Source organism: Mesoplodon densirostris, chromosome 2, assembly GCF_025265405.1.
Source record: "Mesoplodon densirostris isolate mMesDen1 chromosome 2, mMesDen1 primary haplotype, whole genome shotgun sequence".
Classification (NCBI taxonomy): Eukaryota; Metazoa; Chordata; class Mammalia; order Artiodactyla; family Ziphiidae; genus Mesoplodon; species Mesoplodon densirostris.
Genome location: NC_082662.1, coordinates 137,311,888 through 137,383,976, shown reverse-complemented (window position 1 = coordinate 137,383,976; position 72,089 = coordinate 137,311,888). Strand labels below are relative to the sequence as shown.

General features: G+C 40.7%; 1 long non-coding RNA gene across 1 annotated transcript; it reads left to right on the top strand.

The window, feature by feature from the left end:
• The first annotated feature begins 39,313 nt into the window (after window positions 1-39,313).
• On the top strand, window positions 39,314-71,762 carry LOC132483155 (uncharacterized). The gene is made up of 4 exons (XR_009531052.1): window positions 39,314-39,417; window positions 49,077-49,198; window positions 49,620-49,723; window positions 71,444-71,762. It is a non-coding gene; the product is annotated as an uncharacterized LOC132483155 (long non-coding RNA).
• The last annotated feature ends 327 nt before the right edge of the window (window positions 71,763-72,089 follow it).

The following is a 72,089-nucleotide window of genomic DNA, read 5'->3' as shown; positions in this document are numbered from 1 at the left end:
TGGGAACCCGACTCTGAGGCCAGGCCTAGTGGTAGGACCCTATGGGGTTAGGATTTTTTTTTAACAACCCCAAAGCGTTTGAAATTGACAGCGAAACGAACAAGCCCGTGAAAAGATGAGAGACCTGGAAAAATCAGAGGCAACTCAGAGAGGGGCTAAGACTAAGGCTGAAGCCTAGAGGCCAGGGAGAGGAGTAAAGAGAAGGTGCTTTAGTCTCCGCGGGCAGGGCGGGGCGGGGCGGGGCGGGGGTCGCCTCGCTCTCTGGCAATTTTGAGGGAAAACCCATCTTCGGCTTTCCTGTGTTTTTCTGCGCCCAGAGAGGATTGGGCTGGGACCGGACGGACTGGACTGGGGACGCACTAACTGCAGCGGAAATAAGGCCCCGCAGCAGAAATCCTTTTCGCCCTAAAGCCGGTGGCGGGAAGGGCGGGGTCTCGTGGCCCAGATTCGAGCCGAGCCTTCAGCGGAACTGGATTTGAACCTTAAAATCGATTTCCTAGTTCCGATTCCCCGACCTCAGCTGTCTAGGCTTCGAGAACCAGAGACCTTGTCAACTGCTCACGGACTAATAGGTGAACGCGAGTGTGGACAGCCATGTTTCGTTACCGCCCGGGAGGGAGACCCGTGCGCGCCCGTGGGGTGTAGGGGCACCTGCTTCCACCTGCCTTTAGGGAGGGAGACGGCCCAAGGCCATAGTTTGGTAATTTGGGGTAGGAACTAGAAGGCTCTCAGAGCCCAGATCTCTCCCGCAGCCCCACCCCACCTGCAGCCCTCGGGTGTTAACAGTCGTGAAGGAGGGGAGCTGTCTGTCTCTGTCTCTGTCTCTGTCTCTCTCTGCCTTACACACACACACAGTCCCGCACCCTCGGGGAATCTGTCCCTCTCCCCAGCCTCTCCGATTGCCCAGCAGCCTGGCATAGATACCCTCAGAGTTACAGGTAAAACTGAGTCCCCCGCACCCAGGTTCCTCTCCCCCGAATCCGAGCCTCACCGGGACACACACACCCCCAAGCTTCGGGGCCCAGGACAACGCGTAGAGCCGCCTTGGAAGTCCCCCCGCCCCCGGCCCGTCCGGGAGCCCAGAGGTTCCACGCAGGATCCCGGGATGTTGCCCGGGACCTCACCGGGTTTCCAACGAAGTCACACGTCCAGAGTGGGGCCGTTGTTTTTGCTTTACTTTTCACCCTGGTAACGGGCCTCCTGGCCTCACCCCACGCTCCTACACTCCACCCTCCTAACCACGCACCTGCAGGTAAACCCCGGGCTGGCAGGTAGACCCCGGGGCGTGTCGGCACAACGCCTAGAACGCCGCGAGAGCAAAAGGAAAGGCGTTTGTAAATTTACATGAAAGTTATTTGAGGTTATCTACATATCTTTCCTATCTACTTGTCCGCTGCCCTCGAATAAATTGCACCATTATAAAGCGAAACAAGGAAATGGGGGAGAATACTTGAAAGCTACCCTCGCCCGCCCCCCTCCCCCCGCTTTTTTTTCCTTTGTGAAATGCCTACCGGAATCTTTAACCAGTTTACATTTTAAACTCGGATTCCAGGGCTTCCCTGGTGGCGCAGTGGTTGAAAGTCCGCCTGCCGGTTCAGGGGACGCGGGTTCGTGCCCCGGTCCGGGAAGATCCCACATGCCGCGGAGCGGCTGGGCCCGTGGGCCATGGCCGCTGAGCCTGCGCGTCCGGAGCCTGTGCTCCGCAGCAAGAGGGGCCGCGGCATTGAGAGGCCCGCATACCGCAAAAAAAAAAAAAAAAAAAAAAAAAAAAAAAAAAAAAAAAACTAGGATTCCATTAATACACCCAGGCCAGATTTGTGGAGGTTTTGGTCCTGTTGTTAAGGGGAAATTCGGCTTCGGGCGTAGGTAAACAAACAGCTAGACCAGCCTCCACAAAACAATGCACGAGAAGGGTAATTGAGACAGAGAAGTTCACAACCGCTGGTATTGACAGAGAAGTCAGTCCACCCCCTTGTGAATGAGACTCCTATCCAAGGAAAACAAAAACGGCCGCTGCCTGCCTCCCTGCCTCCAGCCCCCAGGAGAGCCGTGAAATCTGCCTAATCGAAGAGAGACTGGGAAAGTGCAGGGGAAGGGAACAGCCCCAAGGTGTGTGCCCCCGAGGTGTGATCAGTATGAGTTCTGTGCGTCCTCATTTTACCCTGACTTTGGACCCACCGTTGTCCAGCCTGCACACTCGGTATCATCTAGAGGAGGGGCAAGAAAAGCTTCCCAGACCAAACTGCTTCTCTACACAAAGGCAAAGAATGCCTCTCCCCTCCCTGAGAAGCAAGCCCTGGGTAGGGTTATTTCAGGGGTTAATCCTCAGTGAAAGAGGGTTAAGCAGAGACTTGAATATTGCTGAGGTTTTACGCTGGAGAACTGCCTGGGGAATCTACATTCAGACCAGCCCCAGTATGTTTTGCTGAGTGAGATAAGAATTGGAAACTTCATGTTGGGGCATGTGCAAAAGGAAGGGAAAAAAGTTAAAAGGGGAGGGGATGGAACTAGGCAGCTAAAAACAGCCCACTGTGGCAACCGAATCTCAACATCAAAACATTGCAGGGAGCCAAAAGAGAAAAAAAAAATTTCAAGAGATATTTAAAGGTTTTAGCAGTTTCTTAGTCCAGGGAACAGTCCCTTCCCACTCCTTCCCCCACCCCCATTATTCTTCATCAAACCTCAAGATTGTATTTGCTCACATATCTCTAGAGAGGCAAGTGAAACACAAGTTCAAATCAGTCAGGGTACTAGCAGCTCTATCCTCCTGGCTCAACCCACTTCACCCCAGAAAAGGTGTGGTGTAGATTTTTGTTTCTTCTTTCTTCTGCTTTCCAAAGCCCACACTTTCTATAAAGTGAATTTGAATGTGGGGATTACTAATTTAAGAGTCTTCTTCCTCAGGAAACATGGGGAAGCATCGTATAGTGGACTCTGAAATGTGGAAGGTGGCGCTTTGATTCTGGATTCAGCACATAGTGGCTGTGTCATCTTGGATAAGTCATTTCATTCTCTGTGCCTAAGTTTCCTCAGCTGAAAAGTGGCCCTTGTAAGAGCATCTAACACATAAGGATTCACTGAGGATAAGGCACACAGCCAGTCCTCAGTAGTGGTATCATGAATTATGAATCAAAGGAGGCATGCTGGGGATACCCCTGAAATCTCTCCCAGAGCCCATTCTGTCCCCTTAGTCAGTGGCAAAGAGTTGTGGATGAAGCTGAGCTACATTCAGGAATGACCATCTTCAGGGGAGTGGGGATAGGACTCCACGAAGAGAACAATGAGAGCAATCCCCATTTTCCTTCCACACAACTCTGGCACACATCTGGGGCTCTCCTCAGTGCAGGGCGGACCTGTGCTAAGTGCCCCAGGCTAGGATCTGGGAGTGCAGGGTGGGCTGGGAAGGGTGGGGGGAGCTGGGTTCTGGTCTGGTTCTGCCTTTGGTATTCCTGAGCAAAGGATCTTCCCCTCTCTAAGGCCCCATCTTTTCTGAAGTGAGGAGCCCTGGGCTGAGCTCTAAGGGTCTTGAATGGAGACCTTCTGCAGAAACCATCCTACAAGTCCCTGGCAACCCCTCCTAAAAGAGCTGGAGGGAGAGAAGGCATCAGGGGGAAGGCATTGGAGAGCACGAGGAACAGATTCATTTCAATCATCTCTCTTCCCCTCCAAAAACTAGAGTCAAGAAAAGTTGTCCAACTTTACTCTCAAACACAGCCTGTGGTCCTGACAACCTTCCTTTCCCCTCCCCCTCCTCCTCCTTCTTCTTCTTCCCCTTCTTCTCTCTTAACATTTCTAGGGAATTTTACCCACGGACTTGGTGCCTTGCTAGGTAGGAGGGGCTGTGAGAGGAGCACCCCAGGCAGAGAATGCATCTTTAGGGACCTTCTGGTGTGTAGTCCATCTTCTATGCCATAGACACCCACTTTGGACCATAGGACAAAAGCTCAGGTAGCAGCTTTTCCCATTTAAGAGTGGAAATCCTAGAGCCCTGGGGCATCCAATTCCCCACAACCAGGGGATGAGCAGGACTCAGGAGACCTGGGAGCCACTCGAAGTTTCCCCTCCAGGCAACGGAGTGACTTGGTGCAAGTCATAAACCCTTCATCTGTGTTCCAGTCCATAAACTTTATTTCATATTTAATATCGACTATTTAATATTGACTCCCCCCAAAGCATTGTTGTAAGAAGCAATGAGATAACAGGTGTGAGAGTCATTTGAAAATAATTGAAAGACTTATACTTTTCAAGATTCCTTTGGGGGATTTAGTATAATTTTTTTTATCATTATGAAAATTTGGGAAATGGGCAACAGAAAAAGATTACCTGTGATCTCAACAATGTTAGCAATCTGGTGTGTTTCCCTCTGATCTTTTTTCTTATGCATATGATTTTTAAAAGCAGAGTTGTGATCGACATTGCAAACAGCTTTGAAATTTGCTCTTTTGCTTATTACTCTGAATTATGTGTGGTCCTTATTATCATAATTTTTTCTTCTAAAAAATGTTTATTTTATTGTGAAATGTAGCATACATACAGATGATTATAGAACATATATATATTCATTTTAATAACAAAACAAACTTCAAGAACCTACTATTCAAGTGAAGAAGTAGACCACCACCTCAAGTACTTAGAAGCCCACATGCGACCATTCCTGATCACACCTGCCTCTCTCTACCAACCAGAGGTCACCACTATCTTGACTTCTATTACCGTAATTTTTAATGGGCTGTGGTTGTGATATGATTTACTTAGTCATTCCCCTACTTTTAGCAGAGTGTTTCTAGAGTGCTGTACAAATTTAAATCTTTATTTTGGGGAGAGGCATCAAATTCCATCATTGCCCAGGTTGTTTACATGGAGTTAGAGAAAGGGTCTTGATATCTATCTTCAAGTGCTGCACGGGTCATAGTGGAAGATGGAAGGATCTCGAATGATCATGACTACCAGTGCATTTTCCTTTTTCCTAACATCCAAACAAAAGACCCCTGCAGGCAATTTTCCCATGAAGCATCTCCTTTAATCCTTCTTCTCTCTATTTTCCCATCCCCCTTTATTTTCTGTTTGTCCACCTTAGAACAGACAATCTAGTCTGTGGCAGGGGTGAGTAGTACAGAGGCAGAACAGCTGGAGCAACGCTTCTGCCTGTGCCCTCCAGGCAATTGCTCACTGTGGTTCAGGTAGCAGCTCGGCTCTGGCATCTCTATGCCAACTCAGTGGCATGGATGATGCCAGGTAGGTGGCCACTGGAGCAGGTTCCTGGAGTCTGGTGGTACTGATTCTCTGAACTACAAAACGCCAGAGCCAAAAGGACCCTGGAAATCATCTACTTCCATCAAAATGGGCATAAACATGTACATGGGTACACCGTTGTGCACCAGAGCCAGGAGGTAAATACAGGACGTCTTGCTGGAGTGTTTGTCTTAATTAATACGTACTTTGAATATTGTTTTATATTAAACAAATATGGTTATATTGAATTTAAATATGTCACACAAGAATTTTTAAGGAAAGGAAGAAGACATCAAATACATTTTGGGCTTGGGATGGGCTACCAAAACTTATACTCCTAGGACCCTGGGGGGATTAGCTCCCTCTCTTCTGCCTTTAAGTGTAAAATAATATGAGCAAATGCTGTTGTGTAGCACTCACAGCGTTCCGACTGTAGGCTAAGCCCTTTACATAGAGTTAATACCTGTAATCATCATAACAATCCTATTAGGTAATTACTGTGGACATCTCCATTTTGTAGATGAGGAAACTGAGGCACAGAGAGGGTAAATAATTGCCAGAAGTTACACAGCTAGTGAGTGGCAGAGCAGGATTTGAGCTCAAGCAGTCTGGCTCCCAAGTCAGGGTGCTTGGCCACGACACCTACTGACTCTCAACAAATGCTCACAGGAAAACTTGGGGAGTTCTGACACAGTTCAGTGTGCTCACTGGATAGGTGGGGATGTTGAGCTCACAGAGGAAAAGTGGCTCCCTTACAATTCTCCAGAATCATAAATTATTTTTATTTTATTGAAGTTTAGTTGATTTACAATGTTGTGTTAATTTCTGCTGTACAGCAAAGTGATTTAGTTATACATGTATGTATATTCTTTTCCATTATGGTTTATCATGGGATTTTGAATATAGTTCCCTGCGCTATACAGTAGGACCTTGTTGTTTATCCATCCTATACGTAATAGTTTGCATCTGCTAATCCCAAACTCCCAGTCCTTCCCTCCTCCATTCCCCCCTCCTCCTTTGCAACCACAAGTCTGTTCCCTCTGTGAGTCTGTTTCTGTTTCATAGATATGTTCATTTGTGTCGTATTTTAGATTCCACATATAAGTGATATCATGTGGTATTTGTCTTTCTCTTTCTGAATTACTTCACTTAGTATGCAGAATCATAAATTCTTATACCAAGGGACTCCCTGGTGGTCCAGTGGGTAAGACTCCATGCTCCCAGTGCAGGGTGCCCGGGTTCGATCCCTGGTGGGGAAACTAGATCCCGCATGCATGCCGCAAATAAGAAGCCCAAATGCTGCAACTAAAAGGCCCCTCATGCTGCAACGAAGATCCCGCGTACCACAGCTAAGACCCGGTGCAGCCAAAATAAATAAATCTTAAAAATCAATCAATAAATAAACAAAATAGATTCTTACACCGAAAGGAAGCTTAGCAGCAGACTCGTGAGCCCCCTGTTTGCCCTTTGCTCCAGAAGATGCTCCATTTGCTAAGATGGGGCCAAGGTAAAGAACAGGTGCTTGTGAGAGGGATGGACCACCTTTCAGGGGTGTCCTGTGCTCGTGGCTGACCACGTACAACATCCCTGGAGGTGAAAGGGTGAGTGGCAGAGGGGTGGGAGCCAGGGATGGTGGAAAGAACCTTAGATCTGCACTTTTATCCTTCCTCATGCCTTACCCTTGAAGCTAACACATCATAAAGAACCCTGATACATCAGAAATGTCTAGAGACCAATGGAAAGCGCCATCTGTCAGGCCGACTTAATGACTGATTTTAAAACAAACAAAAAAATCAATGCAAGGCTAGGTCATATTTAGTAATTACTATTTACTGAGCACATGCTACATGCCAGGCACAATGGTAAGCACTTTTAAAAATACCCAGTATCTTATTTCATCCTTGCAATAACCCGGTGAGGTAGGTATTATCATTTCAGTTTTACTGATGAGGAAACCAAAGCTCAAAAAGTTAAGAAAATTGCTCTTAGGCACATTCAACACAGGTTTGATTTCCTTCAAAACCTGCGTTAAGCTCTACTATCCCCCAAATCTTAGAGAGCTTTACACATGCTTACTTTCCTTTAGCCTTGCCTTCTTCTTGAAAAGGGGCACCCCCCTTCCCTTTACCAAAGTCTTGTTGAATGCATGGAACCTTCTAGTGTGCACCTTACCATACTCCTAAAGTCTCGGAAGACTCCCATGTGACAAATTCCAGATCCCTGTGATACTATCCTGATAGCCTTCGTGATACTATCCTGTCTGCCAAATTTACAATTATTCCATACTTTGCTTTAACCACAAACATAAGCCCTGCTATTGACTGAGTAAACCGAGTAGGGCTTTTTGGACTTTTATTCTGTTTCCCAAAATATGATGAACTGAAATCATCTGATGATGAACTTGTACTTGAAACTGGAGTGGCTTAGGGTGGAGTGAGTCACTCCGGTGAGTTTATACCTACCAGTCAACCCTTCAAATTCTGTCCTGTTGCCAGATCCTGTGCTCAGCAGTATGTTTAGACATCTTGGGGTTACAAGGGCAACATAAGAGCATCCTTTGCCCTTGAGGAGTTTAAAATCTTGTTTGGGTGGCAAACTAAGATGCGTGAAACAGTATCCAGCACGTTGCAGTCACAATACATATATATATATATATATATATTTCAGCAAGCATTTAATGGGCACCTACTCTGTGCTGGTATGTGCTGGGTGGTATGTTGGGAGTTGCAGATACACAGTGATGCTTCCCTGCCTGGAAGATGCTCACAGGGAAATAGACTAGATCATAGGGAGATAGACTTTTGACAATAGGTAGGCTGATGTAATAAGGGCTAAGTGGTGCAGGGGAAGCTCTGCCCAGGAGAGCTGGCAAAGGCTGATAGACAAAGTGACTTTTGAGCTGGATGTTGAAGCTGAGCATTTTCTGGGCAGGGGAGGAGGGCAGGCATTCCAGGCATAGAGAGAAGCATATGCAGAGGCAATGGGTGCCAGAAAGTCAAAGACTGTGCCCTGCTCATCTCTACATTCATTCCCAGCTCCTTGCCCTGTTCCAGACACATGCTTGGCCCACAGTAAATGTGCAAGCAATGAATGAACATACAGAATTGTGAAAACCTGTAGCAGGTCTGGAGAATGGTGAAGCAGCTGTTGAGCAGGTATATGTGTGGAGGAGAAGGGGACTGGGGAGCAAGTGGGCGAGGATCAGACTGTGATAGGCCTTGAAGGTTGTGATAATCAGTTTGAATTGTGTCCCAGGACAAAGGGGAGAGGTGGGCCACAGGGTCTTTTGGCAACGGATGGACACAGCAGATGTTGTTTAGGAAAACTGCTGGTGCAGGGTTGAGGGGGAACTGGATGGGAGAGGAGGATGTGGGAGGAGGCGTCAGGAGGCTGCAGCACTGGTCAGGGGAGGCGATCAAAGCCACATGAACTGAGGAGATGTTGGTACCCCACTCTCCTATGTTGTTTATTCAAAATAAAAATTATCCATGAAACATAACGCTCTTATGTGTGTTGAAAGTAAAGGAGCTATTTGTCCCCTTGATCTTTTCATTGCAAAGTTCAAGATTCCTTTACTAAAGTCAAGCTTCTCCCATTTGAGGGGCTGTGCCTCACTTTACCTCATATATATGTGTGTGTGTGTGTGTGTGTGTGTGTGTGTGTGTGTGTGTGTGGTGGTATTATAAATTGTGAAAGTTTTTCACAGTTCTTCAATTCTCTGATCTTAAGCTCTGTGTCTACAATCGATGATGATGAAGATGATGATCATGATGGGGATGTTACACTTTAAAAGCCCCTTTTCTCCCGTTGTCATTCCCTGTTGACCAAGGGTTCTACAGAAGAGACGTGTACCTGGTCGCATAAAAGTTAATCATGGAGGAAACCCCATGTTACCTCCGTCAGCCTGGGACACACCTGCCTGGATAGATCATCTCTTTCCCTCAATTTCCAGCACATAGTCTTGGCCTCTGTTTCCTGATCTGAAAAGTTGCCATAGCCACATTCGATTACTGTGGGGAATAAATTCATTCACTTATTCATCAAATATTTATTGAGTGCCTGCTACGTGCCAGACATTGTTCAAGGTGCTAGGAAGACAGAAATGAGCAAGGCAGACAAAGGCTCCACACTGGGCACTTAGCAGATACCCGCACATTAATTTATCCTCTTACATTAAATTAAATTAAATTAAAGTAAGGCTGGTGTGGAAACCCAAAAAGATTCTCAATTCAGAAGGACCAGTGTTGCCGCTTTCGCACTCTTTTAAAGAATTAGGGAAAAAATATTGACCTTTACCAGTTCATCATCCATGTGTTAGAGGGAAGCCAACATCTTCTTTTCCCTTTCATTCTGGCCTTGAAAGGGGAGAGCCTGGGAGAATGGGGACCATGTACTTTCATTCTTACATATAAAGCTTTAGTTTTAATTTTCACATTCCCCACAGCACACTTCTGCATTGGCTCCACTTCATGTACTGACATGTAGAACTAAAAGGAAACACAAAATGAAAATGAAACAATGTTCCACCTGAGTCACTGTGTTTCTCCTTTATCACCAAAGCAATGTACTCCCACACAATTGAGGCTTGTTCTATTTAGGTTTTAAAACGTCATCTTTGTAATTAAAGCACACTATTATTGCTATAAAGTAAACAACTGGAAAACACGTTCTTAGAAACATGTTTCTGATTCATAAATATTTGGATGGTGAAGTCACAGAGGTGGAATGCTAACCTTGCTAACATGCTGATGATAAGGATCAGTAGACGCTAATATTACACAGTGAAAAGTTAGCCTTAGTCTGGAGCAGAAAAATAAGGTGGAAAATTGGGCAGTTATTTTGTAATGCTCAGTTGGAATAATACAGGTTTTAAAAAATAAATACTCTTTTCTAATGTTGTAATTCACTTGTATTTATTAATTCATTTAAGGAGTATTTACTGTGCCAGCCTCCTGGCTTGACACACCGGGTCCTTCTCTGCCCCTCTTTCCAGCTCAGCGGGAGCCGCTCCCCACCAGCACTACCATCCTCAGCCACTTGAGGCGCTAATACTTTCAGTTTCTCACTGAGCTTTTCACATTGCTACATTGTTGCCTGTGCTGATCCTTCTGCCTGGAATTTCCTCCTCCTCCCCACAACCCAGCCCTCTCCGCCTGGAAAATTGCAATTTTATTTTATCTTTCAAAATTCAGTTCCAAAGTCACTTTCTCATCTATGTAATTTTAGTCACAACCAGGATTAGCTATGTAATTTGTAATGTAAATGAAAACATGGATCCCCTTGTTCAAAAATGATTAAGAATTTCAAGCTGTTGACAGCAGCACATTAAACCAAGTGTGGGACCTTTAAAGAGTGGGACTGCAGATCACGTGCTCATGGAGCCAGCCCTGGTCCCACCTTTTCTGTGTTCCCATAATTCTTAGTCGATATTGTATCGTGGCCATTCAACATCTATCCACCCCAATTTAGGTACTGGTTTCCCAGTTTTCCACTGGGAAAGCCATTCTCCTCACACTCCTGGTCCATGTGCTTTGAGGGATCAGTTCACAAACCATGCCAGGGGCCAGGGTGATTGATCCAGGTACGGGCTTGGTATCCAGTCAAAGCCAAGGAGCTGCTGGGAGCATTTGGCTGGGGCTGCTGGAGACTCACTCCCTTTCCTGCTGGACCGGAATGTGTGAATGGGGGTGTGGGGTGTGGGCTGTGAGCCAGAGGTTGCTGGGGGAGTCACATGGAGCAGGAAATAAAGGGCAGAGCCAAGGCATGAGAGGCTCTGCCGCAGGGGGGCCTGCAACCACTTTTCAGTTATCTGAGCTAGTAAATCACCCCTTTTTGCTTAAGCCATTTGGAAATGGGTTTTCTGACACTTGCAAACAAGAATCCTAGGGAATACACACCTATCTGGTCCTTATACATTTTTGTATGTGTTCCCTCACTGTTCTATGAGTTCCTTGGGGGCAAGAAGCTTGTTTTTTTCATCTTACCATCCCTGGGTCTTTGGGATAGTATTAAAATATCCTTTCAGTTTTAAAATAAATAGAATGATTGTGGTAGTGGATGGGAAAACAACAGTTGGTAACTTTATCTCCATTACCCCAATTTTTGCTGTGCAATAACTGGTCTTTAACATCAAGATATCTGTGGGCCCCTGCCACATTTTCATTCAGTTCAGTACATGCCAAGTCCAGGTGAGCAGGTGATAGGTTGGTAGGTAAATTCTGCTCACAGGAGCTGGCCACACTCTCTTCTTTCTCCTAAGGTGGGAGCCTGTGAGAGGCCTACAAAGCACATTCACACTCATTAGCTCCAGTGTATCCCATACAACCCTGAGAAGGGATCAGGGCAGGGAGAGGTATCTCTGCTTTAGAGAATGGAAGTTGAGAGAAGAGTCTGAGCAGTTTTGTCAAGAGCATCGCTGTCCAATACGATAGCTACCTGCTACATATGGCCATCGAGCACTTGAACGTGGCTAATCCAAATAGAGATGTGCTGGAAGTGTAAAATACAACTGGGTTTCGAAGACTTAGGGCAAAAAAAAAAAAGAAAGAATGTAAAATAGCATTTTAAAATTTTTTACAGGGCTTCCCTGGTGGCACAGTGGTAGAGAGTCCGCCTGCCGATTCAGGGGACACAGGTTCGTGCCCCGGTCCGGGAAGAGCCCACATGCCGCGGAGCGGCTGGACCCGTGAGCCATGGCTGCTGGGCGAGCCTGTGCTCCGCAATGGGAGAGGCCACAACAGTGAGAGGCCCGCGTACTGCAAAAAAAAAAAATGTGTGCACAAGATAAAAAATTTTCCAATAGTTTGGGAGTCTAAGAAAACCAACATTGTTCACCCCACACTCATGCCATTTTTCAGAGACCACTGCTTTCACCTGCCTGTTTTAAAATTATTTAGATAAAAAAAACCAATTTCTTGGTCAGTTTAAGACATTGTCTATTGACTCATCTCCATAAAATATGAGGATGTTAGCTTCCTACTTCCCTGCCCCCAGCTTTCTGATTTATAATTTAGTTCTACTGGTTCCCTCTGTACACTCATATGATATATCCTGTTTCTCTTCCCCACTATGTGAGCTGAGGATATTAGCACAGTTCCCTTCTTTTCATCTCTCCCTTCTACTTCCCATTATCTGCCATTTGTACCTGTACCTTTACATCAGAAAGGAAAGCATCTACAATCAGCTCTCTCACCATCATTGTCATCCTTGCTTTGTGGGTAGTTTGATTTCGAGAGTGAAAAGCTAATAGATAGGGTTTGCATTATTATGACTATGTAGATTGGGGTTACAGATCTTCCTCAACTTACGATGGGGTTACATCTCAATAAACCCATCATAAGTTGAGAATATCGTTAAGTCAAAAATGCATTTAATACACCTAACCTACCAAACATCATAGCTTAGCCTCACCTCCCTGAAATGTGCTCAGAATACTTACATTAGCCTACAGTTGGGCAAAATCATCTAACACAAAACTCATTTTATAATAAAGTATTGAATATCTCATGTAATTTATTGAACACTGTACTGAAAGTGAAAAACAGAATGGCTGTAAATGTATCAGTTGTTTACCCTTGTGATTATGTGGCTGAGTAGGAGCTGTGGCTCACTGCCAGGGCCCAGCATCTGGAGAGAGTATCATACTGTGTATCACTAGCCTGAGAAAAGATCACAATTCAAAATTTGAAGTACGGGGCTTCCCTGGTGGCTCAGTGGTTGAGAGTCCACCTGCCGATGCAGGGGAGACAGGTTCGTGCCCCGGTCCGGGAAGATCCCACATGCCGCGGAGCGGCTAGGCCCGTGAGCCATAGCCGCTGAACCTGCGTGTCCGGAGCCTGTGCTCCACAACGGGAGAGGGCACAACAGTGAGAGGCCCACATACCACACACAAAAAAAACAAAAAAAAACAAAATTTGAAGTACGGTTTCTATGGAATGCATATCACTTTCAAATCATCACAAAGTTGAAAAGTTGTTAAGTGGAACCAACGAAAGTCGGGACTGTCTGTACTGCGATGCCCAGGGTGAGGCTAGGATTATATTTCCTTCTCTGCCAGGTCAAAATCACCACCTCTCTGCCATTAAAAGTAGAACATGCTTAGCAAAACCAGTCACCTGGATTTTCTCTTTTGCTCAAAATGATGCTATGTTTTAGTTGACTTCAAATTGGGACAATAATTTTCTTTTTAAAAATATAACTATGTCTACATATTTTTGAAAAGGAAGCTTTTACCCCCTATGAAGACCACTAAAATGTGGCATTGTAATGAGCATTTGAAGAAGAGATTATGCAGATGGTGGAAGAAGAGAACTAAATCCAAAATGTCCAGAGTTGGAATCAATAGATAACATCCAAAAATGGAAAAATCAGGAAGTTAGCAGAATAAGCACATTATTTATAAATACAGAGAAGAAATGGCTAAAAGAATGGAAAACAATTGCCTTCAAGGAGTGGAAATCAGGGGTGGAGCTACCTGGTCTGGGAGACTGCTGCGTTTTTCATTTTGGAGCCTTGTAGTGTTGTTGGACTTTTAAAACTTTGTACATGTATTACTTTGATAAGAATTACAATTAAATTTAAAAAGAGAGTAACTATCCCTTTCATCCCACTCCCAAGATAATCACTGCTGACCCAATCTAACATCTGAGACTGAGACGTTAAAAAGAGGATGGGGGCTCTTTGTGTGTGGGTGAGCCTCATGGTCTGGTGGTAATGCCTCAGGGTGATGTGATGGGATTCTTCATTAGAAGACCTCAATGTTATAAACCCTATCTTTTCTCTAACTTCCCTCTGATGGGGACTGATGGAAACCTGCCTGGTTGGGGGCTGTCTGTGAGCAGGATAGGAAGTGTGCCGAGCGTCCCAAAGTTCAGAATGTGCGGAGTCTCATTTAAGCTCCTCATTTTCATCCAAGTCCACACCCTGCCTGGAATCTTCATGTCCTGAGCCTCTCCAGTTTCAGTTTTCCTTCAAGAGAAGCTTCTCAGGGTGGGAGTGTAGTCATCTGGCTGCAGAGGGTAGGGTAAGTTACTTAGGGGGTCACTCTCTTGATTCAGATTTTTTTTATCTTTATTGGAGTATAATTGCTTTACAATGGTGTGTTAGTTTCTGCTTTATAACAAAATGAATCGGCTATACATATACATATATCCCCATATCTCCTCCCTCTTGCGTCTCCCTCCCACCCTCCCTGTCCCACCCCTTGATTCAGATTTATAAGTAGTCTCCCTGGTTTCAGCCTCACCCCTCACCTCCTGCGGTTACTGGTGCCCCCAGATCCTGAGCCCCGCAGGGGTCTGTAGAGAGAGCTCCATTCCCGGGCAACAGGCATCTCAGTTGGGCTCCTTCTGCTTTGCTAAATTAATTACATGTGCCTCAACCCATGCCTGCTTTCCATCTTCTACAATTCTGCTGATATCTCTCGTCTGTTGTTATCTATCCTCCTGTCCTTTTTGTCCTTATAAGCTAATACAATTTTTCTTTTTTTATCCCTTTGGTGTTATTTTCAAGGGGCTTGTGGAGAGAGAGATACATGGAGATACACATGGGGTTTTTTTTTGTTTCTAACAACAATCAGTTATTATCTCTTGCAAGTTTTCAGGGTTGGTGGAACTAGATAAGACAAGGAAGGGAAGTTCTAGTCCAACCCACATATATGCAGACAGTTGCAGACTGGCTGTCTGGGTTGGGTTGGGTTGGAGTCCCCCTGAGTGGGGCTCACTTTCATGTGTCTTTTTTTTTAATGAGTGTGTGAATGAACGAATGGTTAATGCTCCATTTTAACTGAAGTTGCAATTGATTTTAAAACAGCGAGGCTGGATTTTATTTACCATTTTTTGCTCTCTGTTGTGAGTTCACATTCTGGGGTATTACCCTGTTAGCAATACTTTGTCCCTCGGCCAATGGCTACTTCCCTGAGCCGAGCCTGTAGACTTCTAAACATGTGGGTTGGTCACAAGAGGCCAGGCTAGAGACTGTGGTTTGTGTCATGTAACCCACCCTTATGGCAGAAACCCTAACTCTGTAAAAGTCCAGTTGAAGTCAGTTGTTTGGAATGCAAAACATATTTTTCTATAGAAACAATATAATAAAGGAATTATTTAGTTCCCAGGCCAGCTTTCAAGCGTCTTTTTTAAGCTCATAGTTATGAATATTCTTTATTTATTAATGTACTCATGTCGTAAATTTATTGAACACCAGTTATGTATGATTTGAGCTTTATATTATTATAAGAGCCTATCAAACACAATCGTTTAAATACATCACTTTGCTCAATTATTAGCCTCCACTGATTTTAACTTCCAAATGGTCATATCTTTTCTAAACGTAACGCTCTTCGTCTCTCCTTCCCCTGACTCACCCACCCCACCTTCAGAGAAAAAAGCGAAGCCTGTGTCAGTCAGTGCAAGTGTTCATTTGTCAGAGATGGAAAATCCCCAGTGATGCTCGCTGCACCCAGAGGGCTCCTCTACCCAGGGAAGGGCCCTCCTAGAAAGTAATCATAATGCTTTCTCCAGGGCACTGCAGTGACTTGGGTGAAACTGGGAATTAGCTCTTCATCAACTGCCTTTGGGATTTCTAAGTCTGTAGCACTGACATGAACAAAAAGTCACTTTTTTTTTTTTTTTGCGTTACGTGGGTCTCTCACTTTTGTGGCCTCTCCCGTTGCGGAGCACAGGCTCCGGACGCGCCAGCTCAGCGGCCATGGCTCACGGGCCCAGCCGCTCTGCGGCATGTGGGATCTTCCCAGACCAGGGCACGAACCCGTGTCCCCTGCATCAGCAGGCGGACTCCCAACCACTGCGCCACCAGGGAAGCCCCAAAAAGTCACTTTTTAAGGCTTATCACCGATAACTGTTGGTTATTTTTTGTTTTCCCGTAAAATTCAAAGGTGATTGGAGCATGTTGCCAGGGCAGCACTTCATATGTTTATTTTCTTGTACTCCGATTCACCTCTGGCTTGCAGAGAGCAACGCTCTCACTCAAGAGGAGAGGGGACAAACTATTCCACAGGGGACATTTGAAACTCTTACCAAACTAAGTTCTTTGGCACTTTCTCCAAGGTTATTCTGGGCAGGAGTATCATCCAAGATAGAAAACATACTGATACAGTCATTTATTCATGTGTTCAAATACTCACTGAAGGCTTACTATGTGCCAGGCACCGTGCTCAAGGCTGCGGATGCCCTCCTGGATCTACCTCTGCACCATCAACTCTGCACCATCGACTCTGTACCATGTCCCAAGAATAGTGTTCCTTCCCACTGACCTCCCTCCCACCCCAGATAAAGCTCTACCAGCTTGGGAGAGAAGGGAGAATCAGGAGAAGGAGAAATGGGGGGAGCTGCCTGTGTGGGTCTCCCTCCATCTCCAGTCTGGCTCCGGGCTCAGAAGATCATAGAAGCCCCATGAAGGTTTGAGTAACCTCAGAACAGAGGAGACTTATATCCCCTACCACAAGTAACTTCCCAGAGGAGCCTGTGAGAGTAAAGAGGCATGGCTGAGTGATGCATCCAGGTGGATGGACCCAGAGCAGCCTCATGGCATGGTGCACAAAGAGTAGCCAAGACCCCTGCTGCCCACAGGCAGGACCCATGAGAGTCAAGAGAGGCTGGAGAACCCAACAAGTTTGGGGAAAAGGAAGATGCAGAGGGCATGGGAAGCCACAACAAGACCTGGGTCATTTAGGAGGAAGACAGGGGGATGAATGCCAATGATCAAAGGCTAAGGGGACCCTACACCTTAGCAAAACCATTATTTTGAGAAAGAGACCCAAGGGCAGAATGCTGAATTTGACTGAATGGATAACCTGAAATGATTCCATAATCATTAATCTGGCCGAGTTCATCTCAAGAAGACTAGATTATGATTCCTGTGACAGATTAATAATTACAAAATATAATTGATTACATTTTATGCATAAGAGTATGTAGCCTATGAAATTTGCTCCTGCTTCACAAACAAGTAAATTGAAAACTCACACATCTTCATAAATTCTCTGGGGGAAACAAACAGGTGGTAAAATAGAAGCTGAGAGGGAGGATCTATGTTGGATGGGTGGTGTGAGGAGGACCCTTTTTTTTTTTTTTTTTTTTTTGCGGTACGCGGGCCTCTCACTGTTGTGGTCTCTCCCGTTGCAGAGCACAGGCTCCGGGTGTGCAGGCTCAGCGGCCATGGGCTCACGGACCCAGCCGCTCCGCGGCGTGTGGGATCTTCCCGGACGGGGGCACGAACCCGTGTCCCCTGCATCGGCAGGCGGACTCTCAACCACTGCGCCACCAGGGAAGCCCTGGATTTCTTTTAAGTATAATCTCCATGAGGGCAGAGATCCTGTCTGTTTCAGTCAACACTGTACCTATGGGAGAGAGCCTGGTACACAGTAGGTGCTTGGTAAATACTTTCTGAGTGTGTCAGTAGATTTATTTCTCATCTTCACAGCAATGCCACGTGCTTGGTACTGTGATTTCCATTTTTCAAAAAGCAAACTGATGCTCAGCTTGAGCGCTGTTGCTCTCTGATTACAATGCCCCAGCCCCACCCCTTCCATCCATGTCCACCCTGCTCTGGGCCCTGGGAGGCTGACCTCTACAGACAGATAACCTGGGCTCCTGGACAGGGAAGGAGAGGCCAAGGTTAGGACCTCTGTTCCAGGGTATGTTTCCGACAGTGGCTGCGTCCTCCAGGGCCACAGCTCCTTTTAGGCGGGCCCTGTTTTATGGTTCCAGCTTTCAACAGGATCCAATAAAATATTCCCTCCTCTTCCCCTTCAGGCCTGGGGTGGTAATGGCTTCCTGCTATAACTGTCTCTCTGTATTTCATCCTCCCCTGTTGGTTGCCTTAATGCTGCCAAAGCCTCAGTTAAAATTCCCTCTATTAAACTCTCCTCAGTTAAATCCCTTGTCTCTGCCATCATTTTCCTGCTGGGATCCTGACTGATGAAGAGAAACTAGAAAACAAAATCACACAGCTAAAAGGTGGTAGAGGCAGGATTTGAACCCAAGTGTATCTAGGTTTGAAGCCTGTTTTCATTTTGTTATACTTCACGACCTTTCCTCTTTCTCAGAATTGGTTAGAAATAAACCTGCTCCATGACGTCCTATGATCTCTTCTAGAACATTCTACAAGCCTGGCATTCTTTAGCCATCCCTCCTCCCAGAGAGGAAGACTGGTGGCATGGAAATAGGGCTTGGCCTTCTGCGGCCCCAGAGACCCGAATTTGAATCCAAGCTCTGCTAGGAGCTATGTGACTTTGAGCAAGGGGCTTGACTTCTCTGAGCCTCTGTTTCCTGGTTTGCAAAGTGGGGCCATACCATAGCATGCAGGAATGAGGAGTAAATAAATCAGTGTATTTATATCACGAGCTTGGTAAAGTTGGTGTCTCCTGTCCCTCCTCAGTTCGGGTCTTGTGGCAGCGCCTGAATACCTCCCTGATATTACTCAGTCTCTTTTTTGGGGTTTAAAAAAATGCTGCTCAATCTCTGTGCAGGGAGAGCTGTCAGGGGTTCTGACTGCTAAAAAAACGTGGGTATGTTTCAGAAGGATGCTTCCAGAGTCCTTGGCTCAGGAGACAGATCTTTTCTCCCAAGCTTTCTTTCAGCATTTAGTTTAGTTTTGTTTTGTTTATAAAGATTTTTTTCTTTAATTTTTTAATTTATTTTATTTTTGGCTGTGTTGGGTCTTCGTTGCTGCGTGCAGGCTTTCTCTAGTTGCCGCGAGCGGGGGCTACTCTTCGCTGCGGTACACGGGCTTCTCATTGTGGTGGCTTCTCTTGTTGCGGAGCACGGGCTCTAGGAGCGTGGGCTTCCGTAGGTGTGGCACACGGGCTCAGTAGTTGTGGCTCGTGGGCTCTAGAGCGCAGGCTCAGTAGTTGTGGCGCACGGGCTTAGTTGCTCCGCGGCATGTGGGATCTTCCCAGACCGGGGCTCAAACCCGTGTCCCCTGCGTTGGCAGGCAGATTCTCAACCACTGCGCCACTAGGGAAGCCCCAGGCATTTATTGTTGACTCTCTTGTGACATGGCCCGAGGTGAATCTCATGACCAAGTGTGTTTTTTCTCCAGCGCTGACTGTAACCAAAGTAGGGCGTTATGGGGTCAGCCCACAGAGCCCTCCCCTTGGAGAATTTCTAGAGGTTGCACTGCTTTACAAGAGTGCAGTGGGTTTGAGATCCATTGGTTGGTGATCCTAGTCTCTTAATAAGCCTCACAACGTGTAATTGAAAACACATTATTGCAAGCTCACTAGTACAGAATCCCAGAGATGGTGCAAAATGAGGGTTTAAAAAGTGACTGAGGTGGGTAAGGGCTGCCAGATAAAGTACAGGATGCCCAGGTTAATTTTATTTCAGACAAACAACAAATAAATTTTAGTATAAGTATGCCCCATGCAATATGTGGGATATACTTATACTAAAAATTCTTCATTTTTATCTCAAATTCTCATTTACTTGGGCATCATGTATTTTTATTTGCTAAATTGGGAAGCCCTATAGGTGGGGGGAAGAGAGATGTTTCACCAGCCTAGGAAAACATTGTTTTCTGGCTCCTCACACACGTTTTAGAAGCTCTCTTTTACTCGGAAACCACTGTGCTTTTTTTAAATTGCTCCATTAAAAGATGACTCTATATAACATTCTATTAGCTGAGTTCTAATGTCTGTGTTCTTGAAAATAATAAAACTGTATTGCCTTAGGAATATGTAACCACAATATATTCCTTATCTAGAGGCCATGCATCTAGCAACTTCAAATATTAAAACACTGCCAAGCTTTCATTGTATATATGTGTAAGATAGTTCACATCCATGTATTAAGTATTCCTCGGGATACTAATTGTTTTACGCTTTAATTCTTATGGTTTGTATTTTCATAGCATAGGTCATATTTTGTTTACGCTGTTTATTTCCCTAAAGTCATTAATAATTATACCATAAAGTTTAATATTTATAGCAGGACAAACATCTATGGAATCACAGTATTTTTTCCCTTTTAAAAGTAATGAATCAAAAAACAGTAACAACAACAACAAAACAAACCTCCATGATACCCAGAAGAGATGCCATGGCCTTTATGCACTTTTTTTCAGGGCACTGCTGAACTTTTTGTAGATATCTACTCAAAACTGAATTTTGTGGTCATTATCTTTCTGTGTTCTTGGTTTTCACATTTTCCACCTCGAGGGAACAGTGGGAAGCAAACTAGGAAGGTGATTGGGTTTTTCACTGCAGGCCGCACGCCACCAGCAGCATGAGTAAGAGCAGAAGCCCCACGGAAACCCAAGACCAAGAACTCAAAGAGTATCACAGTCAGAGGACATTTCCTGTTGGGGCCAGTAGACCCAACACATTGTGTCGACCCCTGCTGCCATCACTGAGTCACTGAGGCTTATGATAATGTTGCATGTCATCATGCAAAAATTAAATTATGTTCAGGTCAAAAGTTTTGTCTTCCCATCTCCAGAAAGAGCACCATGACACTTCTAAAAATAGTATTATAGTTATGAGGATTCTAGACAAATGTCACAGTTTTCTCAGAAAATTGGAAGACTGCAAATGTGGGATAATTACTGGCTTTTAATGTTTGTCCTTAATAGTGAAAATAAAATACAATTATCATATTTACATACTAAACTGGAAATTGGGAAATAGTAGTGCAAAAAAGAGGATCCTCCCCTCAACAGAGCTCAAAATCTGTGGAGAGGAGGGATACAGGTAAGTAATTGTATCATCAGGATAACCAAGGTTACTTAGGTAACAAACAACTCTAAAAATCTCAATGCCTTAAAAACAATGACTTTGTTTCTCATTCACACTACATATCCGTAGGCTGGGGATTTACTCTGTTATTCTCACTCTGGAATCTAGGCTGGTATAGCAAGACACCATCTGGATAGAGCGTTGCCATCCAACCATGGATGTTTATTTTATAGAAGCGGAACTCTGGATTTAAGATGATTGGGTAATTTAGCTAGGCAAGGAGCAGAGCCAAACTGAAACCAAGATCTTTTAACTCTTACACAAGTGATCCTTCTCGTCTATAGATAGAAGTTATCCTCTGAATTAGATGACCGTGCTCCAGCGGGAGTGGGAGTAAACAAAGCTCCAGATTCAACTCCAAAGGTTTAATCATGTTTGCGACATATTAATCACCATTCATTCATTCAGCTTACTGTATGTTGGCATTATCTTATACACTGGGTATACAGTGGTGATCAAAATACATACAGTCCCTCTCCTAATGGAGCTTATGATTTTATGATGGAGAGGTACATGGAATTGAGTTTCCCAGGCTTGGGAAGAGAGGGTGAGGTTGCAGAGAGTTGCCTGGACTTTAATTGCTAGAAGTTGCAGGCCTAGGGGTATAGGAGGATGCAGACACAGCCTGTTGATTGGGAGTGAGTCAGTGATTGTATCTGCTGTGTCCCTATCATCTCCATGTGGCAGTAACCCTGAAATGCCACCAGAAACTCTGGTTTGGGGTTGGGGAGCTGGAGGGCTAGGTGGAACAACTATAATACACTAGTGGAAGGAAAGGGACGTATGAGTGAGGAAGAGAGAGAAAGAAAACAGCAACAAAACAAACATGATTTCTATCTGAAATGAGCCTGCAAACCAAATTCCAAAATACACGGAGAAATCTAATGCTTAGAAAGACGGCCAGCAAAGTTGATAATCAGGATAAGATTTTACTCCACGTTGAAACTAATTTCATAGATCAGCCTAACAAAGACTTTAGAATAAGTACATCTAAGGTGTCAAGAGAGAGGGACAAAAAATATTAGAAATTATAAAACAAACTAGGTGAAAACAATACCAGATTTATTGTTTTTTTAAATATTTATTTATTTGGCTGCGTCGGGTCTTAGTTGCGGCACACAGGATCTTCGTTGCAACATGCAGGCTCTTTAGTTGCGGCATGCAGGAACTTTTAGTTGTGCCATGTGAGATCTAGTTCCCTGACCAGGGATCGAACCTGGGCCCCCTGCATTGGGAACATGGAGTCTTAGCCACTGGACCACCAGGGAAGTCCCTATTATTTTTTTTAAAGAGTCAACTAGAAATCTCAGAAATGAATAATGCAATCACTGAAATTTAAGATGCCCTGGATGAGAAAATTTCTGGTGTGAATGAAGTTGAAGAGCACAGTAGTGAGGTGGAAAGGGGTGCTAGGAACATGCCCAGAGTCCAGGCAGAGAAGAGAAAGTACTCAGAGATGTGGAGGATTGATTTAGAGACACCGACTGACCGTTACCTAAGGGGAATTCTGAAGGAAGAGAAAGGAGGGAAGGACAGTCAAGCAATATTTTAAAAGATCATTGCTGAGATGTTTTCAGAATTGAAGACTTCAAATCAAAAGTACATTTCAGTACCAAGCATGGAAATAAGAATAAATCCATACCTAAACAGATGGTAGCAAAATTGCAGAACATTAAGGAGAAAGATATTCCAAAGTTAACAGAGATAAAAGATGGATTCCCTACAAAGGAATGAAAATTAGTTTGATGGCAGCCTTCTCATGACAACAGTAGATTCTAGAAGACAGTGAGGATAATATGTTCAAAGTGCAGAGGGAAAGTAACTGTCAGTCCAGAATTCAATACCCTGACAAATAAAGACATTTCAGACATTCCAAGACCAAGAATTTACCAGTCATAGACTATCACTAAAATAACCACTAAATTATATTTTAGCAAATATAGCTAACTATTGATTGTAAAAAAAAAAAAACTTAAAAAAAATATTTAAAAATAGTGAAAGTACAACTCTGAAACAAAAATAACCTGATAGGAAGCAGTGTTCAACAGGTAACTAAAAAGTGCTGAAGGCTTTGTTGTGGTCAAGAGAACAATGGGTACTAAGTACCTTAAAAATATATTCAATAAGTAAATAAAGCGATTGACTTAAGAAACTAGCAACAGTAGAAAAATATAAACTAGAAATAAGAAAATAATAAATATAAGAGAAAAAAAATTAAAGATATAGTATTTAGGGAAGATGAATAAAACCCAAAGTTGATTTTTTGAAACAACTTACAGAAATAGACAAACCCTGAGCAAAATTTATCAAGAAAATAGGAACAACAACAACAACAAAACCCCACAAACAGAAAATTGGAATAAAAAGTGGTTAGAAATAGATTCAATTGAGCTGTAAATATACATAAAAGAATGCTATTAAAAACTTCTTGGCAATAAATATGGAAATGTGGAAGAAATGGATAATTTTTAAGAAAAAATAAAATTTTGGTAATTTATTCAGATGAAATCAGAATAAAGGCTTAACCATTAAAGAAATTAAACTGTTAATCAAAAGGTTTCCTTCTTCCAAAGACACAAGGCCCAAATGGTTTTACCAGATCTTCAAAAAATAGATAAACACTGTTTAGAAACAAAGAAATAAACTGTTCCACAGAATGAAGGAAAAAAGAAGAGGATTATCTAACTTATGTTTTGAGATACTAAAGTCAGAGAAGTAAAGTACAAGTAAAGAAAATTATAATTTAATCTCACTTTTCATGTAAATACAAAATCATAAGGAAAACATCATGACCAAATAGGATTTAATCTGAAATTGAAAGTATAATTCGAAATTAGAAAACCTACTTAAGACTAAAAGAGAAAAAAGTTTCTCCTTTTAAAAAAAATTTTTTAGTGTCGTTTTGATAAGTGCAGAAAAGACATTCCATGGAACGCAGGATTTATTCATGGTTTAAGAAAAATCTTTGCAAACTAGGTATAGAAGGCAACTTTCTTTACCTGACAAAGGCCACATACCAAAATTCTACAAATATTATACCAACTGGTTATATTTTAGAGGCATTTCCATTAAAATCAGCAATAACATAAGGATACCAGTTATAAGTCTGTATTCAGCATAGTGCTGTGGGTCTTGACTGATCTTCTTTGCAATAGCAAAGAAAGGAGAGAGACAGGGACTGGAAAGAGAAAGAAAACTATTCTTGTTTGCAGAAAATGTGACTGTCTACATAAAGAATTCAAGAAAATTCACAGAGAAACTCTTAGCATTAAAAAGTGTTCAGCTAGGATGCTAAATTAAAAAAATCACACAAAAATCAATAGCACTCCTAGTAGTAGTCACTAATTCGAAAATATAATAGGAAAAAAAAAAGAATTCTATTCACCGTAGTAGAAATTATGTGGCACCTAGCATTAAATTTATTAAAATGAGTATAAGACCTCCATGAAGAAAACTATAAAAGTATTATTGAACAGTATAAAGAAAGACCAAAATAAATTTAGAGGAATATCATGTCCATTGTTTAGAGTATTCAATAACATGAAAATGTCAATTTTCTCCATATAGATCTATGGGCTTACTGCAATTTTAATTTTAAAAATCCTCAAAATGTGTGTTTATTTGTGTGTGATTCTTAATAATTCTGAAATTCATGTGAAAGGGACAAGAAGAGTCAAGATAATTTTGAAGAAGAAGAGGGTAGGGAGACTTGTCTTATTAGATATTTTTGTATTTTTAAAGACGGTGCTGGTATTGACCTAGGGGACAGATATATAGATGAATGGAACAGAACAAAATCCCAGAAATAGCCTATACACATGAAGAAACTCTCTGTACAACAACGAAGGTAGCATCACAATGCAATGGGGGGAAATGGTAAGACTGAGACAACTGGTTATCCATGTGGGAAGAAAGAGAAATCAGACTCCTACTCACCCAACCATAAAGACTAAAGACCTATATGTGAAAGCAAGCTTGCAACTTTGAGAAGAAAATATAGGAAAGTACATTTATCATCACCAAGTAGGGAAAGATTTCTTATATAATATACAAACAACCAAATAAGGGGTATATATTTAATTACATTAAGACAAAAGCTTATGCACAAGAAAAAAGACATGTAAACAAAATGGAAAGAAATTATAGAATAGGAGAAGGTATTTGCAATGTATACAACCATAAATAGGAGATAATTTAAGACACAGTAATTACACAAGCTTAATTCTTTCATCACAGGGCAATAACACTATTAATAAATAGAAATTAAAACAAAATAAAAATTAAAGTATAAGAACATGGCAGTTAGAAGATAACTAACATAAGAACACCCCATATTAAAAGTTATGAAATGTTATTAAAGTATACTGAAAGGGGAAATTACAGTCTTCATGTTTTCATTATTTTCAAGGAAAGGAAAAATGAAAGTCTTCAACCCAAGGATTTATAACAACAATAAAATCCCTTAAAAATCAAGAGAAAGAAAAAAAATAAAGGCCAAAACAAAACTAAATGAATTAGAATATAGGAAAGTTTATAAAATTAATTCAAGAGCTTATTTAAAAAAACAATAAAATAGACAAGCTTTAGAGAAAGTAAAGAAGGAAAAAAACCCTGTGAATAATGAAATTAGAAATATAAAAAAGGGATTCAACATCAGCTGAGGAAGATATAGTTTAAAATAAGAGAACACTTAGCAAAATCATAAGTTCTAAGTTTGAAAACATAGATGAAATGATCTTCTGGAAATACACACATTACAAAAATTAGAAGTATTAAACCTAAATACAGTAATCACAGCTGAAGAAACTAAGGGAAGAAAAGAGTGAAAGAAATCCCTCCAGAGAAAAAATGCCTAGGCCTAGAAAACTCTATAGGGAAAATCTTTCAACTCTTAATGAATAAATAATTACTATGCTTCAATAATTACTTCAAAACATTGAAAAACTTTGAAAGTCTATCTAATTTACTTCACAGAGATAACTCTGATGTCAAAACCTGAAAAAGACAGCTCAAAAGAAGAAAATAATAAACCTATCTAAATTATGAACGTAGAGAAGAAATCCAAACAGATAACAGAATATCAGAAGAATAACCCCAAAAGGATTTAACCTAGAATGAAAAGGTTTTACATCTTAATATTTGAAAAAATCCAATAGTATAATATATCACATCCACCAGTTTAAAAAGAAAATCCAAATGAGATTCTCTCTCAATCCAAATGAGATCCAATGAGCTAGCCCTTATTAAAAAATGATCATAAATTTAAGAACTCCTTCTTAACAGTAACAAAGTATTTATTTCAAACAGTCAAAACCACCTGTGAGAATGAAATACTAAGGCAATATTATTAAAATCAGGAACAAAGCAGGAATACAGTTTATTGCCAATTTTATTTGATTTTTAACTGGAAGTTCTGACCAATTAAATAGGATACATACTGGCAGGAAACTGCTAAATATACAAAGGAGACACAAAAGTCAGTAGCTTTTCTGTATAGAAATACTATCTAGTTAGAAAGTATAATTAAAAAAATCAAACTACAATAGTAAAAATTAACAGTAATGACACTGAAAACCTCTATTAAATGTCTTGGAATAGCTTTAATGAGAATGTGAAGGATCCATATAACAAAAACTACAAAATGTTACTGACAAATACAGAAGAAAATTTGAATATTGTTCTGTGGCAACAATGTCAGTATTTTTCAAATTAGTTTGTATCTCAATATACTTTCAACAAAAATCTCAATAAGATTCTTTTAGAATCTGACATTATCATTCTAATGTTTACTGAAAGAATAATTAGGTATAAACAGCAAAGCAAATGTTGAACATGAAAAGGAATGATGGGACAGTGGCCCTGCCAGGTATTAAACAATTTTAAGAAGCAAGTATCAATAAAACTGTGTGGAACTGACAAAAGTTCCTGATAAAAAACTGACATTTATACAAATGTATAAATGTTCAAATCAATTGCACAGAATAGATATTCTGAAACAATATTATATACAAGAACTTAGTCTATGATAAAGAAAGCATCACAAATCAGTAGGGAAAAAAATTATTACTTAATAAACTATCCTGGGTTAATTGGTTATTTAGAAAAAATAAATTTAGAGATTTACCTCAGATTATAATAAAAATAACTTTAGATGGATTAATAGGTGTAATTAGATATAAATACAAGACTATGAAAAAGACTAGAAGCACATGAAAAAATGTTCAGTAATTTTAGTCATCAAGGAAATGTAAATTAAAACTATAATAAGCTACCACTGCACACCCAACAGACAGACTAAAATAAAAAAGGTTGACAACATCAAAAGTTGACGAGAACACAGGGACTTCCCTGGCGGTGCAGTGGTTAAGGATCACCTGCCAATACAGGGAACACAGGTTCGAGCCCTGCTCCGGGAAGATCCCACGTGCCGCGGAGCGACTCACCACAACTAGAGAAGGCCCGCATGGAGCAACGACGACCCAATGCAGCCAAAAATAAATAAATAAATAAATTTATTTTTAAAAGAAAAAGTTGGTGAGAATACAGAGCAACTTAAACTCTCTTGCATTGTTGGTGGGAGTAAAAAATGATACAACCACTTTGGAAAAAATTCTGTCAGTTTCTTATAAAACTAAGTATATGTGTATTCTATGACTCAGCAATTCCACTCCTAGGTATTTCCCTCAAAGAAATGAAAGCATATGTCCACACTATGACTCAGCAATTCCACCTCTAGGTATTTGCCTGAAGGAACGGAAAGCACAGGTCCATAAAAGTACATGTACAAGAATGCTCATACTGGCCCCAAACTGGAAATAGTCCAGATGTCCATAAATAGAGGATTGATAAACAAACTGTAATATAGGCACATAATGAAATATTACTCTTGACAAACAAAAGAAACTTGAAACACACCAACACAGATGAATTTTTTAAATATTATGTTGAGTGAAAGAAACTTTACACCAAAGAGTTCATGCCGTATGATTCCATTTATATAAACTTCTAAAACAGGCAAAACTAACTGACAATGAAGAAACTAAACACTATGGTTACCTCTGGTGTAGAGTGGGAGTGAGGATTTATTGGGAAAGGACCCTGGGGAACTTTCTGGCATGATGCTAATTTCTCTCTATATATATACTTTAATAGCTTTATTTAGATATAATTTGCATGCCCTACTATTCACCCACTTAAAGTGTACAATCCATTAGTATTATGTTAATATATTAATATTAATGATTAATATATATTCATCAATATATGCAACCATCAGCTCAAGAAAACCCTGTACCCTTTGAATTTCTAAATCTTGGTAGGTTTATGCCTCTGTCATTTGTCAAGACTCACTGAACGATCCACTTAAGATTTGTGCATTTCACTCTAAGTATGTAATATATGTAAACTTTACCTTTAAAACTTTTTTAGAAAAAGGAAATATGAAACAATTTTCAAAGTTCTATGTGGAAAGGGTCATTCTTCAGAAAAGAAAATATTGATAGATTTGATTACTTTAAAACTAAAAACCTTTGTGTGTCAAAAAATATATAAATATAGCCAGCATTAAAATACAAATATCAAGCCAGAGGATGATGATGATGATTATTTTTTTTTTTTATTTTTTTTGCCATACGCGGGCCTCTTACTGTTGTGGCCTCTCCCATTGCGGAGCACAGGCTCTGGACACGCAGGCTCAGCGGCCATGGCTCACGGGCCCAGCCGCTCCGCGGCATGTGGGATCTTCCCAGACCGGGGCACGAACCCGTATCCCCTGCATCGGCAGGCAGACTCTCAAGCACTGCGCCACCAGGGAAGCCTAGTTATTTTTTTTAAATATTAGAAAAGGAGGGTTTTGTCTATATATTTGATACATGCATAAAACATTCTAAATCATTGCAAATATTAAGATACCAACAAATATGTGGGTGAAGGCTCTTAACAGAAAGTTTATAAATAGGAAATAAAACTTAACAAACAGGTGGAAATTTCATGTTTACAGAAATTAAGATTAAAATTATATCAAGAGCAGTATATATATGTCAAAGGCCCTAGAATTTGTATACTCTTTGATTTATTTTCCTTTGAGAAATATATTTCTTCTCCTTTGAAAAGAGATATTTAAAGTGAATAAGAATGATTATGCACAAAGATTTAGCTACAAGAATATTTATTTTTTTAATATATTTAATTTATTACAGCACCATTTGTAATATTGACAAACCTGATATTACCCAAATGTTTAATATAGAGTACTAATTAAATAAATTACAGTACAAAGATAATAAATTAACTCAGCAGTCCTGTACAACTATTTAAAATGATGTTGTAAAACACTTAATGATGTGGAAATATGTTTAAACATATTTTAAACATCTTGAGTTTAAAAAAAGAGAAAAAAGGCCCAAACTTCCTTGATCCTGTTAAGCTAACCCATTCCTTTAATATCTGTGCTGTGGACACACAGGCATTTAGCTCCTGTCAACCCCCACCCTTCTCTTCTTCTCCATTTCCCTTTGGAGGCTGTTCTGGGAAGAAGAAATAGGCTGGTATCAGGATTGAGGGGAAAAAAAATTTTTTTAATGAAAAGAGAAAGAGTATAAAACACTGTTTTGGTTGACCTTTTTTTTTTTAATTGGGAATAAGTATATGTGTACATGATTAGAAACTGAAACAGTCAAAAAATGCATATGATGAAAAGTCTCTATCCAGTCCTAGGTGCCTTAGTTAGTTTTTCTTATCTTCTTCTAGATATATTTTTTAAGAAAGATATCTATGAAAAGGAACAAACAAAACACAAGAAAGAGAAAAGAAGGAAGGGAGGGAAGGAAAAATAGAGGGAGAGAGAGAAAAATAGAGGGAAGGAAGGGGAAAAGATATAAAGAGGGAATATGGGGGAAAATTAGAATGAGTTTATTCTATGAGGGGTCTAAACAGCTGAAGTTTATTTTAGAATATACGTTAAACATTTGGATCTCAAATGTTCAGCAACCTGCTACTAACTTAATAACACTATTACATGAATATTAAATTATTTACAAATATTTATAAAATAAATCAAGATCAAAAGTGAAGAGCCTTTTTACTTGAGATGCCTTAACGAACAGTGACTGTGTCATCCAAACCCTAATTAGGGTTCCTAGCCTGGCAAGCATTAGTGTACAGGAACAGTGGAGTAGAGCATGTGAAATCAAGACTGTCCTGGACTTGCAGCTCTGATAGAAAGAGCAATGGAAGTTCAGAACCTTAGAAGCGCTCCCAGCCTGGATTTACCCTAATTGGAGAGTGTGTCTAGGGCAGAAGCACCAAATGACAGCCACTGGGAGCCCACATGTTTTCTTTCCTGGCATCATCTTCACATGTTAGGTATAGGACCACATATCCTGACTCTCTTTTACAACCATTTTGGATTGATTAGACATGAATGTATTGGTTTATATTTACTGCTTGAAGTAAGCCTAACAATATTATTTCAATGGGTGGGGAGAGGAGAAATCAGTCAATCCAGATAGTCCACCAAAAACACATCTGGGCTTCTCAGTTGAGGGCAGGTTAGGATTCTTAGTGTGTGTTTCTCCCTGGGGGCCACCCCCTTTTTTTCCATGATGCAAATGTAGAACATTCAAAGATAGTGTAGTCAAGGGATGAGATTTGATAAAATTAATTTTTACTGCTTCATCAAAGACATTCATTCCTAAGTGAACAGAAATATTTCTGTGTGTGATCAAGCTTGGTAGCTTAAAAATAATTAACAATTTATTTGCAAACAATTTATTTATAAGTGAGCTTATAATTGGTTTAAGACATGTTCTTTTTACATTAAAAAAAAAAAAAAACCCTTACAGTATTGACCATTCACCATGAGAATGACAGTTGTTTAGAAACCGTAAGACAGTTTATGAGATGAGAAGGAATGCCTGGAGGGGGGAAGCAACATGGGAACCAGAACAGAAGGAAGGAGTTAACTTAGGGATGGAGGGAAGAGGGAAAAGAAGGAGACAAAAGCCCTAGAAGCTGAAGCATGAACAGAAAGAACAAGAGAACAGAGCTATCCTTGAAGTTCTTATCAGAATTTGGAAATCTGTTCTCGCATGTAAAATCAAGCGAGTGTTTTTCCCATTAAAAAAAAATAGCAGGATTAACCTTTCCTGATTTCTCCTTTTCTTTTGTACCTTTAAGCATGTATCTGAGTGGAACTTTTAGTTTTCAAGGGCTTATCCAGTCCAACTACTTATCTTTCACCTGCCATCACAATGTCCCAAACTAGGTTGACTTTATTGTTATTACACCTGCAGTGATGATTTCATTTCAAGGTTCAGCAGGTGAAATTAAGCCTGACAGTTCTCCTGATGTACCTCCAACATATAAACAAATTAAATTTACTGCCATGTTTTTGAGTGAGCCTTTTCTAAAGGAGTTTCTGACTTACGTGTTCTACTTCCATCTGATTTTAGCAGTTAGTCCCAAGGATGTGAGCAGTTATTTTTCCTTATTAATGCTGGTGCCTCAGTAGATGAGTCTCTAAGCATGGCCCCACTTGCTGAGCCCCCCGCCCCTGGGCAGAAGGAACTAAAGGCAAGAAGATAAAGCCAAGAAGACCAAATAAACAGAAGAACAGAGTTCTGATGTCCAAAGCTTTTGTCTCATTTATTAATTCTGCAGATACTCACTGAGCACTTACTATGCACAAGCTCCAGGTTAGACACTGGGGGTACAGGGGTGGGCAGATACTGTTCTCCTACCCTCCCAGAGCTCAAGGCTCATCCTCTCAGGTAGGCAAAACAAGTGTTATTAATATTCCCATTATGAGACCAGGAAACAGAGGCAAAGGACAGACACAGCTTTGGAACGGGAATGGAGCTCAGCTTTCCTCTCCTGAGGTCTAAATAGTTGGCTAACGGTACTCAATGGCTCTCAAACTTTTCTCTTACTAATTAGACAACGGAGCTTTAAGAAGGTATTCACCACCCACCATGGGCTTTTGCTCCCCATCTTTAAAATTCGGGAAATGATTTGTATCCCCATTCCTGTCTTAGAAGAAGTAGCCCATTTCTTCACACAACTTTAGACGATTATTATTGTGATGATTAATACTGGCAATAAATCGGCTTTAAGAAATAATTTGCTGAAATCTTTAAATCCATTTTTCCCTAGAGTTGGGTATATAAAAACTAAGACTATGAAAAAGTTTGCTTTCATATAAAATGATCAGACATCCAGGTATTCAGATTAAAAAATGCTAGATCTGGATCCTTTCTCAGGGAACTCTGAGTTCACCTGCCTTTCAAGAAATCTGAATCCTTTCCAAGGAAGAGGAACCCAGAAAGAAAGGTTCTTTTCCAGAGAGCATTTTCTTATTCCTTCACTCCTTTCAGCTGTTAGCAGCAGCTGGTTCCCTCAGTGTGCTGAAATGCCCGCCGCCTTGTAAACATTCTCTCTAATACCGCGCATTACTCATAGTTTGAAAATCACTTTGACTCCTGAAACATAATTATGTTAATGTCAGATGAGTCAGCAGGGGGACAGCACGCTGCTCCTATGGCAGCCGCGCCTCCTCCCAGCCTCTCAGCGCCTGAGACTTCAAACACAAAAATTTCAAAAAGAGAGAAACGCCCTTTTGGTGGGAGAGAAGAGAAATTATGAATATGGCTCAAAGAACGACTTCAAAGGAGTCGTCGATTTCATTTTCGCTGCAACATGAAAGGGAGAGTCGAAGTAAAATCGCCAACCCTAGGTTAATCCGTTTACGTGAAGAATAAACAGGAATTTGGAGAGTTTCTCTAGAAGAGCTGTGATTTTCCCGCAGGGATGAGTTGAGACAGGTCACTCTGGTGAATATACAGCCGTGATGTTATTTCCAGGGCTCCCCTTGGAGCTGTTTTCACACCCATAGGAGGTGATGCTGGGCAACCCAGGAGGTGCGCAGCGCAGGACTATTACCCTGGGGCATCCATAGGAAATGGGAGGGGGCTCATTCGTACGCGGATTCCAGACCCTGGTCCGGGTCCCCTCGGCCTCTTTGCTTTGACGCTGTGCCCACCCCAGCAGCACGACCCCTCAGAGAAGAGTTTGCAGCCACTCTCTTGGTCTGTCCTCAGCATCACTTACAACCTCTCAATTGTTTCCCATCCCCGAGCTGCTGGGAAATGAAGAGGAACCGAGTAGGACAGGGTTGGAGGTTTCAGGGCCTGGATAACCACACCGCCACCTGCCCCTGTTCCCAGTCCCGGTCACAGTCCAACCTGCCAGTAACCCCAACAGACCCCTTCTCGGCCTGCCTTCCCCCTGGAAACTCAGGAAATCATTTAAATACATTTATATGGTGCCTCCCGAAGAGGCTTCCAGGTTCATTGTCTCACCCATGTCTCATAAAAACCCCTATTTTATAAGTGGGGAAACTGAGCTTCAGAGAAGGGGTGTCCTTGTGCAAGGTCGCACAGCAAGTGGCAGAGCTACCCACTCAGACAGTGGGGCCCTTTCTACTCCACCAACAACAGAACAGGGAATCCACACCTAGAGGACTGGAGAATGCCAGCTAGGGTTAAAGGACCCCCCAGAGTGCATATGTTTACAGACAAGAAGAGTAACCAAAATCTACAGAGAGGCAGTGACTTGCCCAAGGTCACAGGCTCAGAAAGTGACAGAAGCAGCTGCCAAACAGGGTCTCCTGACCACTGGTCCAGGGCTTTTTCTCTCCAGCCTCATTATTTCCTCACTCTGGACTTATTCCAGTTTAGACACAGGAAGAGTCCGCTCTCTGCAGTTAACCTAGGCATCTACGCTGCTGACACAAAACATTCTATTCCCAAAGCACAAGGCTGCACAAGAGGCAGAGACGTCAAGGAGGAGAATTCACTGGAAGGAAGGGGTTAACCACATCCAGTGACTTTCCATTATGGTATGACTGATCAGTACCCCAGATTAACTACAGCACTGATCAGTGGTACCGTCAAACCATGGCTTCATCCAGGCTCATTTCAAAGGCGGAGACAACATCACTGCCTCAGTGGGCTGCTGATTTGGCCCCAGTGTAGTTATGTAACCTGGGAGGGTAAAATGCCTAATCCAACCTAGAGATTCTGCAGCACCCTAATTCCAGGCCTTTTAATCCCCTACCCTCGGACCACTTCTTTGGGGGGCATATAGATGTCATCTGATGGTGCGCGGAACTCACTTTCCCATTCCTCTCCAGGGTGGGGCTGACACTGGCCGTATAAGGTATCCCTCCAGCTAGAGGCTTCCTGACCAAATACCTTTTTCCCATGGCATTTCCCCTGCTTAGCCCCCCAAAACAAAGAAAAGTCAAGACTCACATTTTGAGGTGGGTGCTGAAAATCCTTAGGAAGCTGTGCAACACCCTATTTAGGGGAGAATTTCTCCTCTTGTCATGTCTCCCTGTCTGGTCCCATCTAATTTATCCTTGAGGCATGGTTGGTCAAGAAAAGCTGACCCTGCCCCCTGCTCCCCCGAGCAACCAACAGCTGTTACTATATTGAGTGGCAATATGATGTCATATCATAGGTGACTAACCCATCGAGGCTTCCCTAAGAGCCATCATCTAAATATGACAGCCTTCCATCATCCTGACCTTTTCACGGGAGAAAGCTGAGTGAGGGGCTTAATGCTGCATCCCTGGGCTCAAGGCCACGTCTGGCATTCTGTGGCCAGCATCTGTGACTGAGCATGTGAGAACACACATGCCCACTCCCACACACAGATCCCCTTCCTAGTAGAAGGTCACTTTCACTCAAGACAGCTTTCCTCCACTGGCCTGACTTTGAAATTAGTAACTATCAGAATGTTTAATAATCATAATTATTAAGGGAGGAACTGGGGAGGAGTTGTATATATTTACTTGTATATCCCAAGTACTGGCTTAGACACTTTACATATAGTTTTTCATTTAATTTTCAAAATGCTCTGAGGAAGGCAGTACAATCCTGTGGAGTTAGAGAAACTGAGGTCAGAGGGGTTAAGAAACTTTCCCACAGTTACAGAGCTGGTCACGGTGGGGCTCAGATTCCAGCCCAAGTCTCTGTGACTCCAGTGTGGACTGAACTCTACATACAGAAGGGTGTTATCACCTCACCTGGATTAAAAAAAAAAGACTTTATTTTGTAGAGCAGTTATAGATTTATAGCAAAATTGGGCAGAAGTACAGAGAGTTCCCATGTGCCCCTTATCCGCCCTTACCCACACTCTCCCCAGCTAGATGTACCAGAGTGGTACATTTGTTACAACTTACAAACCTACACTGACACATCATGATTCCCCAAATCCATAGTTTACATCACAGTTCACTCCTGGGAATGTACATGCTGTGGGTTTGGACAAATGTACAAAGACACATTTCCCTCATTGGATATCATACGGAGTAGTTTCACTGCCCTAAAAATCCCCCGTGCTCCCCCTATTCATGCCTCCCTCCTCTCTAACCCTTTGCAAGCACTCACATTTTTACTGTCTTCAAAGCTTTGCCTTTTCCAGAATGTCATGTAGTTGGAATCATACAGTACATAGCCTTTTCAGGTTGGCTCCTTTGACTTAGTGATATACATTTAATGTTCCTCCATGTCTTTTCATGGCTCTATTTATTTATTTTTGGTACTGAATAATATTCCATTGTCTGGATGTACCACAGTTTATTTGTCCATTCACCTGCTGGATCACCTGCGGTTAAAACTTCATTCTACGGTGGTTCATATTAAAAATAGAGATAGCTGCAGGGCCTGGTCTTTCTCTTCTGGACCTCATACCTGCTTCTTCACTACTGCCACCCACACAGCGCCTGTGATGGGGTGCCACTTTGGCATCCCTTGTCTATGCGTCATTTCGGCAGCCTGGGAACCAACTATTCCTCCAGGACAAGCTCTAGGGCAATCTGAGGAGAGCTCACACATGCACATCTGCCAAAAAATTACACATTCCCTTTTCCCTCCATGCCAGTCATACTCTCGTGTTTGCCCTAGAGCCCCCAATACAGTCATTCCTAATATGTCTCACCAGTTACCACATGGGTTTTCTTTTCTTTTTTTAATTCCAGCCATCCAACCACCCACAAGTATTTACTGAGCACCTACTATATGTTGGTCCTAGATGGTAAGTCTTTAGAGGACATTGAATGTCATTATGTGAGTTTGTATGGAGAGTCACACCCATCACAGCACCCCACTCCATTAATAAAGATTTTTGATGGGGTGTGTTTGTGTGTGTGAGTGTGGAGGTAAAAACAAAGACAAACATAGTGAGCGACTAAAAATAAGCCTGTGAGACCATCTGAATTAGCATCATCAAATTATAATATATTTATTACATATAACATTATAATTATAAAATTATTATTATTATAGAAACACTTATATAGCACTTTCTGTGTTTTGGTGCTTTTACATAAATGGTAAACCTACTTGTTGCCTGAAAAGGCTGTACAGGCTGAAATAAAAATAGATTAAAGAAAGTTTCAAATAAATTCTTGGAGGGCAGATCTATAACAAGTTATTAAAGTGGAGTTAGGAATAACCAGGGTGCATTCCTAACCAATGAGGATGATATCAGAAGGGTAAGTGCCATAATCTGGCCCAGCCATCTTAGTGGCTCCACTGGAGGCTGGTGCTCAAGTGGGACAGAGCTCAGGGCTAACCCTGCAGCCATTGCTAAGCAGTCGCTATGGACTTGGGTCTACCCAGGGACCCCTGAACTTCCACTACCCTGAGAGCCTGCCCAATGGCTCCCTACCATGCCCCCTCCACCTCCGTCAGGCAAGAAGATGTGTGTGTTGTTCCCTGTTTCTCCCCCCACAAAAGAAGCGCTTTGCTTTGTGTCATCCAGTGAGTCACTTGCACGGTTGGGAACAGACCCAGGATTCCTGCTCCTTTCTTTGCTAGGGCTGTTTGCTGGAGATCACAATCCTTCCACATTAGTGGCCAATTACATTTACGGCTCTTAACAACATTTAATGGGGCTTTGGGGATAGGAAAATGATGGGAAGTAAAGGCTGGGAGATAAAAAATCAAAACCTGAAATGACACACAAGATCTTGATTACAGAAGGTTTAAAAATGGCAGTCCAACTCATCATGTCGTTCCATTGGGAAATGTTCCTAGGTTTGAGGAGGAATAAACCCCTCACCTATCTTGAGGCTGGATGGGAAGGAGAGGAAAGGAGAAGAGGAAGTAGTCAGAAGTCCTCAGAAATTGTATTCTCCAATTCTGCCCTACAATCTTATCTCTATTTATTTCAAGTCACTCTTTGTCTTCCCTCCCATCATGTATATGACATATTACAGTTTCTCACACACATTTATGCTCACTGTTCCACCTGAGGCTCATAACAGAGGTGTGATGCATGAGAAGAGCAGTGAGCTGGAAGTCAAGTGATTAGGACTCTACATAACAGGCCATGTGACCGTGGGCACATCACCTCACCTGGACCTTAGTCCCTGAGTTGTAAAACAAGGGCTGGCCTGGTTGGCCTGAAGGTCCCACACTGCTCTAAGCTTCCTATCTGTGCGTCCAGACCCAATACAGAGGGAGAAGCCACTGCCCACAGCTGAGGATGCCTGTGGTTTTTTCCATCTCCTGCCAAGGCTGTGATGGGAGCACACACAAGGTGTTTGGTCACAGGCTCCAGAAAACCTGGAGAACAGGAAGAGCAGTGGGCAGTGACTTCAACAGCATGATCAAGGGGAAAGGCTCAGGAGATGCAAGGAGAAGAGAGCTTGGTGGTGGCTGGAGCCCTGGGATGCAGGGAGAGGTGTCAGTTCTAAATGTCACTGAGGGGTGAGCTGGGGGGAGGAAGGTACTCCTGGTAGATCTGGCAGGTGTGGCCTGAGGATGGGCTTGTGACGCTCAGCCAAGGACCAATAATGATTGTCAGAAGGTAACAGTGGCTTCATTTCCAGTACACAGGCAGCATTATTTTGCTCAAAACTTTAAGAAGCTGTTGTCATCTCATTTGTTCTTGGCATGACTATACTGTTCCCATAGGAAATTTTCTGTTGCTTTATAGAGAGGGGATTATGATGGAGGAGAAACAAGGTGTTTCTTCTGCACTTGGGTAGAACTGGCCACTAGTGTGCCAGGCCAGGGCGCAGTAAGCAGGATGTCCTCTCTAGTTTCAAGAGAGAAAAAAGAGTCAAGGGTAGGCGTGGCAGGGCTGGGACTAGGGTGTGGTGAGTGAGGTGCCTAGGGCGAAAACCTCAAGGAGGCACTTGCTCTCAGGGTCCTGCAAGTACAGGATAGGCACCTGAGAGGGAGTGCCTTCTCACCTGTCTGCCAGGCCTTGAGGCCCAGCCCTCCTGCTCTTGGCATCTTCAGGCAGGGGTTACTTGTGAGTCACTTGTTCAGAAGCACTAGGATTGCATTAAAGGGTGAAAGCTGTTCTATGGGACTCAATACACCCAGAACAAAACATACATTTCACAGCTCACCTTTATCACCAGAAACATTGACTTGGAGTACAGCTGACTTGGAAGTGACTTTCAGTTTGCTAGTCTTTAGCTGTGTAACCTAGGGAAGCATACTTAACCCTGCTGTGCCTTGATTTCCTTCCTCATCCGTAAAATGGGAACAATAACATCCACCTCAGAGAGGAGATAAGGGAGGGAGGATAATGAACATATCTGCCACATAGTAAACCTCAGTGAATAGTTAGCTCCCTGTGAGGATGCGATAGTGCTGAATGATGAAGCACTGGACAGGGTTCCTACCTCTGGGAGCTTCCACAGGCAACACAGACATTAAAGGAGGATTGGATACCAGTTCACAAATTTCACATCTAGAGTTTCTTGTTTCAGGTCACACAACTAATGAGAGATTTTGGATACAGTCAAAAGCAGTGACAAAAGGGCCAAGCTGGCCCAAGTTGATAAATTACATCAATAAACATTCAAACCACAGCCTTGCTCATCAGTAGAGGTATAAGCATATGGGCAGAGGCTATAAGTGAAGGGGTAGGAAGTCAAGGGCCACGGAAAACTTCCTGACTTTTGGGTCAAGATCAGATTCTGGTTAATCAAGGAGGGCTTCCAGGAGGAGGTTCTGGGGCTTCTGGGAGCCTCCGATGAGGCTCAGTTGCTCTCGTTTTTTCATCCCTATCTCAACAATCAACTTTTCTCAGTACAAAGGGATATAAAACGGGCTCCGACTCTACGGATGGGTGATTGGGGTCATCTCCCCACGTTTTTCTCGATCTGAGGACTGGTCCCTTTAAGGCATCGAAACTCAGTGAACGTTCTACGGCCGGCCTAGCGGCCTTCCCGAGGCGCGCTTACGTCACCTTTCGGGAAAGCGGCTGACGTCAGCGCGTCCTCGGCGGGTGGGGGCGGGGCCGTGACTCACCCGGGCCGCGGCTCCTGCCCAGCTGCGCAGTGTGCACGTGAGCGCGCGTAGCGCTCGTTTCTAATTTTAGCTCCGGCGGCCCTGGTGGGGTCCGGCGAGGTAAAGGCGGGCAGAGGGGACATGGGGGCTGGGGGCGCGGTTCTCCCGGTTCCTTGCAGCCCCGCTGTTGGGCCTCCTGGAGGACGGGTCCCGGCCCGAGCCGCTGGAACGCCGGCGCTTCCTTAGGCCAGGGCGAAGGGTCTCCTCCGCGTGCCAGCCCAGCCCTGAGCTCAGCGTAGGCGTTCAATAAACGAATTGGGGTTCCCTCCTAAATGCGACTCGGGACTTCCCAGAGAGGGCCAGGGTTCTGGAAAGTTCCCTGGTGGATGGGGTGCGGTGTGGACTGAAGTCAGAACAGGAGCGGGGCTCGGCGAGGGCTCGGGCAGGCGGTGTGGACCGAGCCCATCGGGGCGTCGGTCCTAGGTGACCTCGGTGGGGCGGTCGCTCAGCCTCTCTGAGCGGGGCCCCGGGCTTGGCCGGCGTCGCCAACAGTGGTTTGGGGGGGCGGCCGGGCCCCCACTGAGCCGCCGTGTCTGAATCAGTGGCAGTGGTAGGGATGGTGCCTTCGGTGGTGTGAAGGCCGTCCAGGGGTCGGGGTAAGCACAGAGGCCTGAAGGTCACCGGTTGAGGAGACAGCGCCCATGGTCAGAAACAGGCGCTGCATCCTGAGCCCTGGGAGTACCGAGGTGACTTTCCAGGAATCAGATAAAAGCTTCGTTTTAAAGAAAGCAGGGCCAGACGTCTTATAAAATCGACACTTTCCCGTTCTTTGGGGCCGGGGGAGGCCGGGGGCGGGGAGGGAGTTATGGAAAGAAGCTGTCAGCGTAAAGTGAACTACAATTTTGACTTTGCAGAGCGGTCTGACGTATCACAGTGATCTGCATTCTGTTGGTGTGGCATCCTCAGGTTTCACAGGGATTGTGTAGGCAGCTTATAAAACAGTGTTCAAGGAACCTTTGACCTTCTTAGGTGAAGGGTGTTAGATGTTACAAAAGAATATTAAATAGAATGATAAGCTGGGAATGTCAGATGGTAGTAGGGGAACATTTTCTAATTGTTGGATCATTCAAATTTGTAATGCAAGTTTTTGAAGGCTATAACCTTAAAAAAAAAACCTTTCATATGCCCTTTTCTTAGAAAGAAATGGGGGAAAGTTGTGGAATAAAGGTAGCTTTCAGCATTATGACATGAATGAATGACAGAAATCCATAAATGTGTAGTTTTCATTTTTTTTTCCAGAAATACCACATTGGCCTTGGTAAATTGGAGATTTTTCAGATATAAATATGGAAACCGCAAGAGTTTAGGGCATTATTCCTTATTCGGTATACATCTTAACAGTTTAAAAAGGACTAACCGTTTACAATCCAACAACTGAATACATCCAGGGTTATGCGTAGTGTTTTATATTGTTCTATAGCAACAAAAGTCTCTCTGTCCTAATTTTGGGGAGTTGCTACCACATATTCCTCAGTGTAATGCGTATTTGGGAGGGACTTAAATTGAGCAGGTGTGAATGATGATGAATCATGTTCTCAAACGGAGCTAATTTGTGTGGGTTATTGTTGTGTGTGTATATAATAGATAATAAGAACCTGAATGTAAAGTTTTCACGTTCAGAAATTTAAGGTTTTTAGTCTGGAAATTGAGTTCTTGCTTTAAAAATACTTAACCTTGGAATGGACCACCTGCATCCTGAAGACAGCCTGTTAGCATTTCTGTGAACTCTTCCCTTTCCCCAAGTTGTCCCTGCTTTCTTTGAGTCACATCTGTTATTCAGTTGTTCACTGTGCTGTGATTGTTCACTTACATGTTTCTCCCACTAGACTAAACTCTTGGGGCTATGAACTAGTATCTATCTTTGTATCTCTAGCATCTAGAATAGGGCTAGCATGTAGTAAGAGCTACAGTTTTTGTAGTTTTGTTTCATTGAGTAAATGTGAGTTTTCCAAACCAGATTGCCCATTTGGGGAAAGGAGAGTTTTTTTTATAGTTGAGAGGACTGGGCAGTGGACCTATATTGCTGCTGTAGGGGACACAGTTCCCTTCTTTTCCAGGCCCACCTTAACCTCTCCCCCAGTCCCACCACCACCACCCATGAGGAAGGAGCCAAGGCAAATAAAACCAACGACCAGACTCTTAAGTTATTTTGGGATCTCAGTAGTGTGCTGTAGTTTTAGATTCAAGATGATAGAACTTTGTCTGCTCTCCAGGCCAGAACTAATCCACACACTGGCATTAGTCAGGTTCTTTTCACCGAGGAATTGGCCAGTCTTTACTCTTTTAAAAAATGGGAATTTCAGAACCTCCACTGCATCTGTGGATAGTTAAGACTGGTTACTAAATGAAATGTTTACATCTGAGATGGAATCAGTTTCTGCACAATGATATTTCATGCTTATCCTGAGAAAAGATTTAAGAATATAAAATGAAGATATTATTCTCTTCCTTAAAATTGTCAAAAGGAGGGGATTTTTACAGTAAAGTGTTACTAGCCAAAACTCTTAGTAAACTGGAATTGATGCCACACTTAATTTTATGAAAGGCTGACAGCAAAATAAATTGCTATGAGAGATTTAGTTTTGAAAATACATCATGCATTACAGTGATTACTAATATTTTCTGTAAAAACTCAGTACCACTGCAACATCCTAAATCAATAGGGCCACATTTTTACATCCGCTGTGTTTAAGTCAAGAAAAAATGATGTATATTTGGAAGATTATTTAACAAGGTTTTTTTTTTTTTTTTGCGGTACGCGGGCCTCTCACTGTTGTGGCCTCTCCCGTTGCGGAGCACAGGCTCCGGACGTGCAGGCTCAGCGGCCATGGCTCACAGGCCCAGCTACTCCGCGGCATATGGGATCTTCCCGGACCTGGGCACGAACCTGTGTCCCCTGCATCGGCAGGCGGACTCTCAACCACTGCGCCACCAGGGAAGACTTTTTAACAAGATTTTAATTAGGGTTTTAGAAAGTGGTTCAGCTGAATTTTCCCATACAAAGAGTTACATGAGAGATGAAACAGAGAAGTAGCTTTCGTGAAAATAGGGGAGAACACTAGAAGGAAAGAACAAGGGACTCTTTGCTGTTGACTAGGTAAAGCTTTGACAATTCCTACACACGTTCCTACCACCCTCACCAAAAATACATCTTTAGGTCCTGTTTTACCTGCATTTTTTCCTCAAAAGAGAGCCTTCTATAATAATAATAAAAAGAATGTCGACAACAAGTTCCATTTATTGATCACTGTGTGTCAGATACTGTGCTCAATGCTTTGTGAAATTATTTCAGTTAATCCTTGTTACAATCCTGTGCTAAATGGATTTTTAATTATTTCCATTTTATAGGCTCAGGGAGGTTAAAGGGCTTGCTTAAGGTCACACAGTTATTAAACAGCCATGATTTGAACCCAGGTTGTATTAGGGTTCTCCAAAGAAACAGAACCAATAGGATGTGGATATATGTGTGTGTATATATAATATATACATATAGAGAGAGATTTATTATAAGGATATAAGGAATTGGCTCATTTGCTTATGGAGGTTGGCAAGTCCCAAAATCTGCAGGGTGAGTTGCAATCCGGAGACCCAGGAGAGCCAAAGGTATCATTCCATTCTGGGTCCAAAAGGCGGGAAAAGGCTGATGTTCCAGTTTGAAGGCCATGAGGCAGGAAGAATTCCCTCTTACTCGAGGAGAGTCAGCCTTTTTGTCTCTTCAGGCCTTCAACTGACTGAGGGCCACCTACGTTATACAGGACAATCTGCTTTAGTCGTCTACCAATTTAAGTGTTAATCTCATTGAAAACCCACCTCACAGAAACGCCCAGAGTAATATTTGACCAAATATCTGGTTAGTAAATTATCATTCAGATCCATTTGATTTCCAAAGCTCATGCTTTTAATGTTATTTCACAATGTCTCCGTCCCACTCTAGGTTTCGCAAAGTAGCTTTAACCCTGGATCTTTTCCCCCTCACCTGCAATGTCTATCAAAGTTCACCCCACTCATACCAGATGAACACCTAATTAGTGCGGGTGTTTGAATATCAGTAACCAACTCAGAATCCCTTTCCCAATAGCACACACAACACAGCCATTTTCTTCCTTACAATAACTTCCCAGCCTCCTGATTATACTCCAAGCATTCTGATTTTCTAGGCATGTAACTCTTTGAACTAATTTCCACCACACTAGCAAGTCTTACCTGACTCCTTCTTTATCCTCTTCCTTGACATCTTTGAAAACACCAAGCCCTGATGGTACAGCCCAGAGAGCCCATGAGCTTCCCTTCTCTCAGCTCCCTCCTTAGGACCAACTTGTCTTTTTTTTTTTTTTTTTTGCAGTACGCGGGCCTCTCACTGTTGTGGCCTCTCCTATTGCGGAGCACAGGCTCCGGACACGCAGGCTCAGCAGCCATGGCTCATGGGCCTAGCCGCTCCGCGGCATGTGGGATCTTCCCGGGCCGGGGCACGAACCCGTGTCCCCTGCATCGGGAGGCGGACTCTCAACCACTGCGCCACCAGGGAAGCCCTAGGACCAACCTTTCTTATCATTTACTCTTGACTCCTGCCATCATTGTCACTGTCATTTTAGAGCTCTAACCTCTCTACCCATCCCCCCAAAAGAAGGAACTCACTGCAGGGATTTCACTTGGTTGAATCTTGTGAACCCACATCCCAGAGATTGCTTATTTAAAAGTACTTCCATGATCTATGTACTTTTAATAAATACTGTTTGTTAAATTTATTTACTTGGTTACCATTTTAGAAAGAATAAAAATTCTGAGAGTAATTTTTGCCTAATTGGCACTGTTCTCCTGCATCCTAGGACACCTTATACAGTTATCGTGGATATCATTATGCCAGTCCTTCAGCATTTTTTCATGAACAGTTTCAGAGCATTTGTTTTTAGCAAGTTAATTGTCCTTTAATATCCAGATAGTCATTCCTAACAAAGTAATGCTTTGCATACTTTCTGTCTCATAGATATTTATGCTGTTTTTCATTGTTACGTATTATTAAAGATAAAAACATTAGAAAACATTCAAAAAAACACATGGACAAAATCAGATTGTTATTGACATTCAAGAGATATAGTCAAGCCTGACAAGCTTTTAAAACTGAAAATTTTAAGATAGATTTTGGAAGATGAACTTCTTTGAGAGAGGGCAATTGTTACAGAGAGTTGTCACATATCACTTAAGGGATAGTTCATTCTTCCAAAAGTTGATTTACCAAGCACAACACACTTAAAAGGGTATTTTTATCAAAGCCACAAATAAAAACACACTCCTCTCCCATATTAGAAAAAAATCAGGTATGTATTTTTTGATTGACAAATGACATCTGCCACAGATATATTACTTTAATCAAGGCAAGAGAACTCTTCTTGTTAAACAGTATATTTCTTCTAGGTTTTCCAGGGCTTGGAATTACATTACCTCTACTAATTTAAATTGACTTGGTGGCCTTTGGTATGTCCGGGAGAATAAAAACAGAGGGTATTAAAGTAGGACTCATAAAAATCTGAGAAGTTTGATGTGTAATTTGGTACTATTTTTACAAGCCAAATTCCAGTGGCAGGGAAGTGACTTTGGTCTCTAAAACAATTCTGAGGCTGGGTCTTTTGTAAATAGTTTCTTGGGTGTATTTGCTTCTATTGAAGCCTTAATAAAGAAGAGACATCACTTAATTATCCTTTCCGGTGTTCTTAATAGTGTTTTTTTTAAACCCAGTTTTGTTGAAAACAATCATTTCTTTTTCTTTGCCTTTTTTGGAAGCTGAGCTACAATTATGTTTTAGAACGCAGTTGAATCTATCAAGTAATGAAGCTAGCTGGTAATTTTTTGTCCTTAAGTATTAAATGAGGAGTTTTCAGCATACTATGTAAGCAGGATTTATGGTAGTATTCTGGAAGTTTAAATCTTTGAAATTTTTAACAGACTTAGATTGTTATTTTCTGAGATTTAAAAAAAATAGAATTGCTTTAACAACATTATGGTTATAATAAATGTTTTGCAATCCAAATCCTTGTTTTTAAAAAAATATAACATTTTAATATCCTATTTTAAAACATTGATATATTTATTGAATTATATAACATTGGATTATTAGCATTATAAATAAATACAAAAAATTACTAGACCTCCTTCACTTATAAAAATAAAATTGGTCTTGTACCTAAATTGTAAATTGTGTTTTAAGTTTTGTTTTTATTTTTAGCTGGGTAGTTAAGAGTTCAGACTTTTTTTTTTTTTTAAGTCGGGTGTGTACTGAGGTAATTTACATGTAGTAAAATTCATCATTTTAGGTATAAAATCTATGAATTTTGACAAACACAGTCATGTAATCATTTCCACAATAAAGGCAGCACATTTCCACCACCCCAGAAAGCTGACTTGTAGTCAATCCTTTTCCTGAAAATAGAATTTTAAATTAAATTAATGAAGTAAGACTTTATAAAACATAGCTGGTACACTGGTTTTGGGGCTATTATTGTAAGCTGGTTGATAACTTTAGTGGGAAAGAAAATGTAATGGAAACAAACCTAAGATTTTGAATATATTACTCTAAAATATTGGGTAGAAGTGTTACAAACAAAACATAAAGGATTGATTTTATTGTGTTTTTGTCCATCTCCCTGATGTATGTTTACTTTTCTTCACCCTATGTCCATCTCCCCAAATATCCTGATGTACCTAAATCCTTAAGACATTTTCTCTTGCTAGCTTGTATTTTAGTCTTTTCAGTGAATATTAAAAGTGGAATATTGTTTCTGCCCACCTGAAATAAGCAACGGCAAGGACCATGTCATCTTCATTTGTTTATTACCATCTCTTCCATAGAAAAGAAGCTGAAATATTTGTTAAATGGATGAAATTTTACTTTCACTTGAATGGTTTCAAGCTGAGCAGAGAGTGATCTGAGAATGACTTGGATTTTCTCAAGTAAATTTTGAGAGTATTGTTAATACTAGATTAAAACTTAAAACTCATTTAAAAACCTAGGTTTTAGAGTTGGATCTAAATTTGAATACTGCTTTTGTCATTTAGCTATGAAACTTCAGGCAAATTCATTTCTCTTAACATTGGTTTTCCTATCTATAAAAATCAGAATAAAAAATGAAACAAGGGCTTCCCTGGTGGCGCAGTGGTTGAGAGTCTGCCTGCTGATGCAGGGGACACGGGTTCGTGCCCCGGTCCAGGAAGATCCCACATGCCACGGAGCGGCTGGGCCCGTGAGCCATGGCAGCTGGGCCTGCACGTCCGGAGCCTGTGCTCCGCAACGGGAGAGGCCACGACAAGTGAGAGGCCCGTGTACCGCAAAAAAAAAAAGAAACAAAATGCATGTCTCATTAAAACTCTATGAGGGAGAATTTGAGATTAAAGCACTTGGCACAGTGTCTTGCTCATAGCCTAATTCTTTAAAAAAAATTTTTAATTGAGGTATAGTTGACTATAGTTGTGTTAGTTTCAGGTGTACAGTGAAGTGATTTAGCCATATGTATATTCTTTTTCGGATTCTTTTCCACTATAGGTTATTACAAGATATTGAATATAGTTCCCTGTGCTATATAGTAGGTCCTTGTTGTTTATCTATTTTAAATATCTTAAAAATATATTTATTTATTTATTTGGCTGCACTGGTCTTTGTTGCGGCATGTGGGATCTAGTTCTCTGACCAGGGATCAAACCAGGGCCCCCTGTTCTGGGAGCGTGGAGTCTTAGCCACTGGACCACCAGGAAAGTCCCTATGTATTTTATATATAGTAGTGTGTATCTGTTAATCCCAAAGTCCTAATTTATCCCTCGACTACCTTCCCCTTTGGTAACCATAAGTTTGTTTTCTATGTCTGTGAGTCTGTTTTTGTTTTGTAAATAAGTTCATTTGTATCATATTTTAGTTTTTGTGTGTGTGTGTATAATATTTTAGATTCCACATATAAGTGATATCATGTAATATTTGTCTTTCTCTGTTTGACTTGCTTCATTTAGTATGATTATCTCTGGGTTCATCCATGTTGCTGCAAATGGCACTATTTCCTTCTTTTTATGGCTGAGTAATATTCCATTGTGTGTGTATATGTGAATATATATATATATATTATATATATATATGTATATATATATATACACACACCACATCTTCTTTATCCATTCATCTGTTAATGGACATTTGGCTTGTTTCCATGTCTTGGCTATTGTAAATAGTGCTGCTGTGAACATTGGGGTGCATGCATATTTTCGAATTAGAGTTTTTGTCTTTTCCAGATATATGCCCTGGAGTGGAATTGCTGGATCATATGCTAACTCTATTTTTAGTTTTTTAAGGAAGCTCCATACTGTTCTCCATAGTGGCTGCACCAATTTTCATTCCCACCAACACAGTGTAGGAGGGTTCCCTTTTCTCCACATCCTCTCCAGCACTTATTGTTGGTAGACTTTTTGATGATGGCCATTCTGACTGGTGTGAGGTGATACCTCACTGTAGTTTTTTTTTTTTTCTTTCTTTTTTTTTGCGGTATGTGGGCCTCTCACTGCTGTGGCCTCTCCCGCTGCGGAGCACAGGCTCCGGACGCGCAGGCCCAGCGGCCATGGCTCACGGGCCCAGCCGCTCCGCGGCATATGGGATCCTCCCAGACCGGGGCACGAACCCGTATCCCCTGCATCGGCAGGCGGACTCTCAACCACTGCGCCACCAGGGAGGCCCCTCACTGTAGTTTTGATTTGCATTTCTCTAATAATTAGAGGTGTTGAGCCCAATTCTTTATAGTTGAAATCTTCAGAAGTTATTTTTAAGTCAGATACTACAGCTGTCCATGTAGAGGAGAGAATTGTCTTTAAGAATGCAGATGTGGGGACTTCCCTGGTGGTCCAGTGGTAAAGAATCTGCCTTCCAGTGCAGGGGATGGGGGTTCTGTCCCTGGTCGGGGAACTAAGATCCCACATGCCACAGGGCAGCTAAGCCTGCATGCCACAACTGCTGAGCTTGTGTGCCTCAACAAGAGAGCCCGCGTGCCGCAGACTACAGAGCCCACACGCTCTGGAGCCCACACACCACAACTACAGAGCCCACTCGCCCTGGAGCCCACATGCACAACTACAGAGCCCACATGCCCTGGAGCCTGCGTGCCACAACTAGAGAGAGAGAACCTGCACGCCACAACTAGAGAGAAGCCTGTGCACCTCAACAAAAGATCCCGCGTGCCTCAATGAGGATCCTGCATGCTGCAACTAAGACCCGACACAGCCAAAAAAATAAAATACATAAAAGCTTTAAAAAAATGAAGATTCAGGGACTTCCCTGGAGGTCTAATGGTAAAGAATCCGCCTTCCAATGCAGGGGATGGGGGTTCAATCCCTGTTTGGGGAACTAAGATCCCACATGCCATGGGGCAGCTAAGCCCATGTGCCACAACTACTGAGCTCGCACACCTCAACTAGAGAGCCCGCGTGCTGCAAACTACAGAGCCCATGCACCCTGGAGCCCACGTACCACGACTACAGAGCCCACGCACCGCAAGGAAAGATCCCGCATGCCTCAGTGAAGACCCTGCGTGCCACAACTAACAGTGCAACCAAAAAAAATAAAATTAATTAATTAAAAAAAAAAGAATGCAGATGCAGGTGGCTGGATCTGACCTATGGGCTCAAGGGAATAATTACTCTCCTAATTTGTCTTTTGGCTAATTACGGGTCTTCATTTTTTGGATTTTTCTCAGAGAGAGGAAAGAAAGAGTGGCAATGGAGAAGAGAAAGGAAACAAGATGGGGAAATTGAGAAAGAGAGAGATGTTTATTGAATGATGAATGAATGAGTCAACAGGGAGCAAAATACCAAAAAAGTGAGTAATATTGTCCTATATACACCATCTTGTCACATGACATCTATAATAAAAAAGAGAAAAGAGTAAGGAAGTTAAACAACATAGAAAAATAGGTATCCAAATGTTTTGGAAAAATAAAGCCAGAACTCTAAAGTTTCTTTTCATACAGTGTTAATTTTTATATATTACATAGTATTAAGGTTCAGATAAGTGGTTCAGAGTTATTTCTCTGTTCTGATAATTTAATCAGTATGATAGTATTAGAGTAGCTAAATTTTGAACATAATGAAACAAACAAAAAAGCCACTTTTCCTTGCCCAGTTAGCACGCAAAAAAGAATTTTCTGTGACCAGCTAAACTATCAAGTGTGAAGGTGGAATAAGATAATTTCAAATAAGCAAGACCTCAAAAAATTACTTCTCATTTCGCTTTGTCTCAGGAAGCTACTGGAGGGGGTGCTCTATCAAAATGAGGGAATAAACCAAGAGGAAGTGAAGAGGTGCTGGAACCAGAAACTCCAACTAGTGTTATAAAGGAATAGAGGTAATTTTCAAATATTTTCATAATATGGAAGATTGAAATAAAAAATTGGAGGAGTACAAGTAAAAGAAAAAAATAGCCAAGAAAATAGAAGCTAGAAATAAGAAAAAGAGAAGTATATACTCAGCTTGTACAATTTCAAGACTGGGATGGCAAATCTGGCCCTTAAATTTCCTAGCATCCAACGCAAAAGGGAAAACATGCTCAGTTGCAAGTTGCATAATGTCCTTAAGATAAAAACAAAGCAGTTGTTTCCCAAATGACTTATTGTGGATCTTATGAAAAGCATCCTTTGCTCTTAATTTTGCAATAGAATATTGTGTTTCATGTGACTGTTTCTTATAGTATACCTATGACTCCAAACATTATTAAGTAAAGGCAGTTCTGTAAGGAATAAATAATGCTTTCTGAGGTGAACCAAGGGCATGTGAATGGCTAGTCAGGTTACTATTAATTGGTTCCCCATTAAACTTCCTGGGACGCTAGAAGGAAGTTGGCAGGTTAGTCTCTCTTTTATCCTGAACATCTGAGCTCTTGCCCCACACTGCCTCCTCGAAACAAAGCATGCTCTTTTTTTTTTTTTTTTTTTTTTTTGTTAGTTTCTGCTTTATAACAAAGTGAATCAGTCATACATGCTCTTTTAACAGCACTTGCCCTGGTTTGGAGGCAGTTTAGCAACTGTATGGTTACTGGAGCACGTTCATTTGGGGTCTCATGCCCCACCCCAAATGGCTCTTCAGAGTATGCCTTCCTACCTTAATTTCTGAGAGAAGTTTTGGTGAATACAATTTTCTCTAATGCATTACATTTCCAATAATGCCTTAGTACCTTTAGACTGGATCTTCTGGCCCATCCATTAATGTAACTCTAAATACAATCTACATAGAAAACTTTCTGATGGCCCTGTTCCTGCAACAGGTAATATTCAGGTTATCATGTCTCTCAAGCAGTCTTCATAAGCATTTATTTCCTGCAGCTAGGCTTATATTAATAATTAAGATTGCATTTAGTTAGAAGCTATAAAGTTTGGACAACTAAGTAGAATCTTCAGTTATCTGTCACATATCATTCCCTAACAACTGATGAGAATTTACTGTACCACTTGTATAGTTCTCAATTTTGAAAAATTCAACGCTTTATCTTTTCATTTGATATACTTTCCATTAATTATAATTCTTAATGAAAAATCAAGTATAATTTTTATAATTCATTGAGTGTTTGCCATTATTTAACATGTAGTTCACTGGTTGTTGACCAAGCATTGGGAAGAAATATATTTTTTATTTATTTTATTTTTTATTGAAGTATAGTTAATTTACAATGTGTGTTAGTTTCAGGTGTACAGCAAAGTGATTTAGTTATATATATATGTATATATATTCTTTTTCATATTCTTTTCTCTTATATTTTATTACAAGATACTGAATATAGTTCCCTGTGCTATACAGTAGGACCTTGTTGTTTATCTATTTCATACATAGTAGCTTACATCTGCCAATTCCAAACTCCTAATTTATCCCACCCCTTTCCCCTTTGGTAACCATAAGTTTGTTTTCTATGTCTGTGAGTCTATTTTTGCTCTGTTAATAAGTTCATTTGTATCATATTTTAGATTCCACATATAAGTAATATCATATGATATTTGCCTTTGTCTGACTTACTTCACTTAATATGATAAAACATAGGCCATCCATGTTGCTGCAAATCACATTATTTCATTCTTTTTTCTGGCTGAGTATTATATATATCTATATATCTACATATATATATCTCACATCTTCTTTATGCATTCATCTGTCAATGGACATTTAGGTTGCTTCCATGTCTTGGCTATTGTAAATAGTGCTGCTATGAACATTGGGGTGCATGTATCTTTTTGAATTAGAGTTTTTTTCCAGATATATGCCCAGGAGTGGTAATGCTGGATCATATGGTAACTCTATTTTTGGTTTTTAAGGAAGCTCCTTACTGGTTTCCAGTGTGGCTGCACCAATTTACATTCCTGCCAATAGTGTAGGAGGGTTCCCTTTTCTCCACACTCTCCAGCATTAATTATTTGTAGACTTTTTATGGCCATTCTGACTGGTGTGAGGTGATACCGCATTGTAGTTTTGATTTGCATTTCTCTAATACCGATATTGAGCATCTTTTCATGTGTCTGTTGGCCATCTGTATGTCTTCTTTGGAGAAATGTCTATTTAGGTATTCTGCCCAGTTTTTGATTGGGTTGTTTGTTTTATTGATATTAAGCAGTATGAATTGTTTGCATATTTTGGAAATTAATCCCTTGTTCACATCATTTGCAAATATTTTCTCCCAGTCTATAGGTTATCTTTTCATTTTGTCTATGGTTTCCTTTGCTGAGCAAAAGCTTTTAAGTTTAATTAGGTTCCACTTGTTTATTTTTGTTTTTATTTCCATTACTTTAGGAGATGGATGCAAAAAAATATTTTTGTGATTTATGTCAAAGAGTGTTCTGCCTATGTTTTCCTCTAGGAGTCTTATAGTATCTGGTCTTACATTTATGTCTTTTTTTAAAAAAATTATTTGTTTTATTTATTTATTTTTGGCTGCGTTGGGCCTCGTTGCTGCACTGGAACTTTGTTGCTATGTGTGAGCTTTCTCTAGTTGCGGTGAGCAGGGGCTACTCTTCATTGTGGTGTGCGGGCTACTCTTCGTTGTGGTGTGCAGGCTTCTCATTGCAGTGGCTTCTCTTTTTGTGGATCCTGGGCTCTAGGTACGCGGGCTTCAGTAGTTGTGGCATGTGGGTTCAGTAGTTGTGGCTCCTGGGCTCTAGAGCACAGGCTCAGTAGTTGTGGTGCACGGGCTTGGTTGCTCCACGGCATGTGGGATCTTCCCGGACCAGGGATCAAGCCCGTGTCCCCTGCACTGGCACGCGGATTCTTAACTACTGCACAACCAGGGAAGTCCACGTTTAGGTCTTTAATCCATTTTGAGCTTATTTTTGTATATGATATTAGAGAATGTTCTAAGTTCATTCTTTTACAGATAGGTGTTTGGTTTTCTAAACATCTATTTGCAGACTTTTTAATGATGGCCATTCTGACCTGTGTGAGGTGATACCTCATTGTAGTTTTGAGTTGCATAAGAAATATATTTTTAAAATAGATTTTGAACTAACCTTTAGAAAGATAAATTTTTGTGCTATTATCTCTTTTGTGTCCAGTAGAATATGTTTATTTACACATAAATAGCTAAATCACTGACATCCTAAAATTCAAAACCTTTAAAGTAGACTTCTGTTTGTATAGTATTATTAACTGTTCTTTTCCAGGAAGCTTATTAATAAGATTATTTTTCAAAGTAATAAACTGCCTGCCTGCCACTTACAGGCCCATTATTACTATGCTAGCATTTCTATTGTCTTTAGGAGAGTCTAGAAATGTTTGAAATTGAAGCCTGGAAAATGCCACGGTAGTCTGATAGAGTCCTTGGTAACATTTTTATTCTCACCTGAAGTAAATTACTATATATTAAATGAAGATTCAATGAAATAATATTTCTTCACAGTTATGTCTACATTTAGCATTGCTTTAAAAACATATCTAACCAGTTTTTTTTATTTTTCATGACTACTATTAATTTTTGGCTCTCTTTAAAAATAGAAAAATGTTTTTTGCAAATTTTATATGACTTATAAACAATGGTCTCTGAAGTACTGATTGACATATTCCTGTGAATATAACTCATAAATTTAGAAATAATCTTTGTAAGTGAGTAAATGTCACAGATTTTAAAGAGTTTTTTCCTTTGTAAAGTTTTCCCCAAAACTTTATGACTTCAGAAAAATCTATACATTAAAAATTTTCAGGAGTGACATCAGCAAGATGGCAAAGTAGGAAGCCCTGGACCCTTCTTCCCCTGCAAACAAACACACCAATTCAGCAACAGTTCATGAGCAAATTCACTTTGTGAGAAATCCAGAAATTAAACGAAAGTTTCTTGTACCCTGGGTGAGTGCAAAACCAGGCTCACCTAAGCCAATAGGGAGATTCAGGACACCTTCTCACTATCACCCCTGCCCCCAGCATAGTGCCATATAATCAGGAAGAGACCCCATAGCTCCCAGCTTCTCCCAGGAAGGGGAAGGCATTGGTTTGTGTATCCAGCACCCCAGCTTTTCAAAGGGGGCTCCCCAGAGGACTGGCTTCTGTTTTGCAGTTCTTGGAACTCTGGGGGGTCTGGTACAGTCTAGCCACCCAAGAGAGAATAGAGACAGAGGCTTGGGCTGGTAGATGTCATAGATCCTTTTTCCTGCTCAGGATAGAGTGAACAGATGAAAAATTCTAGCTCTCATCTACCCCTTGGGAGGGAAAGAGTAGATCCATGTGTATAGAGCACCAACTTCTCTGGGGTTGACCAAAGAACTAGAATCTGTCTTGCCAGTCTTGGAACTCTGATAGATCTGATGCAATCTAGCTGCTTAGGGGAGAATGGAGATAGGCTGTGGTTTGGGCTAATAGATACATTTGCTACCCCTGGCACAGCACAGAGCAAGTGGACAAAGCTGTAACTTCCTGCTTCTTCTTGGAGAGGGAAAACGGTGGTACAGGTCCCCAGAATCTCTGGAAGGGCTGACTGATGGGAGTCTTCTCTTGTATAGGGCCAGTCCATGAGGACTGGGAGAGGTGCCTACTTTGTCTATGCACATACACCAATATAGAGAGACAAGGAAAATGAAGAATTAGGCAAAGGTTTTCCAAACAAAAGAGCAAGATAAATTTCCAGAAACCAACCCTAATTAAATGGAGTTATATATTTACCTGACAGAGAATCCAAAATAACTTTCATAAAGATGCTTACTGAGGGCTTCCCTGGTGGCACAGTGGTTGAGAATCTGCCTGCTAATGCAGGGGACACGGGTTCTAGCCCTGGTCTGGGAAGATCCCACATGCCATGGAGCAGCTAGGCCCGTGAGCCACAACTACTGAGCCTGTGCCTCTGGAGCCTGTGCTCCGCAACAAGAGAGGCCGCGATGGTGAGAGGCCCGCACACCGCGATGAAGAGTGGCCCCCACTTGCCACAGCTAGGGAAAGCCCTCTCACAGAAACAAAGACCCAATACAGCAAAAATTAATTAATTAATTAATAAAAACTCCTACCCCCAACATTAAAAAAAAAAAAAGATGCTTACTGAGGTCAGGAAAAAAATGCATGAACAATGTGAGAGCTTCAGCAAAGACACAGAAAATATTTGAAAGTACCAAACAGAAATCATGGAACAGAAGAACACAATGATTGAACTGAAAAATTCACTAGAGGGGTTCAAGAGCAGAAGAAATGATCAACAAACTCAAAGACAAGTCATTATTGGAAATAATTCAGTCAGAGGAGGAAAAAAAGAAAGGATGGAAGAGAGTGAAGAAAGCTTAAGGGGCTTAGGGGACTTATAGGATAATCAAATAGATTAATATACACATTATGAGAGTCCCAGAAAGAGAAGAGATGGGGAGAGAAAGGACCAGAAAGCTTATTAAAAGAAATAATATCTGAAAACTTCCCAAATCTGGGGAAGGAAATGGATGTCCAGATCCAAGAAGCACCCCGCCCCCCCAAAAAAGATTAAGATAAATCCAAAGAAATCCACACTGAGACACATTGTAATCAAATTGTCAAAAGTCAGAGACAAAGAGAATTTTGAAAGCAATAAAAAAAAAGTAACTTGTCACATATAAGACTATCAGTGGATTTTTCAGCAGAAACCTTGCAGGCCAGAAGAGAGTAGAATGATATATTCAAAATGCTGAAAGAAAAAAAAAAGCCAACCAAGAATACTCTGTTCAGCAAAACTGTCCTTTAGAAATGAAGGAGAGAGAAAGATTTTCCCAAATAAAAGCTGAGGGAACTCATGACTTCTAGACCTACTTTATAAGAAATGCTAAAGGGAATTCTTCAAGTTGAAATGAAAGTGTGCTAAATAGCAGCATAATAGCATAAGAAAGTATGAAACTTTGGTAAACATAAATGTAAATGTAATAAATGTAAAAAATAATAAAGATACATAGATATAAATTGTGACAACAATAACATAAAGTGTGGGGGGGGAGATGTTAAATTATGCAGTTTTTGTATGTGATTGAACTTAAGTTGTTATAACCTTTATTTTTTATTTTTTAACTTTTTTGTTCTGACAAATATTTTTCTCATAAAGTGTGAACAGTAGTATGCTACTGTGATTAAAAAAATTTTTTTATTAGATCTTTATTGGAGTATAATTGCTTCACAATACTGTGTTAGTTTCTGTTGCACAACAGAGCGAGTCAGCCATATGCATACACATGTCCCCATATCCCCTCCCTCTTAAGCCTCCCTCCCATCCCCCCATCCCATCCCTCTAGGTCATGGCAAAGCACTGAGCCGATCTCACTATGCTATGCTGCTGCTTCCCACCAGCCAACTATTTTACATTCAGTAGTGTATATATGTCAATGCTACTCTCACTTTGCCCCAGCTTCCCCCTCCCATGCCATGTCCTCAAGTCCATTTTCTATGTCTACCTCTTTATTTCTGCCCTGCAACTAGGTTCATCAGTACCACTTTTAATTTTTTTTAGATTCCATATGTATGCGTTAGCATATGGTATTTGTTTTTCTCTTTCTGACTTATTCACTCTGTATGACAGACTCTAGGTCCCTCTACCTCACTACAAATAGCTCAATTTCATTACTTTTTATGGCTGAGTAGTATTCCATTGTATATATGTGCCACATCTTCTTTATCCATTCATCTGTCAATGGACATTTAGGTTGCTTCCATGTCCTGGCTATTGTAAATAGTGCTGCAGTGAACATTGTGGGACATGTCTCTTTTTGAATTATATTTTTTTCTGGGCATATGCCCAGTAGTGGGATTGCTGGGTCCTATGGTAGTTCTATTTTTAGTTTTTTAAGGAACCTCCATACTGTTTTCCATAGTGGTTGTATCAATTTACATTCCCACCAACAGTGAAAGAGGGTTCCCTTTTCACCACACCCTTTCCAGCATTTATTGTTTCTAGATTTCTTGATAATGGCCATTCTAACTGGTGTGAGGTGATAACTCATTGTAGTTTTGATTTGCATTTCTCTAATAATTAGTGATGTTGAGCATCTTTTCATGTCCCTCTTGCCCATCTGTATGTCTTCCTTGGTGAAATGTCTATTTAGGTCTTCTGCCCATTTTTTAACTGGATTGTTTGTTTTATAGATATTGAGCTCAATGAGCTGTTTGTATATTTTGGAGATTAATCCTTTGTCTGTTGTTTCATTTGCAAATATTTTCTCCCATTCTGAGGGTTGTCTTTTTCTTTTGTTTATGGTTTCCTTTGCTGTGCAAAAGCTTTTAAGTTTAATTAAGTCCCATTTGTTTATTTTTGTTTTTATTTCCATTACTCAAGGAGATGGGTCCAAAAAGATCTTGCTGTGGTTTATGTCAAAGAGTGTTTTTCCTATGTTTTCCTCTAAGAGTTTTATAGTGTCTGGTCTTACATTTAAGTCTTTAATCCATTTTGAGTTTTTTTGTGTGTATGGTGTTAAGTAGTGTCCTAATTTCATTCTTTTACATGTAGCTGTCCAGTTTTCCCAGCACCACTTATTGAAGAAGCTGTCTTTTCTCCATTGTATGTTCTTGCCTCCTTTGTTGTAAATTAGGTGCCCATTTGTGCGTGGGTTTATCTCTGGGCATTCCATCCCTTACCATTGATCCATATTTCTGTTTTTGTGCCAGTACCATACTGTCTTGATTACTGTAGCTTTGTGGTATAGTTTGAAGTCAGGGAGCCTGATTCCTCTAACTCCGTTTTTCTTTCTCAAGATTGCTTTGGCTATTCGGTGTCTTTTGTGTTTCCATATGAATTGTAATTTTTTTTGTTCTAATTCTGTGAAGAATGCCATTGGTAATTTGATAGGGATTGCACTGAATCTGTAGAGTGCTTTGGGTAGTATAGTCATTTTCACAATATTGATTCTTCCAATCCAAGAACATGGTATATTTCTCCATCTCTTTATGTCATCTTTGATTTCTTTCATCGGTGTTTTATAGTTTTCTGAGTACAAGTCTTTCACCCCATTAGGCAGATTTATTCCTGGATATTTTATTCTTTTTGTTGCAATGGCAAATGGGAATGTTTCCTTAATTTCTCTTTCTGATTTTTCCTTGTTGGTGTATAGGAATGCCAGAGATGTATGTTCATTAATTTTGTATTCTGCAACCTTACCAAATTCATTGTTTAGTTCTAGTAGTTTTCTGGTGGCATCTTTAGGATTTTCTATGTATGCTATCATGTCACCAGTAAACAGTGACAGTTTTACTTCTTCTTTTCCAACTTCTATTCCTTTTATCTCTTTTTCTTCTCTGATTGCTCTGGCTAGGACTTCCAAAACTATGGTGAATAAGAGTGGTGGGAGTGGACATCCTTGTCTTGTTCCTGATCTTAGTAGAAATGCTTACAGTTTTTCATCATTGAGTATGATGCTTGCTATGGGTTTGTCATATATGGCCTTTATTATGTTGAGGCAGGTTCCCTCTATGCCCATTTTCTGGAGAGTTTTTATCATAAATGAGTGTTGAATTTTGTCAAAAGCTTTTCTGCATCTATTGAGATGATTATATGGTTTTTATTCCTTAATTTGTTAATGTGGTGTATCACATTGATTGATTTGCATATATTGAAGAATCCTTGTATCCCTGGGATAAATCCCACTTGATCATGGTGTATGATCCTTTTAATGTGCTGTTGGATTCTGTTTGCTAGTATTTTGTTCAGGATTTTTGCATTTGTGTTCATCAGTGATATTGGTCTATAATTTTCTTTTTTTGTGATATCTTTGATTTTGGTATCAGGGTGATGGTGGCTTTGTAGAGTGAATTTTGGAGTATTCCTCCTCTGAAATTTTTTGGAAGAGTTTGAGAAGGATTGGTGTTAGTTCTTCTCTAAATGTTTGATAGAATTCAGCTGTGAAGCCATCTGGTCCTGGACTTTTGTTTGTTGGAAGATTTTAAATTACGGTTTCAATTTCATTACTTGTGATAAGTCTGTTTATATTTTCTAATTCTTCCTGGTTCAGTCTTGGAAAATTGTACCTTTCCAAGAATTTGTCCATTTTTTCATGGTTGTCCATTTTATTGGCATATAGTTGTTTGTAGTAGTCTCTTATAATCCTTTGTATTTCTGCAGTGTCAGTTGTGATTTCTCCTTTTTCATTTCTAATTTTATTGATTTGTGTCCTCTCCATTTTTTTCTTGATGAGTCTGGCTAAGGGTTTATCAATTTTGTTTATCTTCTCAAAGAGCCAGCTTTTAGTTTATTGATTTTTGCTATTGTTTTCTTTGGGTCTATTTCATTTATTTCTTCTCTGATCTTTCCTTCTACTGACTTTGGGTTTTCCTTGTTCTTCTTCCTCTAGTTGTTTTAAGTGTAAGGTTAGATTGTTTATTTGAGACTTTTCTTGTTTCTTGAGGTGAGATTGAATTGCTATAAACTTCCCTCTTAGAACTGCTTTTGCTGCATCCCACAGGTTTTGGGTCATTATGTTCTCGTTTTCATTTATTTCTATGCATTTTTTATTTCTTCTTTGATTTCTTCAGTGATCTCTTGGTTATTTAGTAGTGCACTGTTTAGCCTCCATGTATTTGTGTTTTTTACAGTTTTTTTCCTGTAATTGATTTCCAATCTCATAGCATTGTGGTCAGAAAAGATGCTTGATACGATTTCATTTTTCTTCAATTTTCTGAGGCTTGATTTGTGACCCAAGATGTGATCTATCCTGGATAATGTTCCATGTGCACTTCAGAAGAAAGTATATTCTGCCACTTTTGGGTGGAATGTTCTATAAATATCAATTAAATCTATTAGGTCTATTGTGTCATTTAAATCTTGTGTTTCCTTATTTATTTTCTGTTTGGATGATATGTCCATTGGTGTAAGTGGGGTGTTAAAGTCCCCTAATATTATTGTGTTACTGTCGATTTCTCCTTTCATGGTTGTTAGCATTTGCCTTATGTATTGAGGTGCTCCTATGTTGGGTGCATAAACATTTATAACTGTTATATCTTCTTCTTGGATTGATCCCTTGATCATTATGTAGTGTCCTTCTTTGTCTCTTGTAATAGTCTTTGTTTTAAAGTCATTTTGTCTGATATGAGAATTGCTACTCCAGCTTTCTTTTGATTTCCATTTGCATGGAATATCTTTTTCCATCCCTTCACTTTCAGTCTGTATGTGTCCCTAGGTCTGAAGTGGGTCTCTTGTAGACAACACTTATATGGGCCTTGTTTTTGTATCCATTTAGCCAGTCTCTGTCTTTTGGTTGGGGCATTTAATCCATTTACATTCAAGGTTATTATTGGTATGTATGTTCCTATTACCATTTTCTTAATTGTTTTGGGTTTGTCTTTGTGGATCTTTTTCTTCTCTTGTGTTTCCCACCTAGAGAAGTTTCATTAGCATTTATTGTAAAGCTGGTTTGGTGGTGCTGAATTCTCTTAGCTTTTGCTTGTCTGAAAAGCTTTTGACTTCTCCATCGAATCTGAATGAGATCCTTGCTGGGTAGACGAATCTTGGTTGTAGGTTTTTCTCTTTCATCACTTTTAGTATATCCTGCCACTCCCTTCTGGCCTGCAGAGTTTCCACTGAAAAATCAGCTGATAACCTTATGGGGATTCCTTTTTATGTTATTTGTTGTTTTTCCCTTGCTATTTTTAATATTTTTTCTTTGTGTTTAATTTTTGTTAGTTTAATTAATATGTGTCTTGGTGTGTTTTTCCTAGGGTTTCTCCTGTATGGGACTCCCTGTGCTTCCTGGACTTGGGTGACTATTTCCTTTCCCACATTAGGGAAGTTTTCCACTATAATCTCTTCAAATATTTTCTCAGGCCCTTTCTTTTTCTCTTCTTCTTCTGGGACCCCTATAATTTGAATGTTGGTGCATTAAGTGTTGTCCCAGACGTCTCTGAGAGTGTCTTCAATTCTTTTCATTCTTTTTTCTTTATTCTGCTCCTTGGCAGTTATTTCCACCATTTTGTCTTCCAGCTCACTTATTCATTCTTCTGCCTCAGTTATTCTGTTACTGATTTCTTCTAGTGTATTTTTCATTTCAGTTATTGTGTTGTTCATCTCTGTTTTTCTTTAGTTCTTCTAGATCTTTGTTAAACATTTCTTGTATTTTCTCAATCCATGCCTCCATTCTATTTCTGAGATTCTGGATCATCTTTGCTATCATTACTCTGAATTCTTTTTTCACATAGATTACCTGTTTCCTCTTCATTTATTTGGTCTTATAGGTTTTTACCTTGCTCTTTCATCTGTGACACTTTTTTTTTTTTTTTTTTATGAGTGGGATTATGTTTTACTGGTTGTTTGGCCTGAGGCTTCCAGCCTGGCGTTTGTAGGCTATTGGGTAGGGTAGAGCTGGGTCTTGGTGCTGAGATGAGGAACTCTGTGAGACCTCACTCTGATGAATATTCCCTGGGGTCTGAGGTTCTCAGTTATTCCAGTGGTTCGGACTTGGAGCTTCCACTGCAGGAGCTTCGGCCTGACCCCTGGCTCGTGAGCCAAGGTCCTGCAAACTGCGTGGGGTGGCCAAAAAATAAATAAATAAAAAATAAAAGAGAACAATAACAAAGTAAAAAGTAAAATTAGGCTAGGAAACTAACAGGTATGTTAGAAACAATATAAAAATAAAAATATAGATGAATCAACAACTGGAAGGTACATAAGTACCACAATAGTAAGAAAGAGGAGGGAAAAGGAAAAATAATTGGGGGGGGGGAGGGCTTGGCTATGGAGGGCGGGACCTAAGCAAGGGCAAGTTTTGGGCAGTGGGAAGGGCCTATGCTTAGGACCCACGGGGCTGGAAAAGGCCCTGGGGGCTGTGGGGGTGGGGCTTAGGCTCAAGGAACAGAAGGGGCCCAGGCATGCCCCCCACCCCTGGTCTCAGAGGGCAGGGGACCTCACCTGGGAGCCCAGCAGGGTTCCTGGGCTCAAGTGGGCAGGGCAAACACCCTCCTCTCCTCTTCTGCTCCTCCGGTCTGGGAGGGCCCCTCCTGCTTGCCTATCCTGATCTCCCCGGCCTCCTTCTATGCCCTCAGGACCAGTGTGGCCAGAGGGGAGGGCCTTGGAGGTCAGGGGACTGGCCTGGTAGCTCAGCAGGCTCCCCGGGCCCCAGTGGGTGGAGCAGATGCCCTCTGCTCCTCTCTCACTTCTCCCAGATGGCTCCTCACACCTGCCTCTCCTGATCTCCCTGGCCTTCCTATTATGCCTCCAAGAATCCACTGTAAGATATTTTATGTAAGCACCAAGGTAACTACACACAGACAAAAAATTCCTATGGAAGTTACAGAAAAAAAGAGAAAAGAATCATGGCATACCAATACAAAAAATCCAAATACAAAGGAAGACAAAAAGAGAGGAAAAAAACAGACAAAAGAATTACAGGACTAACAGCTAACAAATGGCAATAGTATATTTTCACCTATTAATAATTATTTTAAATGTAAATGGCACAGAGTAGCTAAATGCATTTAAAAAAGAAAGACTCAGCTATGTCTGTGTACAAGAAAGTCACTTTAAGGCTGAAAATGAAGGGAAGGAAAGAGTATTCCATGCAAATGGTAACAAAAAGAGGGTCGTGGTGGTGGTGGTGGGGTGCTATACATATATCAGAAAAAATAGACTTTAAGTCAACTGTCACAAGAGACAAAGGACATTATATAATAGTTAAAGGGTCAATCCACTAGGAAGATATAACAATTATAAATATATATGCATCCAACATCAGAGCACCTTACTATATAAAGAAAACATTGGCAGAAATGAAGGGAGAAATAAACAGCAATACAGTAATCATAGGAGACTTCAATATCACATTTTCAATAATGGATAGAACATCCAGATAGAAAATCAGTAAGGAAACAGAAGAATTGAACAACACTATGACAAATGAAACTAATAGACATATACAGAACTTTCTACCCAAAGCAGCAGAATACACATTCTTAAGTGCACACAGATCTTTCTCCAGGATAGATCATGTTAGGTCACAAAACAAGTCATAGCAAATTTAAGAAAATTGAAATTGTATCAGGTTTCTTTTCTGACCACAGTGGAATGAAACCAGCAATCAATAGTGGAAGGAAAACTGGAAAATTCACAAATACAAGTTTCCCTCACTATCTGAAACTATAGTGTTCCTATGAAACCTTTTGTAAGCCAAAATGGTGTAAAGTGAAGAAGCAGTTACCTTAGGACACATCTCGATAATGGATGCATAAAATAAATTAAGATAAAGCACAGATGCTCACAGTCACAGTTCAAAGCTGTGGTGGCTTGAAGTCAAGATGCTGAGTAAAGTTTACAGGGAAGAAGCTTTGTGGTGCCTCTCTCACTGCTTGGGGTGCGCACTGCCTCTGTAATGGCTCACTGAAAAACAAAGGCTGAATGCTTTTTTCACTTTTTACATTTTTTTGTTTTTGTAAAACTGAAAACCCCCTTCAGATTTCTTTAGGTTAGTGAAAACAAGTACTATTGTAAGTCTTTCATAAAAGTGAAGTGGTGTAAAGCGAACTTTCAAAAAGTTGGGGATACCTGTATGTGGAAATTAAAGAGCACATTCTTGGACAGCCATTTGGCCAAAGAAGAAACCAAAAAAGGAAATCAGAAATACCTCAAGATAAACAAAAATGAAAATAATATACCAAAACTTATGGGATGCAGCAAAAGAAATACTAAGAAGAAAGTTCATAGTGATAAATACTTACATTAAAAAAGAAGAAAGATCTCAAATAAACAACCTAACTACACTTCAAGGAGCTAGAAAAAGAATAACAGACTAAGCCCAAAGTCAGCATAAAGTAGGAAATAAAAATTTTCTCAGAAATAAACAAAAGAGAAAATAGAAAAAAAAGAAAAGTCAGTGAAACTACGAGTTGGTTTTGTTTAAAAGATAAAATTGATGAATCCTCAGACTAAGAAGAAAAAAGAGAAGAGTCAAATAGATAAAATCAGAAATGAAAGAAGAGACATTACAATTAATGCTACAGAAATAAAAAGGACTATAAGAAACTACTATGAACAATTATCTGCCAACAAACTGGATTACCTCGAAGACATGGATAAATTCCTGGAAGTGTACAATGTACCAAGGCTACGTAATGAAAAAATAGAAAGTCTGAACAAACTCATGACTGGTATGGAGATTGAATCAGTAATCAAAAACTTCCCAACAAGTTTGGTTTCACTGGTGAATTCTACCAAACATTTTTTTTTTACAGCATAAATTCCTTTTATTTATTTATTTTTATATCTTTATTGGAGTATAATTGCTTCACAATGTTGTGTTAGTTTCTGTTGTACAACAAAGTGAATCAGCTATAAGTATACATATATCCCCATATCCCCTCCCTCTTGAGCCTCCCTATCCCACCCCTCTAGGTCATCACAAAGCATCAAGCTGATCTCCCTGTGCTACGCAGCTGCTTCCCACTAGCCATCCATTTTCCATTTGGTAGTGTATATATGTCAGTGCTACTCTCTCACTTTGTCCCAGCTTCCCCTTCCCACACCGTGTCCTCAAGTCCATTCTCTACGTCTGTGTCTTTATTCCTGCCCTGCCTCAAGGTTCATCAGTACTGTTATTTTTTTTAGATTCCATATATGTGTGTTAGCATAGCATACTGTATTTGTTTTTCTCTTTCTGACTTACTTCACTCTATATGACAGACTCTAGGTCCATCCACCTCACTACAGATAACTCAGTTTCTTTTTATGGCTGAGTAATATTGCATTGTTTATATGTGCCACATCTTCTTTATCCATTCATCTGTCGATGGACACTTAGGTTGCTTCCATGTCCTGGCTATTGTAAATAGAGCTACAATGAACATTGTGGTACATGACTCTTTTTGAATTATGGTTTTCTCAGGGTATATGCCCAGTAGTGGGATTGCTGGGTCGTATGGTAGTTCTACTTTTAGTTTTTTAAGGAACCTCCAGACTGTTCTCCATAGTGGTTGTATCAATTTACATTCCCACCAACAGTGCAGCAAGGTTCTCTTTTCTCCACACCCTCTCCAGCATTTATTGTTTGTAGATTTTTTGATGATGGCTATTCTGACCTGCGTGAGATGATACCTTATTGTAGTTTTGATTTTCATTTCTCTAATGATTAGTGATGTTGAGTATGTTTTCATGCGTTTTTTGGCAGTCTGTATGTCTTCTTTGGAGAAATGTCTATTTAGGTCTTCTGCCCATTTTTGGATTGGGTTGTTTGTTTTATTGATATTGAGCTGCATGAGCTGCTTGTATATTTTGGATATTAATCCTTTGTCAGTTGCTTCATTTGCAAATATTTTCTCCCATCCTGAGGGTTGTCTCTTTGTCTTATTTATGGTTTCCTTTGTGTGGAAAAGCTTTTAAGTTTCATTAGGTCCCATTTGTTTTTGTTTTGTTTTGTTTTTGTTTTTTGCTGTACACGGGCCTCTCACTGTTGTGGCCTCTCCCGTTGTGGAGCACAGGCTCCAGACATGCAGGCTCAGCGGCCATGACTCACGGGCCCAGCCGCTCCGCAGCATGTGGGATCTTCCCAGACCGGGGCACGAACCCGTGTCCCCTGCATCGTCAGGCGGACTCTCAACCACTGCACCACCAGGGAAGCCCCCATTTGTTTATTTTTTATCTTATTTCCATTACTGTAGGAGGGACCAAAAAAGATCTTGCTGTTATTTATGTCAAAGAGTGTTCTGCCTAAGTTTTCCTCTAACAGTTTTATAGTGTCTGGCCTTACCTTTAGGTCTCTAATGCATTTTTTTTTTTTTTTTTTTTTTTTTTTTGTGGTACGTGGGCCTCTCACTGTTGTGGCCTCTCCCGTTGCAGAGCACAGGCTCCGGACATGCAGGTTCAGCAGCCATGGCTCACGGGCCCAGCCACTCCGCGGTATGTGGCATCTTCCTGGACTGGGGTACGAACCCATGTCCCCTGCATCGGCAGGTGGACTCTCAACCACTGCACCACCAGGGAAGCCCTCTAATCCATTTTGAGTTTATTTTTGTGTATGGTGTTAGGAAGTGTTCTAATTTCATTCTTTTACACATAGCTGTCCAGTTTTCCCAGCTCCACTTACTGAAGAGGCTGTCTTTTCTCCCTTTTATATTCTTGCCTCCTTTGTCAAAGATAAGGTGACCATATGTGCGTGGGTTTATCTCTGGGCTTTCTATCCTGTTCCACTGATCTATATTTCTGTTTTTGTGCCAGTACCATACTGTCTTAATTACTGTAGCTTTGTAGTATAGTCTGAAGTCACGGAGCCTGATTCCTCCAGCTCCATTTTTCTTTCTCAAGATTGCTATGGCTATTCAAGTTCTTTTGTGTTTCCATAGAAAATGTAAAATTTTTTGTTTTAGTTCTGTGAAAAATGCCATTGGTAGTTTGATAGGGATTGCATTGAATCTGTAGATTGCTTTGGGTAGTGTAGTCATTTTCACAGTGTTGACTCTTCCAACCCAATAACATGGTATATCTTTCCAAATGTTTGTACCATCTTTGATTTCTTTCATCAGGGTTTTATAGTTTTCTGCATACAGGTCTTTTGCCTCCTTAGGTAGGTTTATTCCTGGGTATTTTATTCTTTTTGTTGCAGTGGTAAATGGGAGTGTTTCCTTGATTTCTCTTTCTGATTTTTCATTGTTAGTGTATAGGAATGCAAGAGATATCTGTGCATTAATTTTGTATCCTACTACTTTACCAGATTCATTGATTAGCTCTAGTAGTTTTCTGGGTACCAAAAATTTAAAGAAGAATTAATACCAATCCTTCTCAAACTCTCCCCAAAATTGAAGATTAGGGAACACTTCCAAATTCATTTTGTGAGGCTAGCATTACCGTGATGCCAAAGGCAGGTGAAGATACCACAAGAAAAAAAAAAAAATGAAATGAAACATCCCTAATGAATATAGATGCAAAAAATCCTCAGTAAAATACTAGCAAATCAATCCAGCAGCACAGAAATAAATCTATGCATATACAGTGAACTGAATTTGACAAGGATGCCAAGAATATACCATGGAGAAAGGATGGTCTTTTCAACAAATGGTGCTGGTAAAACTGGATATCCACATGCAAAAGAATGAAATTGGACCCATCTCTTATACCATACACAAAAATCAACTCAAAATGAATTAAATACTTAAATGTAGGACCCCAAACTGTAAAACATCTAGAAGAAAACAGAGGGGGAAATCTTCATGGCATTGGTCTTGGCAATGATTTCATGGATATGACACTAAAAGCACAGGCAGCAAAAACATACATACATACATACATACAACTACATCAAACTAAAAACTTATGCACAGCAAAGGAAACAATCAACAGAGTAAAAAGGCAACCTACAGAATGGGAGAAAATATTTGCAAACCATATATCTGATAAGAGGTTAATCTGCAAAATATATGTGATAGTTAATGTGTTAACTTGACTGGGACAAGAGATGCCCAGATAGCTGGTAAAGCATCATTTCTGATGTGTCTGTGTGGGTGTTTCCGGAGGAAATTAGTATTAGAATCAGTAGAGTGAGTAAAGAAAATCTGCCCTCACCAATGTGGGCAGGCATCACCCAATCCATGAAGGGCCTGAAAAGAGCAAAATGTGGAGGAAGGGTGAATTCTCTTTCTTCTTGAGCTGGGACATCCATTTTCTCCTGCCCTTGGACATCAGAGCTCCTGGTTCTTAGACCTTTGGACTCATACTGAATTATACACCAGCTTTACTGGTTCTCCAACTTGCAGGGGGCAGATTGTGGGACTTCTTGGCTTCCATAACCATGTGAGCCAATTCCTATAATAAATCTCCTCATATGTATCTCTCTATATTTGTATCTATATCTATATCTGTATCTGTATCTCTATACTATTGGTGCTGTTTCCCTGGAGAATCCTGACTAATACAATATATAAGGAACTCCTACAACTCAATAGTAAAAAACTAATAATCTGATTAAAAAATAGGCTAAGGATTTGAATAAACAGTTTTGCAAAGAAGACATAAAAATAGCCAACAGGCATGAAAAAATGCTCAGTGTCACTAATCACTAGGGAAATACAAATCGAAACTACAATGAGCTATCACCTCATGGCTTTCAGAATGGTTATCATTTAAAAAAACAAAAGACAAATGTTGGTGAGGATGTGAAGAAATTGGAACCTTTGCATACGGTTTTTGGGAATGCCAAATGGTGCAGCTGCTGTGGAAAACAGTATGGAGGTTCCTCAAAAAATTCCCAGTAGAACTACCATATGATCCAGCAATCCCACTTCTGGGTATCCAAAAGAATTGAAATCAAGATATCAAAGAGCTATAAGCGCTCCAGTGTTCATTGTAGCACTATTCACAGTAGGCAAGATGTGGAAACAACCTAAACTTGTTCATCGACAGATAGATGTGCTACATATATACATATGTAATGGAATACTATTCAGCCTTGAAAGAGATTCTGCAATCTGCAGCAACATGGATGAACCTTGAGAACATTATGCTAAGTGAAATGTCAGTCACAGAAACACAAATATTACATGATTTCACTAATATGAGTTATCTAAAATAGTCAGACTTACAGAATCAAAGAGTGGAGTGGTGGTTGTCAGGGGTTGGGAAAAAGGGGAAATGAGGAGTTATTTATCAACAGGCATAAAGTTTGTTAAGCAAGATGAATAGGTTCTAGATATCCTCTGTACAATATTGTACCTATAGTCATCAATAATGTACACTTAAAATTTTATTAAGAGCACAGGTCTCATGTTGTGTTCTTACAATAAAAAATTTAAACGACTTTTTAAATGTAATTTTCAGTTGTTGGAATCTTGTATTTTCTCCATCAAAAAGTTCTGAAGCTCTCAGCTATATAAAAATTAGCACTTAAATCAGTAGAGAAACTAGTTAACTTGGATGTAAGGAGAAAATCTATAGCCATAGGTGTTTATAGCTAATAACTGACTCATTGCTCTCCGCAATCCCATCAAATTCATAAGTATATAATAACACTTTGGTTAAACTAGCTAAAGGCTCTCTTGTATGTCATCTACTTATGGGCAGAACCAATAATATTCTTTGTTCAACTGACTTAAGTTTCTCAGTGTTTAATTCATTTTGTGAATGGAATAGAAATAAAATATTCTTAAACATTTTAAAAGCTGGTAAATTGAAAAACTGTTCAAGTACAGTGCTTTTTCAGATCTTTGCTTTCTAAAAATCAACTGACCAGCTACCTGAAATGTTAGCATGTGGTACCAAATCTGCCTGCTGCCTCTACTTCTCTTCTCTCCTAGATGGTGAGCTCCTTAAGTGAGAAGTTATGTTTTTTCACATTTGAAACCTTAGAGCTTAGGAAACAGAGACAGCACCCAGTAAATTCTTGAGTGAATTTGAATGACCAACAAATAGCTACAAAAGTTGAATTGCTATCACCAGTATTTTGGAATGAATCAAATAAGGCTCTCTACTCTTATCCTTGCTCCTACAATCTCTATTTCATATCCTTGAATAAGCATGGTTCGATTTTGCCTGGATGCTTGGTGTGTGTGTGTGTGTGTGTGTGTACGTGTGTGTGTGTGTGTAACATAAATGTTTCAATGAGGTACCCACTTTTACACACCCACCCTCTCTTCCATCTCTAGTTTAGGATCTTTCTGATATATAGTTTATATATGTCCACTGAATATTTTCCCCAAGTAAAGATATATGATTCCTTTATATTGAATTTACAATTTCATACAATTAATTAGTAGAGGGAAAATATAAACTACTTACTTATTTGTTTATTTGGCTGCACTGGGTCTTAGTTGTGGCACGTGGGATCTTGCTTGCAGCATGCGGGTTCTTAAGTTGCAGCATGCGAACTCTTAGTTGCGACGTGTGGGATCTAGTTCCCTGACCAGGGATTGAACCCAGGCCCCCTGCATTGGGAGTGTGGAGCCTTAGCCACTGGACCACCAGGGAAGTCCCTAAAACTACTTTTAAAAGAGGGCATTGGCATAGGATGGAGCAAATATCAGACCTCCAGCAATAAACATTCTAAGGGAGTAGGGGCAGGAGTACAACCTGAGCATGGACTTGGGAGACCTGGATTCTGGTACTGGTGCCGCTCTGACTAGATCTGAGATCTATACTGGTCCCTGGGTCCCTGTTTGTGTACTCATCTGGAAAATGAGGGGGCTCAGTGACCTTTAAGAGTCCCTCCAATTCTGTGGTTCTATGCTTCAAATGACTTTTAAATAACAGAGTACTTGATTTGCCAAAACTTAAGCCTTAAGCCTTTTTTGCTTGGCTCTATTGTGCCTTTACCACATCATTGTGATGTAAACATGAGTTTTCAGAATTTCCATTTTTCAGTTGGGAGTCTGAGCCGGGTGACTTTGGGTCATATGATAGATTGCCTAACCTCATTTTAGGCGGTTTCCTTAGATCATCATATGTTTAGGAGGAAAACAAGCTAGTCTCAGCAAGACAAGAGAGCTTATTCTAACCACTGTTGTGTTGGTCTAATCAGTTATTCCCTAACTTTTTCAGCCAGATTAAATTGAGTAATCCCACTTTTCACATTTCCCCCCAGCCTCTCTTGTTTGCAGTGTTCTTTAGAACAACTGCAAAGTAAAAATCCCTGTCCATGCTTCATGGTATAAGGTCCTATCATAACTCCCTTTTTCCTCCACAAGGAACTCCCAAGTTTTGTTCCCTTTCCAATATTAGAGCACTCTTCTGGATTCTTGATGTTTACCCACCTCTTCTCCACCCTGAACACTGGATGACTACTCCTTCCATCAGCATTTTAAAAGCTTTGAGGGACAGACCACTAGGTAAAACATAAGGACACCAAACATTGCCCAACTATCTACATATGTTAATCCTGGTTTTTCAAATAGAAGAATGAATGCATGTGCAAACAAATTCAGACAATGGAAGAAGTCTTCTTTTCACTCCAGACCCTGAGTACTTCTTTCCAGAAGTAAGGCTTTTGAGTTTTTTGCCATAATTTCTATTTTTCAAATAAAACACACATTTTTTTTTTGTTTTGAGCTACTTTCTCAAAGTGAAAATTACTAGCCTGTTTCTTTTGAGCAGTAAACACACACCTGATATATTACCATTGTTTAACACTTTTACATGCTCTACTTTAATTTTTAAGATGAATAATAGATAAAAATCAAAATTATATTAGAAATGAAAAAGGATAAGAGGACACCAAACTGAAAGCAAAGCTTGGTTTTGGTACAGGCTTTACCCCTTGAACCAAATAATTTATAGGAGCTGTCCACTCAGAAATCATATAATTCTGTGACTTTCTACTCCGACACCAACATTTAAATAATAGAATCCTTCAGAATCACAGTGATCCATGTGAGTCTTCTCTTAATGAAAGGGAGGTATGAAGCTTTTTTTGGAGAGTCTAACATACCCCAGATCTAGTGCTAATAATGAGACATAATTACCTCATTTAGCTTATTTTTTCATTTAATAATGTAATTCAGTCACTCTAAGTTTCAGGTTTTAAAAGGGCTCAGACTTTCTATACCTCATTGAGTTTTTAAAGAACTTTAGGAGATAAGCTTGTTCTATGTGTGATGAAATATCTTCAAGATAAATTATGTTTAAAAAAAAAGATAAAATACAGATGAGTGTGAATGACATGTTCCCATTAATCTTTTGTGTTTTTTGTTGTTGTTGTTTTTCGGTATGCAGGTCTCTCACTGTTGTGGGCTCTCCCGTTGCGGAGCACAGGCTCCAGACGCGCAGGCTCAGCGGCCATGGCTCACAGGCCCAGCCGCTCTGCGGCATGTGGTATCTTCCCGGACCGGGGCACGAACCTGCGTCCCCTGCATCGGCAGGCGGACTCTCAACCACTGCGCCACCAGGGAAGCCTGTTTTTGTTGTTTTTTAAAGTAGGCCCTTGTATATGCCTAGAAAAATTCTGGAAAGCTACACAAGAAAATGTTAACAATAGTTAATTCTGATAAATTTACTGGGGGTTAGAAATAAAGAAAAAGATTTTTACTTGTCATTTTATATTTTTTTGTATTTGTTTTTGAAAACCAAGGGCAGGTATTAATCTAGTTCTTATATCCCCTTTAGGAGAAAAGAAATAAGAGGAAAATTTGAAGAGCTAAGGGAATCAGTATTTGTAGTACAACTCATTTTATTGTTTTCTTCATGTGAAGAAAATATTAAAGTAGAAGAAAAGATGGTTGCCTAAGTACAGATAAACCCATGAAGTTTTCTTATAGAGGGGTGAAAGGGGAGAGCCTAGGTTGTCTGCTCTGCCTTTGGAATCTAACTTCCAATTTTTGGCAGATGCAGCTCAGAGGTAATTGGAAGTGGGTGAAACAAA